Source organism: Jaculus jaculus, chromosome 13, assembly GCF_020740685.1.
Source record: "Jaculus jaculus isolate mJacJac1 chromosome 13, mJacJac1.mat.Y.cur, whole genome shotgun sequence".
In the NCBI taxonomy this organism is placed as follows: domain Eukaryota; kingdom Metazoa; phylum Chordata; class Mammalia; order Rodentia; family Dipodidae; genus Jaculus; species Jaculus jaculus.
Window position 1 is genome coordinate 20221293 of NC_059114.1, and position 72089 is coordinate 20293381.

Genomic DNA, 72089 nt, shown 5'->3' on the forward strand with positions numbered 1-72089 from the left:
TTTTACCCATTAAACACTAATTCCTCATTTACATCTCTCCATAGCTCCTGATCACTGCCATTTATGATGATTAGTGTCTGGTTGTCAACTTGATAGGATTTAGGATCACCATGGAAACAAATCTCTTGGCGTGTCTGTTAGAGAGTTTCTAGATTGATTAAGATAGGAAGCCCCATCCTAACTGTGAACAATGCCATTTCATAGTCTGCAGTCCTGCACTGTATAGAATGGAGAGAGCCAGCTGACAGCAGCCTTCATCACTCTGCTTCCTCACTCTGCCGAATGCGACCAGCTGCCTCCAGCTCCTGCCCCCGGGCCTCCTCCTCCATGGTGGATGGTGGCCTGGAACTGTAAACTGGAACACACCGGTCATCCTTTAACTTGATTATTTTATTTTATTTTTTATATGAGAGAGAGAAAAACAAAGAATGGGCATGCCAGGGCCTTTAGCCACCACAGACAAACTCTAGATGCATGCATCACCTTATGCATCTGGCTTTATGTGGGTGCTAGGGAATTGAACCTGAGTCCTTAGGCTTTGCAGTCAAGTGCCTTAACCGCTGAGCCACCTCTACAGGCCCTAAATTGATTTTTGTCTGGTATTTTATCCCAGCAACAAGTGGGTTAGTAATACTGCATTCCACTTTCTGTCTCTCTGGATTTAGGTGTCTCATGACAGTGGGCTTATACAGTGTTTGCCCTTTTGTGTCTCAATCTCTTTCTTTTTTTGTAAATTGTTTTTGTTTTTATTTAATTAATTATTTGAGAATGACAGACAGAGAGAGAACGAGACAGATAGATAGAGCAAGAATGGGCATGCCAGGGCCTCCAGCCACTGCAAACGAACTCCTGATGCATGCACCACCTTGTTCATCTGGCTTATGTGGGTCCTGGGGAATCGAGCCTCAAACCGGGGTCCTTAGGCCTCACAGGCAAGTGCTTAACCACTAAGCCATATCTCCAGCGCTCCTTTTTTTGAGTAGCTACCCTTTCTTTTTATTTTATTTATTTAAGAAAGAGAGAGAAAGAGGCAGATAGAGAGACTTGGCACACCAGGACCTCCAGCCACTGCAAGCGAACTCCAGATGCCTGCACCATCTTGTGAATCTGGTTTTACATGGGTCCTGGGGAATCAAACCTGGGTCCTTTGGCTTTTGCCAGCAAGCGCCTTAACTGCTGAGCCATCTCATCAGCCCCTCAGTTCCTTTCAAAGCCAAAGTAGATTCACTATGTAGAAGTGCCACATACCTTCTATCCACCTAGCCGTGTTATTTCCATCTTTGAGCTTTTGGGTGACACACCTGTCGTCAGCATTGATGCACGTTTGTCCCTGCTGTCCGTTCTTCCGCACGCATCCCTACACGGCTCACGGCTGGGTCCAACGATGATCCTGTGTCTAGGCAGAAACCTCCATCCAGGCCTCCTCAGCAGTGCACCATTTCACACCCCACCAGCAGGGCACAAGGGCACTCTCACTGTTGACCTCGTACTCCCTGAGTGGCCACGGAGGACAGGGGTTTATGTCCTGGCAAGGCCAACACCTCATCTTTGTCAGGACATACTTAAGGAGTGGAAGATGGACTGTGCGTCATCATTATCTCCATCCACAGAGCGAAGATAAGAGTTTCTCTCTGTTCTGCCAAGAAGACCCAGGCCTACACTGGACACCAATGCTAGTCCACCTCTTACTGAGACCTGTGCTTAGGGAAGGCCACACCCCCAAGGGACCTCTTAGCCAATGAATGCATGCTGGGGGCACAGGGGCGAGGCCAGCTCCTAGGAGATCTGGGGGTTCTAGGATGGCTGAGCTGGGTCCCAGGATGCTCTCCGCCACTGTTCTTGAGTCTTAAGCCCTCCGCCCCCTCTCCCTTTCACACTGGCTTTAATCATTCCTCCAGCCTCTTTAGACTCCTTCCAGTTTCCCTGCTAGGAAAATGCTGGGTGTTTATTCCTGTCTGGCTGTGCTTCTTGGACAGTTTGGACTAACAAGCAAGCCTTACGAAGATACAACAACCTCCTTAAAAAAAAAATGGAGACAGAGAAAGAATGGCATCTAGCCACCGCAAATGAGCCCCAAACGCATGCAGCCACCTTGTGCATCTGGCTTTACACGGGTACTGGGGAATCAAACCTGAGTCCTTAGGCTTCACAGGCAAGCACCTTAACCGCTAAGCCATCCCTCCAGCCCAACAGCCTCCTTTAACAGAGGTGGAAAAGGAGACCCAAGAACAGAAAACTTGCTCCTGGTCAGTGGGAAGCAGGGGCCAGGATAAAGCTTACCTGACTTTCTGGCCTTGGCCTTGGGGAGTTTTAGGACTGAGTGTTGACAGCAAGAATCCAGGGGGCACTAGCGAGACAGTCTGGGGTGATGTGTTCTGGACTGAGGGCAGGGTCAGCACGTCCCTGGGCAAATGTGATGGCTTCAGGAAGTAGGGTGAGTGTCCAGTGAGGTGAGGGAGATGGGGGGCTGGGAGGCCAGATATGGCAGCTGTGTGGGTAGGGCTGCTTCCACGGCGCGGCGGGGCATTTGCCTTTTGTCCTGAGTGGAATGGGCACCATCTGAAGTCCTTCGGTCAGGTGGCATCTCATCAGATGTCCTCTTGAATGTCACTCTGGCTGCCGTGGGAGACGGCACAGAGAGGATGTGGACCATCATAGGTCTGGTGCCCACTTCGTTTGTCATTTCTTTTTTCAAGGTAGGGTCTCGCTCTAGTCCAGGCTGACCTGGAATTCACTATGTAGTCTCAGGGTGGCCTCGAACTCACGGCGATCCTCCTACCTCTGCCTCCCGAGTGCTGGGATTAAAGGCGTGCGCCACCACGCCTGGCTGTGGTGCACATTTCTAAGGACTAGTTTAGAGTGAGAGGGGGTGATGTGGTCTGTAAGAGTGAAGGTGACTTAGGAAGAGCCCAGCACAATTGTCCGATTATCAGTCTCATGGGGGAGAGGGGAAGCAAACCAAAGATGGCCTGGGTTTCTTAGCCTTTCGTGTGTTCACCCAAGCAAGAGCTGTTAGACTTTGTGCTTCCAGGAACTCTGTGGGATGAGCTAGAAAGGGCCTTTCTGTACCGAAGCTGTGTTACTGGGCACCAAAACTAAGGGTCACAATTGGCTAAAGGTTCTAGCTGATGAGTTTTTCCAAAATGTTCCACTAAATTAGTGGTTTTTTTTAAGCTACATTTATGCTTGTGGTTCAAATACCTAAACTAAAGCCAGGAACTGTCCCAAACTTGCCACAGGACCTTAGACAAGTCACTGTGCCTCAGTATAATCATAGGTAATAACTCCTTCCCCTTGAAGGTTTTGTGATTAAAATCACACACACACAAAAAGGCATGGTGGCACACACCTTTAATCCCAGCACTCGGGAGGCAGAGGTGGGAGGATCACTGTGAGTTCGAGGCCACCCTGAGACTGCATAGTGAATTCCAGGTCAGCCTGAGCTAGAGTGAGACCCTACCTCAAAAAAACAAAACAAACAAACAACAACAACAAAAAAGATATCCGTCCCAGGATGAGTGTGTGAGGTGTGGCTCAGTGGTAGCATGATTTTTTAGTATGCACAAGGCCCTGGGTCCAATCCCCAGGAATGGGGGAAAAAAAAATTTACCCCAAGATAGGACACATATCCAAATGACGAAAGAAACCAAATGCATAGATCACATAATTTACATATGTATATGTTATATGTGATGTATCATATATTTACATACTTGTACATTATTTATAGTATGCAGTGTATTTTGGAAACAGTGTAAACACCCAAGCAGATGCTACTAGCCTAGGGACCACAGCATGAGAATTAAGAGATGTAAGGTATGAAAATTCCTGGAATTTTGCATGTGGCTAACAAGCAAGGGAAGAAAAGGCATAAAATTTTATGTGGGAGTTCTTTCTTTTCTTTTAAATATTTCATTTATTTATTTGTAAGCAGGAAGAGAGAGAGAGGGAGGGAGAGAGAGAGAATAACCTAGGTTGCAGGTGGGTGTTGTGAAAAAGAGAAGGTAGACCCGTGGCCAGACATAGCTTGGGAAGCTCCAGCAAATGTGTTCATCATTTCAGGGTGCAAGTGGGTGTTCCAGAAACACTGGTTGAGGGGTATCTTGGCCATTCCTCTGTCCCCAACGTCTCCCTCTCCCCTACCCTTCCTTCACAAGTTTATAAGCACCATCTTGCCCCACCAGAAATCTGGCCAGGACCCTGAAGGAGATTAAACGGAATGAATATTTCATGACCTTGACTGACAGTTGCCAAGGGCCTGCTGCGGGTCTGGCGCCCCTGCTAGTTAAGGAGGGGGCAGACTTGGACCCAGAGGAGAAGCTGTCCACCCAGCCATTGATCCGCTGGGTCCAATCTGTGCTGATGAAACGCTCTGCATCAGCTCACAGCCCACAGCAGGACGTAATGGGCTTTAAGAGGCGATAGGCCAGTGGCAGCCCAGTCACCCAGCCCCCCTGGGGCCCACAGAGGCACCACCATACCCCCAGAGACCCATTTCTCCGTCTCCAGCTGTGGTCCTCTTGCCCTTGTGCTGTTCTCGCAGGAGCTGAAAAGAGAACTTCCCACGCCCTTCCCACCCCTTTACCCCATTAAGGCTGGGCGCCAGGCTCCTTTTGTCAGGGGACCCAGATGATAAGGCGCCCAGAAGCCTGCGACTTCTGCTGAGGTCGGTGAAGACACACGGTGACCCCACGGAGGTGGTGCTGACTCCACCGAGTCCTGCCTTCCATCGGCCCCTTGGATGCTGGCTGGGGATGGAACGTCCTCGGGCAATGAGACGTTCTTGCCCTGTTTGTCCCATTGGTCCTCGCTCTTAGGTGACTGGACCCTCTTCTCAATGCAGTTAGCTAGTACTGAGAATGCCTTTCAGGGTCCCTCACTAGTAGGGACACACTCCTGCAATCCCAGCACTTGGGGGAGACGAGGTGCGGGGGAGGCAGTAGGATCTGGAGTTCATGCAACAAATTTGAGAAGTAAAAGGCCAGCCTAGGATATTTAACACACTGACTCAAAACAACAACAAAAAGAGGGAAGAAGGAAGGAAGGGAGGAAGAAAGGAAGGAAGGAGAGTTTGACATTCAAGGCTCAAAAATAACCTAGCAAACTGGTCTTATATAAAAAGTTTTTATTTTATTCATTTTATTTTATTTATCTGACTGAGAGAGAGAGAGAGAATGGGCACACCAGGGCATTCAGTGGTTGCAAACTCCAGATGCACGCACAACCTTGTGCATCTGGCTTATGTGGGTGCCAGGGAATTGAACCTGGGTCCTTTGGCTTCGCAGCCAAGCTCCTTAACCTCTAAGCCATCTCTCCAGCTCGCAAGAGGATTTTAAGTTGGAGGCCACGCTGGGCTATATGTAGAGACCCTGTCTCAAGAAACAAGAAGCAAAAACAAAAACAAGCAAATAAATACACAAACCCACAAAAAGAAGAAGGGGGAGAAGCAAAAGCAATGAGCAACTCTGCAAAGTGTTACGCCTAGGCGGTTGCAAGTGATGGTGTAGATCAGCTCTCACTGGTCATCCTACAGTTCTGGAAGCCAGATGTCCACTGTGGTCTCCCAGGGTAGGAATGAAGACACGTATGGGGCTGCATCCTTCTGGAAGCTCTCACAGGGATCCTTTCCTCATCTTCTCCAGCTTCTAGAGGCCCACATCTCTCTTGCCCTCTGGCAACATCCTAGCATCTGCCCAACTCCTTCTGTTTCCATCTACGCACACATCTCCTTCTTGGACCCTTTGATTTTTAATCTTTTAATTTTATTTTATTTATTTGAGAGAGAGATAGAAAGAGGGAGAGAATGGACACAGCAGGGCCTTCAGCCACTGTAAACGAACTCCAGACGCATGTTTCCCCTTTGTGCATCTGGCTTACTTGGTTCCTGGGGAATCAAACTCAGGTCTTTAGGCTTTATGGGCAAGCACCTTAATTGCTGAGCCATCTCTAGCCTGAGAATAGATTTTGGGTTCAACAGCAACAGGGGACAGGAGTTTCTTCCCTGTCCTGGAAGAGGGAAGGAATGACAAGATGAGTGTCACATTTCTGTCCCGTCCCCAGCTTAAGGAGCTTTGCAGGCCACCACCAAATTTTATTATGAGTCAGTGGCTGGCTGTCAGCACACAAAATCTTCTTTGAACTCCCCCTGCTGTGTGTCCTTGGGCAAGTGGCATGCCTCTCTGAGCCTGAGGGTCCCTGTTGGCAACTGGAAGTGAAGATTCCTTAGGCAAATGAATACAAAGTCTTAGCTCGGAGTCTGGTCCCCGTCCCATATGTTCAGTAACTGTAAGCAATTACTTTTGTTGTTAGTAGCCAACATTACCTCGACTGTTACAAGCCACGCAGCCCAGGGAACATGACAAATGAAAAAGACTAAATAGTGCTCAGTGCTAAAGAAGTACTCAGTTTTCTTCTCATTGATGCCTTGGCTGTAGAGCAAATCCAGCTTGCATCGTAAACTGCATAGAGACAACTTTCCATCTCTGCCCCTCCCAGGGTCTCCCAAACACTCCACTTGGAGACTTTCTTTGGAAAAAAAAAATTTGGCTGGAGAGATGGCTTAGCAGTTAAGGTGCTTGCCTGCAAAGCCAAAGGACTCAGGTTCAATTCCCCAGGACCCATGTAAGCCAGATGTGCAAGGTGGCATGTGCGCCTGGAATTTGTTTGCAGTGGCTGGAGGCCCTGGAATGCCTACTCTTTCTCTTTCTCTCTCAAATAAATAAATAAATAAAATAACATAATTATTTATTTGCAAACAGAGAGAGATGGAGGGAAGAGAGACAGACAGAGAGAATGGGCACACCAGGGCCTCCAGCCACTGCAAACAAATTCCAGGCGCACATGCCACCTTGCACATCTGGCTTTACCTGGGCACTAGGGAATGAAAGCGGGGTTGTTTCTTAAGGAGATCCAAGAGGAGAATGCAGGGCTGTGGCTGGGGCTCAGTGGTAGAGTGCTCATTCAGTTTGCACATGGTCCTTGGTTCCATCCCAGTACTGCAAAAAACATCCCCCCCCCCAAAGGATGAAAGGATGTAGGGTTCATCACAACTCTTGCCTTCCCGGATACCTGTTATCCATCTTGGGCTTTCCTTGTTCCTGATGGGAGCTAGAAATAGTCTGTGTGCCCTTGTCATCTGGCCCTAGGTGACTCCTGGACCTTAACAGGGATTCCAGGTGTTAAAAAATAATAATAAAGGCTGGGCATGGTGTCACATGCCTCCAATCCCAGCACTCAAGAGGCAGAGGTGGGAGGATCGTTGGAGGCCAACCTGAGACTACATAGTGAATTACAGGTCAGCCTGGGCTACAGCAAAACCCTACCTAGAAAAACAAATAAGAAGAAAGAAGAAGAAGGTGGAGGAGGAGGAAGAGGAGGGGGAGGAGGAGGAGAAGAGGAAGAAGAAGAAAGAGGAGGAAGGAAAAGAAGAGGAAAAAGAAGAAGGAAAGAAAGTGTAGGCTTGGAACAGTCTGCATGTCGTCAGATAACATCACCTCTTTAATGTCAATTAGTGTTTTTAACAACCAAATGCAGTGCCATTAACTTCCAAGAGCGATGTTGGGGGTGTGCCAATGCTCCCCAGCAGACTGGCTTGGGCAGCCGGTCGGTGCTGGGTGTGCAAAGTGGCTTCAGGTTGCAGACTGATGGCAAGCTGGCACTGTTTGAGCAGGATGCAGGCGGGGGGCAGGGGAGGGCACCCCAGGAGAGAGGTATTTCACTAAGTGGATATTTATAGAGGGACTCTCAGAATAAATGATCCACGGGAAGGGCGGGAGGGGTGAGGACGCTGGAGGTTGGCCAAACCTTGGGTGCAGGATCCTGCCAAGCTGAAATCTCAGTGGCTTGGTCTGTTCTGGGATCCTGGCCACCTTGTGGTAGGCAAGCTGGAGGTTGTTGCGGGAGGGGGTGGCGGGGGAGCCTGACGGGTTAGGAGCTGGAGTCAGTCTCTGCTTTTGCACTTCTAAATATGGATCTTAAATCAGTTCTTTCCTGTGGCCTTTGTTTCCTTGAATGTGAAACTGGCACAGTGGTCTGACTGATAACAAAAACGGGGGCCACAGCTTCTATGTCCGTGTATACATTGGTTAAGGAGGCCACCACCCTTTAATATGGGCTGCGATGAGCCCATTTTCTGGTATCCGTGGCCTCCGGTAGTCCTCTTCCCTGCAGGCTAGGACGATCTGGTCACTAAGAGGACGGGGTAGAGATGACATTGGTGTCATCATAAACAGGACTGTGGCTTCCACCTTATCCTCAGTCAGGTTCTTTGTGTGGAATCTGAGGCGGGCGGGGAGTGGGGTAGTAGTCAACCAGCCTATTGTGAGGGCGCTCAAGTGGCATTTGCAGAAGTCCAGTTATGAGAACCGAAGCCTCTGCCTGCCCATCGCGGCAGTGAGCTGCCTTGGAAGCCAGTCCTCCAGCCTCATTCAAAGCCTCTGGTGACTACCTACCTCCCGGATGACACTTTGACCGTCATCTTCTGAGAGAGACTGGGCTAGACTCACTCATGTCAGTCACCCCCGAGTTCCTGATGCGTGGAGGTTGCGTGAGACAATAAGTGACTATTGTTTTAACAAGAGCGGTCCCTCCAGCTCTGGGTGCCAAGGCTGAAATGGGGGTTGTTGTTGTTTGTGTGCTTGTTTCTGAGGCCCAATCTCACTCTAGCCCAGGCTGGCCTGCAGCTCACTCTGTAGGCCAGGCTGACCTCAAATTCATGATACTCCTCCTACATTAGCCTCCTAAGTGACGGGATTAAAGGCATGTGCCACAATGCCTGGCTTGAAATGAATTTTGACCTCAACATTCCTGTTGGAAGCAGAAGGGAACAGTTTATTTGGATAGGTGACAGGGTGCACATTGATAAAAGGTCTTAACACAATGTCTGGGTGCCTCTAACAACTGGAAGTCTCCGCGATTGTCTTGAGAAGGCCGTACCAGAAAGAAGCCTTGTGAGTGGACGTGTCCTCTAGAGAAATCTTCCAGTCAGTCAGCTGTGACAATATAGCTTGGTTCTGATCTGGTTCATTTTAAGATATTTATTTATTTATTTTGTTATTTTTCAAGATACGGTCTTGCAGCCCTAGAATTCACTATGTAGTCTCAGGCTGGCCTTGAACTCACAGTGATCCTCCTACCTCTGCCTCCCAAGTGCTGGGATTAAAGGTGTGTGCCACCACGTCTGACCTGTTTTACCTAAGACTTCTGCCCCCAAGAGAAAGCTGAGTGGAGAGTTTTCTCTTGCCTCTACTTCCCTACCTCCTTCTCCATACTAGCTGACCTAGCCAGCTGTATACATTTAACATGACCAAGTCAAGAGAAGTTTGATGGATGCTACTTGGGACTAGCCCCTGGGATTTTTGAGGTGTCTCCAGTACCTAGAAGTATGCTCTTGGGAAGGCAGCAGTTTCATGGGGGCAGATTGTCGGGTATCTTGCAAATGGTTTTTCTCACGCTACCTGGAAGTTGGGCGTCTTGGAAAACCTCCCCCAGAGAGAGGGTGTTGAACCTGAGACCTCCCCTGGCTCTGAAATTTAGAGGATGGTTTCTACTCCAAGGCAGCTTCTCAATAGGGACTTTAGGGTCCAGGAAAGAGAGAATGGTGGCAAAGACAGAAGTGCCTTGGATGAGGCATTGAGTTGCAGTATATCAAGGTCACAGTGTAAGCCGATGGATCAGAGTCTTGACTATTCCACATTGGTTTGGTTTCCCCGAAGGGGATTTATTGACACAAAAAAAAAGTGTCTAGAGATAGGGTGACCTCAGGAACCGTAGAGACCCTGTTGCAGTCAGGTTCGCATTGCTGGCAGAAATCATCTGACCAAGAGCAGATTTTGGGAAAAAGGGGTTTATTTTGCTTTACAGGCTTGAAGGGAAGGTCTATGATGGCAGGGGGAAATGATGGTATGAGCAGAGGGTGGACATCACCTCCTGGCCAACAGAAGGTAGACAACAGCAACAGGAGAGTGTGCCAAACACTGGCAAGGGGAAAGTGGCTATAAAACCTGGAAGCCTGCCCCCAACAATACACTGCTTCCAGGGGGCATTAGTTTCCAATTGCCATCAGCTGGAAACCTAGCATTCAGACTATCTAAGTTTATGGGGGACACCTTGATCAAACCACCACAGACTCTAAACATGAACTGGTTCCACTCCCCCCTGAGTGCATATCTCTTGTGTTCTCTAATCTGGGCATTCTCTCTCTCTCTCTCTCTCTCTCTCTCTCTCTCTCTCTCTCTCTCTCTCTCTCTCTCTTTCTCTCTCTCTCTCTCTCTCTCTCTCTCTCTCTCTCTCTCTCTCTCTCTGTGTGTGTGTGTGTGTGTGTGTGTCCCTGCATCTGAAAAAGCAGAATGACTGCAGTCATTCCCACACACGTGGCATGTAAAAATCCCAAGGGAGAATTCCAACTGTCCTGACTTGCGTCGTCCTCCAATCTTGAGCTACCAGTGGCAGAAGCCACTTCAGAACCCTTGGGAATGAGTGCAGAAGAGTTGCTCCCCCAAAGGGTTTATGTCTTACCTACAAGTGGGAACAGCGCTGCCCTGATGAAGCACCCGCCACCTGTCTACCCCAAACCATCAAGTTCAGTACAAGTGCAATATTCACTCTGATAACAACCCTTGGCCAAGGAATAGGGTGATGTTTGACCTAAGCGTGAGTTGGGATCTTTGGCTGGGTGGGCATGGCGCTGTGCTTGAGCTGTGTGTGTGTGTTCATTTTCTGCTGAATAAAGATACTCTTTGGAGAAAAATGATCTCTGAAAGCTAAGTGATGGCTTTGTGGGTGTAGCTTGGACACCATTCTGTTAAAAATACAGGTTCTGGGCTGGAGAGATGGCTTCATGGTTAAGCGCTTGCCTGTGAAGCCTAAGGACCCTGGTTCGAGGCTCAATTCCCCAGAACCCACGTAAGCCACATGTACAAGGTGGCACATGCATCTGGAGTTCTCTTGCACTGGCTGGAGGCCCTGGTGTACCTGCGCCCTTTCTCTCTCTCTGCGTCTTTCTCTCTGTCTGTCACTCTCAAATAAATAAGTAAATAAAATAACTAAAAAAAAAAAAATACAGATTCTGTTTTGGGTGCTGGGGAACAGTCCTGAACTCCTGCATTTCTAGCAAGTTCCCCCAGTGATATGAACACCACCCATTCGTGGACCACGCTTCGTGTCCCCCGAATTCTTAGGAATCCTCTTTCAGGCTGCATAGATAGAGATGGAGAGTAGAAAGAACACTGACTTGTTGCCATAGAATCGAGTCAAAATACAATCTCAGACGTGAAGAGCATAGAAGTCATTTGTCCCTTCAGAAGCCCCTGCCCAGTTTCGATGGCCAGGAGGACCCCCCCGCCGCCGCCCCCGCCCCCCCCACCCGTGTGGGTGCTTGCATTGCCTCTGCCAAGACCCCCTCTCTTCTTGGGGATACCTTGGAGAGCGAGTGGCACTGAAAAGCGACAATTGATGCACAAGCCTCCAGAAAGAGTTAAGCCTCTGGGATGCAGAGTCTGCCAGTCACAGGCAGATGTAGAAGGGGGGGGGTTGACCTGGTTCCAAGGGTTAATACTATTTTGTTTTGCAGGACTATTTGTTATATCAGGTTAGAGCAGGCAGGAGGTCATGGGGGGTCGGCGCCCCCCTCCCGTCAGCGCCCCCCTTCCCCGTTCTCTTCTCCATTTGCAGTCTCACTGCCTCCTTTAATCCGATGACCCCAGACACTAAGCTTTCCTTGGGGTTTTCTTGCCAGGACCCCGGACTCCTTGCAGCCGACGCCAGTCTCTCCCGGCTGGGCCCTCAGAGGCCGGCGGCGTGCGAGCTAAAAGGCACTTTGTGCGAGGAGAACCTTCCCTAGCAATTTGTGCTGCGGTTTCTTTGGCGAGGAGCAGATGGAGAAAAGGGTCCTTTGTCCCCCGCTTTTTTTTTTTTTCCTGTTTCTTCCTTTTATTTCTTATTGCATAACATTTATTTCTCTTCTTCTCCTCCTTCCGGTCCTGGCCTTTATTGGCTTTTCTTTTTTTTTTTTTCTGTGAGCAGAGACAGACACACATCCTCTCAAGTACTCTTTTTCCCCCTTACTATTAAAATTCCACCTCATGAAATAGCATGGGGATAAGGGCAGCTTGACCAAACTTCCAATCCAAGCTTTGCACCTGGACTTTAGGACAGATGGACAACAGGCTGAGATTCTATTTTTTTTTTTAATTTATTTGCAAGGGTGTGGGCAGGAATGGATGTACCAAGGCCTCTAGCAACTATAAACGAACTCCAGACACATGTGTCACCTTGTGCATCTGGCTTTACATGGGTACTGAGAAATCAGACCAGGGTCATTAAGCTCTGCAGACAAGTGCCTTAATCACTGAACCATCTCTCCAGTCCCAGGCTGAAATTCTTTAGCCCCACCTCTCCCCCACCAAGATTCAGTTTCCTTTGCAAAGAATCCAGCCTTATGGGTTCATTGTCAAAAGCTGGCCAAGCTCAAAATGTATGCCAAGTGTAACGCCTGGTGTGCAGTGAGGGACCAAGACATACTAGTTTTTCCATGCCCTAAGTATCTCTCCTCATTTCCTCGCCTAGGTGTCTCTTCTTGATTTACCCATGTCTCTTTATTTTTTGTTTGTTTTATTTTTATTTATTTATTTGAGAGTGACACAGAGAGAGAATGGGCACATCAGGGCCTCCAGCCACTGCAAATGAACTCCAGATGTGTGCGCCCCCTTGTGCATCTGACTAACATGTATCCTGGGGAATCAAGCTCCGAACCGGGGTCCTAGCTTCACAGGAGAGCGCTTAACCGCTAAGCCATCTCTCCAGCCCTACCCATGTTTCTTTTAATAGCTTTATTTCACTTTTCTGAAAGATTCGCCCCTTCTGAGAGCATGGTGGTCTTACAATATTGACCTGGTCTGCCACCTAGGAGCCAGCCATGGGGAGGTCCCCGAGACTCCTGAAGCCTGAGCCACCTCCCCTGCAGCACTGCTAGGGTCTTACAATATTGACCTGGTCTGCCACCTAGGAGCCAGCCATGGGGAGGTCCCCGAGACTCCTGAAGCCTGAGCCACCTCCCCTGCAGCACTGCTATGGTGTGTGAGGAGGAAGAGCAGGACACAGCCTAGTGACCATTGCTTCATGTCCCTGCTGTCTCTCACTCCCTCTCAGCCAGGCAGGTCTTATTTCCACTGCCACTAAAAGTGCTTGTGTGACAAGCTAGCCTGTTACTACAAACTTCTCTGCAGAGCCATTTATTTATCCATCTTCCATCCGTCCATCCATTGATCCACCCAGCATCATCTATCTATCATTTTCCTATCTCTTTCTCATCAGTTCATCTGGTATCTGTCTATACATCTATCCAGCATCTTCTGTCAGTTCATCTTTCCATGACCTATCTACCTACTCATCCATTCATCTACCCATCCATCCACCCATTGTCCATTCATCCAGCATCTCTCTCTCTCTCTACCTACCTATCATTTATTTTATTCAGACTGGCTGTATAATAAATGTGGCTGATCATGCCTTACAATAAAATCCTGTTTGATTATTCCAGAAACCTAAGAAAACCAATAAGACAGCAACATAATTCATCCTCCTTGTCCTGTTCAGCTCTCACACACAGTGAGGAGAACAGCTTTGGCCTTGGGGTCAGGACTAACATGGCTGGGTGGCTCAGTGATTCCTCCGGATCCAGAGATGCTGTGGTTGTCTCAAAGGGGATGAGGGGGCTGGAGAGATGGCTTAGCAGTTAAGCGCTTGCCTGTGAAGCCTAAGGACCCCGGTTCGAGGCTTGGTTCCCCAGGACCCACGTTAGCCAGATGCACAAGGGGGCGCACGCGTCTGGAGTTCGTTTGCAGAGGCTGGAAGCCCTGGCGCGCCCATTCTCTCCCTCTCCCTCTATCTGTCTTTCTCTCTGTGTCTGACGCTCTCAAATAAATAAATAAATAAATAATTTTTTAAAAAAAAGGGGGATGAGGGAGAGAGCCTCAAATAGAGCAGCTGGTCTCTTTAAAATTAGGCTTGGAGTGTTCATTTGCTAATGAATTTTATTTTGTTGGGCAAACAGCTCTATTTGAAAGATGAGGAAAGCCAGGTGCTTTGCCCCCACCACCATGGTGATATCAGCCTAAGACTCAATGCATCTGAGTTTCCTCGCCCAAGAGGTAGATGCCAAATGGCCAAGGAAGCTCAACTGACAATTTTTTAAAGTACTAGCTTAGCTATACATTTTAATTACTCATTTATTTGCACATAGGAAGAGACCAGAGAGAGAGAATGGGTGTACCAGGGTCTCTAGCCACTGCAAACAAACTACAGACGCATGCATCACTTTGTGCGTATGGATTTATGTGGGTACTGGGGGATCGAACCCAGTTTGTTACGCTTTGCAGGCAAGCACCTTTACCACTGAGCCATCTCTCCAGCACAGGTTACACATATTAAGTGCTAAAGAAAAGTACACAGGGAGATGTCTTCTCTTGCTAGCCATAGAATGAAGAGGTGATCTCTCACTTGTATTATTTTTTAACTTATTTGCAAGGAGAGAGAGAGAGAATATGAATGGGTGTACCAGGACCTCTAGCCATTGCAAACAAATTCCAGATGCATGAACCATTTTGTGTATCTGGCTTTTCATGGGTACTGGAGAATCTAACCCAGGTCATTAGGTACTGCAGGTATGCACCTTAGCCTCTGAGCCGTCTCTCAAGCCCTATCCCTTGTAACTGTATTCAGTTCTTTCCATAAACTAGGCGATGCAATAATAATTAAATGGATACTCCCTTTTAATCCAAGGACAACTCTATAGGGCCTGTGCTAGAGAGTAAAGAGAGCTGGGGCTACCAGACATGGATGCAATGCTGGGGTCTGCCTGCAGTGGAGGCTGCTCCTCTGGTAACTGATGGACAAAAGCACAGTGAAAAAGCAAGGCCAGCCGGGCTTGTGTTGTGTCTCCTCCAGGGCTGAGTCTTCACTTTCTGTTTTACGGTGAGCACCAGAGGAGAGCAAACGACTTTAACATCTAACCATTTTAACTTGTGAATCCTTTCTTTGTTGTTATTTGTTTTTCGAGGTAGGGTCTCACTCTAGCCCAGGCTGACCTGGAATTCACTATGTAGTCTCAGGGTGGCCTCGAACTCATGCTGATCCTCCTACCTCTGCCTCCCAAGTGCTGGGATAAAAGGCATGTGCCATCACACCTGGCAAGTTATAAATTCTTGGGTGGAAGTTGTACCATGATAAGTACTTTTCAAACTGGGTCCCCCAGAGCTCAAAATGTTCTGAAATTCTTCAGCTGTCCCCCTTATGACATAGCCAGAGGTCATCATTGCAATGTGATGTTAAGCAAATCTAACTTCATGTTCTAGGGTGACCCAGTCTAGTCATTATGTGACCTCATGGAAGTGACTTTCCTTCATGGACTCTCAGCTTTCTGGTCTGTAAAAGGAAAACAGAAATAAAAAGTTATAGCTACACATTAAATGGGAAAATGCATTGTCAATGTGAGTTAGAGTCCCTGGCATTTAGTGGTCTGTTAAAAATATTACTGTCATCACCATCACCACCATCCTCACCACCATCATCATCACCACTACCACCTTCATCATCACCATCATCACCACCACTATCATCACCACCATCTTCACCACCATCATCTTCATCACCATCATCATCATTACCATCATCACCATCACTATCACCATCACCACCATCATCATCATCACATAACCATCATCATCACCATCACCACCATCATCACCATCACCACCACCATCACCATCATTATCATCACCACCATCACCATCACCACCACCATCATCACCATCAGCACCACCACCATCATCATCATCATCATCATCATCATCATCACCATCACCATCATCATCACCATCACCATCATCATCACCATCACCATCATCATCACCGTCACCATCATCACCATCACCATCATCACCATCATCGTCACCGTCACCATCATCACCATCATCATCACCATCACCATCACCATCATCATCACCGTCACCATCATCACAATCACCATCATCACCATCACCATTGTCATCACCATCACCACCATCAGTGTTAACAGTGTCAAGGTGAGTGAAGCTCTTTTTAAAGTTCATTTCCCACCTCAAATTACACCACCCCTGCTAATGGCATGGCCTCTTCTGGTTATTGAGCAATGACCAGGGTAAGTTCTCTTTTTAAAAAATTATGTGTGTATATGTGATGTGCATGCATGTGCATATGTGTGTGGGTGCACGTGCGTGTGCAGATGCATGTATGCTTGTGCAAGAGGGCCAAAGGTTGATGTCAAGTGTCTTTCTCAATTACTCCCCACCCTGCTTTTTTGAGGAAGGGTCTTGCACTGAACCCAGAGCTCACCAATTTAGCTAGAAAGCTCCAGGGTTTCTCCTGTCTCAACCTTCCCAGGACTGGGATTATAGGAATGCCTCACCACAACACCCCTGGATTTTACATGGGGATCCAAACTCGGGTCCTCATGCTTCTGTGGCCAGCATGTTACCCACAGAACCATCCCTCCAGCTCCAGGCTGGGTTTTGATGTAAGACATGATGATGTCACTTCCATCCTCAGCACAAGGACGGTTTCATCTTCATTTTGCAGATGAGCAACTTGAGGCAGCCCACCTGACCATTGTTTGAGGAGCACCTACCATGTGCCATCTGCTGTGGCAAGCACTGTGGGTGCTGTGGCCACTGCCATCAGTGAGCAGCTGTGTTGTACTTGGTGGATGGGTGAATGCAGCTTGGTAACACACGAATGAGATGGTTACTGGCACTAGTTAGTGCTGAAGGATCGGCAGCAGAGGTTCATGAAGACAGAGCAGGATGGTGGAGGTGATGGAAAAGTCCTGTGGTGGACAGAGACTGGACAGAGGTGCCCCATAAGTTTCTCTCTGGCTTTCCCAAGCCCTCCTCCAATCCTTTTGTGACGGTGATAGTTAAACATGACCTTGGTGGGCATTCACAGTGAAGAATTGGTAGAGCTGTCACTTCCCAGGAAGCAAGTGCAACCTTGAGGCAGCTCATCTCCAAGGAGAGCTGCAAAAGCCTAGGGTGCCTATAGCTCTTGGTTAGCCATAGGGTAAAACTCTAAGAGACTCGTGGTCATGTCCGCCGTAATGCGAGTGGAAGTGGGTTGTCCCCATCTGAGGCAGCTGTGAAATGTCATGCTTGGCCTGAGAATTAGAAACATAAGCTGTCCATCTCCTGTACTGAGGGGAGCCCTGGAGTGCTATGAGCTGGAACGTCTGAGACTTCGGAGTGTACCAGAAGCTACTAGGGCTCATGTGACCGTGCAGACTCCCAGGAAGGTCTGAAGTAGGGTCTGTGATTCTACACTTCTCACAAGTTCCAGGTGAGCCGAGGGCACTGCTCCACAATGCATGCTTTGAGTATCAAGAACCAGAACCCACTTACAAATACCTGGTGTGGAGCATATTTACTTGTAATTCCAGTGCTGGGGAAGTAGAGACAGTTGGATCTCTAGGGCTGACTGGCCAGCCAGTCTAGCCTAATTAGTTCCAGGCCACCAATAAGAGACCCTGTCTCAAAAAATAAGGGACAGTGACCCTGAGGAATGTTATCTGAGATTGTCCTCTGGCATGCACACACACACACACACACACACACACACCGAATATTCCAGAATAAAGACATATTACGAAGCAGAATTATCTCTGTCTGCTTATGGAAAATTTTTCATCAGATACATTGTCCTTAAGGACCTATTATGGGTTAGACATTGTCCTTAATCTTGTTTTACAGCTGAGGGAACTGAGGCACCAAGAGGTCAAACGTTCTGTCCAACTTGAAGGTAAGCCCTGGCTGTCTGACTTCAGAGTGCACTGGGGCCCCCTCCCCGACCAGTCCCACCTGGAAGATGGGGTCTAGAAGCCTTTGGATGTCACTGTGGTATGAAGAGACTGGTGGCGGTCTCATTTTAAATAGGCACCACCCAGAAATCTTAGGCTCCCCTGCCGGGTGGCCATGATTGGAGGAGTTAGCCTGCAAGACTGAGGTTTCACCCCTCATAAGGAAGCATTCGTGGGCTGGGCCTGGTGGTGTGCCCAGCATTCTGGCAGGCTAAGGAAGGAAAATCATAAGTTCAAAGGCCAGTCTGGGCTGCAGAGGGAGTTCAAGGAGTTCCACTGCCCATGTCCTTTGCAAATTTTGACATGCTCTGTTCTCCCTGTTCTTCGAATACTTCAAACCCAGTGGTCTTGGATAAAAAGAAATATTCAGGGACCTCCAGGACCTCACGGGCCTAATGTTGGATCCCAGGGAACAGCCACGGCTCTGTGAACAGTGGTTCTCACCATACGGAAAAGAGGCTATTGAACAACACACGCCAGGCACCTGTCACCTAGGCCGGATTCGAGGTTATTCAGAATTTCACTGAAACGCAGTGTCCCCGGCACTCACAACCACAAAGTCACCTCTCCACTCCAATTTCATCAGCCACAGCTCCGTGCCCCATATACGTACCCAGCACACCCCGCACAGAAATCCTTCCACTCTCTTAATGCAGAAGTAATAAATAAGCTAGAATGATAAAATATCAATAGAGGTTACCCTCCCCGGCTCCCCACCAACAAACATGAGCTTCCAGAGGGCGAGGGAACTCAGAAGCACCAAGGATTCCCCCCCTCCTCCTCTCTTTATCCCAGAGACCCCTCAGCCTTCTTCCCCCCCCCCCCCCAGGAGACTGTAGGAACTTGGCAAGTCATCTGGACGCCAATCAATCTGTGGCATAACAATTAGCACTTAGGCACCACTCATGCTAAACACACGCTTAGAAAACACTTTAAAAAAAAAACACACAAAAGAGCTGGGGAAGAGGACTCATTGCACCCTGAGCCAGGCAGGCAGCGTGGGGTGGGTGGGGCGGGGTGCCAGGCGAGGAGCTGGTGCGGAGGGAGGAAACAGATCAATGCGGTGAGGAACTGAAACATCTAATACCCTATTATTGACGAGGCCAGAGCACTTTGAGGCGTGTGTTTTCCCCGTGAGCAATTAGTCTGCGAGACCACAGGAGTTAAGCTAACACGGGCAGCACCCCCAGCCCCCGCCCACACCCCCCACCTCCACTCGATGACACTCTCATCTGGTAGCGAGCCCCCCCCAGCAGTGGCGCCAGCCCTACAGCCATAATGGGGCCCATCCGCGGAAGACCGAAGGCTCCAGCCTCCCACAAGGCCCCCGCCCCTGGTACCCTACCCACCCCAGCCACCCCCCAGGCCCCCCCCCCCCCCACCTTCCCCCAAGGCCGGTAACAGAATCCAGTCGACACCGAGTCTGTCTGCGAAGCCTGCGAGCTGCCCAAATTGATTGTAATGGGTTCTCGGGTGCAGAGAGAGCTGCCTGTTTTCTCGCCTCTGCTGTCGCCTTTTGTAAGAAAAAACAAAAAAAAAAAGACCCAGCAGGAGGAAGTGGCTCCTCTTCGGAGAACTGGATGGGAAGACGAAAAAGCAAGCATTGTTGGTTGGTTATTTGACTGCCAAAGACAGCCTTTGTGGGGGAGCGGCTGCCGCTCTCCAGCCTTGGTGGAGGGGATCTGGCTCCTCTGGAGTCTCCTGGCTTAGGTGCAAGCAGGAGATAGCAGAGGGAACTGGTTCTGGAATCTTCTCTAGTGTGTGTATTCTGAGGAAGAAGCTACCAAGGAGGGGGAGGGGGGTGAAGGGCTAGGTGACAGTACTGATCAGGAGCCAGGAAAATGATGACGGCCAGCTAGCATCATGACCACGGGTGGAGTGCGCCACCAGAGCAGTGTTTAAACATAGTCACGAGGGCTTTGGGAGATAGCATTTTACAGCATGGGGAAACTGAGGTAGGGAGCAGCGATGAGGAAATGGTGGAGGCTGTGACTCCTGATTTCATTCATTCCGTACCTGCTCTTGTTTCGTCCTTAAGTTTGGTAGGATGAGAAAGACACAGGCTGCCGTCAGACCTCAAGTGTTACAGATCTCCCTTGTGCTGGGAAAATGGGCTTACAGGATTCTAGACAGAGATTCCTCCCCACAAATAAAACCAAGGGGGAGGGGGGTGTCTAGGGAGATGGCTCAGTGGTTAAGGCGCTTGCCTGCAAAGTTTAAAGACCTGGGTTCGATTCCCCAGTACCCACGGAAAGCCAAATGCACAAAGCGGCACATCTGTCTGGAGTTCCATTGCAGTGGCTGGAAGCCTGTGCTGTCCATTCTATCTGTCTTTCTTCTCTCTGCTTGCAAATAAATAAATAAAAATATGTTTTTCTTTTTAACTTGAACATCCTTTAATTGGTCTCATCTCCATGTTACATTGACGTTCACTCATCACAGCTTGGCTATCTCCAATGCCCACCGTGCCTGGCATAAGTAGGGCCTCAGTCCCTGTCAGTTGCATGGATGATGGCTGAGATGATGGACCACCCCCCCCCATTGTTTCTGCAAATAAAGTTTTATTGGCACACAGCTACACCTGTTTATATGGTGGCTGGCATGCTTAGTACATGGCTCAGACAAGCCTGTGCATCCTATAAGCTTACAAGTATACTCCAGAGAACCCTTAACTACATTAACTAAGTTTTCCATTTCTTGTTTTCTAAAAAAAAGCAAAAAACAAAAAACTATTTATTTGACACACACACATACAGAGAATGGGCATGCCAGGACCTCTAGGCACTGCAAACAAACTTCAGATAACATGAGCCACCATGTGCATCTGGCTTTATGTGGGTACTGGGGAATCGAACCTGGGCCATCAGGCTTTGTAAGCAAGTACCTTTAACCACTGAGCCATCTCTCCAGTCCCTCTTCTGCTTTTTGCATGCTGCAAGTCTATAAGTGCTGAGAAGCCTAGGAAGTTTCTACCATGTAGACGGGTGCTTGGATGAAATGACTGATATTCATCCTTCTCTGGGGGCAGAGCCTTTGGTAGAACCTCCCACACTGTTGTGGCTTGACCGTGTGACTTGTTGGGGGTAATGGGTAAGAAATTTAACGCAAATAGAGGTCTGCAAATGTGGTTATTGTGCAGCCAATGACAGCTGTGGCACCTCCTCCTTTTGGGAGGTGTGCAAGTAAACTCAGCAGTGGCCGCGTCAACCAGACAGCCCGCCACCCGGAGGGCTGACCACCATACTTGAGTGAGACAGCTATGCTTGAGGGGCAGCGCTAGCTACTGGCATCTCAAGATAATAGATGGTTGTTGTTTAAAGTCCTCATGTTTTGGGTTAGTTGTCACATGGCAGTAACTCTTGCATGCACGCCTAGCAGAGTGCAGAAAGTTCTTACCAGGTTCTGCATTCACCCACCTGTAGAAATAGCCAGGGGAAGCGTGTTGAGAGCAAGATTCTTCTATGTGGGGGTCAGGCAGGTTTTGTACATGTAACCGTTTGGGAGCTTTTCTTTATTTAGGGAAAGTAGACAGGGTCATGAACTGGAGGTGACATGCCAACCTGAAGGAATTTTCTTGCTAGACACAATCCCAAAGTGTTAGAAATAATCACACCGGAGCCGGACATGGTGTCTCACAACTGTAATCCCAGCACCCGGGAGGCAGAGGTAGGAGGATTTCCGTGAGTTCGAGGCTACCCTGAGAGTACATAGTGAATTCCAGGTCAGCTTGGGCTAGAGTGAGACCTTACCTCGAAAAATAAAAGAAGAGAGAGAGAAAGAAGAAAAGATAGAAAGAGGGAGAAAGAAAGAAAGAAAGAAAGAAAGAAAGAAAGAAAGAAAGAAAGAAAGAAAGAAAGAAAGAAAGGAAGGAAGAAAGAAAGAGGGAGAGGGAAAGAAAGTGTCACACTTTGGGAAGCTGGGCTGAACCCAGACAGTTTGGCCCATGACAAAAACAGTTGGTTGCATGTCACAGCCTATGATTCAGATAAATGGAAGTTCCTATATGTTCTTAAAGGTTTCTTCCCTCTCTTTTCCCCACTCTTCCCCATTCTCTCCATCCTTACCTCCTACTTCACGTTGTCAGGCTTCCCTTTATTACATTGAGTTTGGGGTATGGTGTCAAGTGGGTGGGTACATCCAGCACAGCAGGAGGAGGTGTGGAAAATGCAGTGTAAGTAGTCCCAGGGACGGTGGCCGACTTCAGTGTTCACAAGACACTATGACCCTTCTTGTCCCCCTGGCACTGGTGGGAATTTCTCCCTTCCGCTGGGGTGAAATCTTTAAAGTGAGGATCCAGGCAGAAACAGGGGATGGAGCCCTGAAGTCTCTAGGGGCCCAAGCACCAAAGGAAAGGAAATGGGAACAACATCAGAAAGAAAACTGGGGTTCCTCCTCCTCCACTCCCTGAGCAGGACCCAGGCTTCGGGGTGGCAGGGGATGACATGATAACTCTGTTTCTCCAAGACTAAGGCAAGGAAGGGTGGATCTGCCAACCCCCAAGGTCTGGGTGCTCTGGTTATAGCGTGGGAGGATGGACTCACGTGTAGGCCACCGTCAGGGTGACGTGAAGCTGAACAGCATGTGCGAATGCATATGATTGAAGGAAGTGGAGTGGAGGTGCTGGGGACACAACATCATCAGTGAAGGGACCAAAGTGACGCCATGACAGGCTCCAGCAAGGTGCCACCCTAACTAGGCCTAAGTTTCAGTTGCCCAGAGAGGTAGGCAAGACTTCTGGGAAAAAACCGCAGACAAAGGGTGGGCTGTTAATCAACAGTGACCCTGGCATGTGGCTGGAGAAGATGGCCGCCATTTTGCGCTCTGGGGGCTGAGTCAGCTCCTGGAGACCTGTCCGAACATGTCCCTCTCACGTGCTTTTGCCCCAACCAATCAGAGACGTACAACTGTAACCGCTGCCTGCCTAGCCAATCACAATCAGAAGATTACCTAACCCGCCTGGAATTCCCTTAGTGGTGCCCCTCTCGGTGGCCATTTTGTATGAATGGCTGACCCCTGCATGCTGGCTGATTCAGCAGAATAAATGCTCTTTGTTTTTACATACTATTTGAGTCTGGGGTCTTTCTTCAGCCATTCTTGGACCCTTACAATCAGTGTTTCGTAGGGTTGGGCCAAGACATCACTTTGAGGGCAGCTGGGGACACAACTCTCCTAGGAACAGGGCTCTGGTGGAGGAGGACTTCCCTAGAGTAGCTCGTGGGTACTGGTTATCTGTTTCCAACCTGGCTGTCCCCCATGGACGTTGGGATTCTCTGTGCACCAACAACGCAATGCACTTGTGAGCTCATTTCCTAGTAGCAAAACAAGGCAGCCTAGGTGACCTGAAATGACAGACATTTATTTTCTGATGGTTCTGGAAGTCAGAGATCTTAAATCAAGGTGTCAACAGCTCTTTCTGAAGGCTTGGGGGCTGAGGGAGAGTTTGTTTCACGTTGGTTATGGGTTAAATATGAAATGTCCCTTACTGGCTCATGGACAAGCTGGTGGCATTATTTTGGCAGACTGTGAAACCTTTCACTGAAGGTGGTAGGTCTGTAAGAGTGAGTCTTTGAGGACTCTGCCTGTCTCTGGCTCTTGTATTCCTGCTTTTTCTGGTCCACTGTGATATAAGCAGCCTTCCCGAAATGCTTCCACCATCATGAACTGAGAGCTGATTTGCTGTGCCTTCCTCGTACAGATGGACTGAAGCCACGAGCCAAAAATCAAGCTGTCCTGCCTCGAATTGTTTCTGTTGGGTGCTTTGTCCCAGCAACACAAAATGTGATGCAAATGCTGTCGTCTTTCTCTTAGCACATGTTGGTGTCAGGGGCCCTGGACATTCCTTGGCCTGTAGAAGTGTCACGCCATTCTCAGTTCCCATCACCACATCCACCTGTCCCCCATGTGTTCTCAAGGTCTGTTCCTGTACCTGTCGGCCTACCTTTGTCCTTGTCTTCTACAGGCATTTGTCATATTATGTTAGGCCCCATCCTGATGACCTCATCTAAACTTGAGGACACCTATGAAGATCCTGTTCCCAAATAAGGTCACATCTACGAGGACATGAGCTAGAACCTCTGTGTGTCTTTGGGGGTGGGGAGGGTGGAGGGAGTGGTGTCACAATTTGATCTAGAACTATGTAGAAGTAAGACCCCAGGACACAGCATGCATGGTCACAGGTTCAAAGCCAGCTTGGACTACAGAGTGAGTTTCAGGGACAGCCTCTATTGCAAAGGAAGACCCTGTGTGGTGGCTTGAATAGACAGCCCCCAAAATATTCTGTATTCTATTACTCTGTAGTTTGCATCTGCAGCCACGTGGCTGGAGGCGGCATCCCCTGGCAGATCTTAAGGTGTTGGTAGTGGGTTTGCGGTTTAAATCTAAAGATGTGCAAAGTGTGCCTAGCTGGAGTTCCTGAAGTGTGCTGGGCTATGTGGCTTTTGGCTTTTGGCTTGTGCTTCTCTCTCTCTCTGCTTGGACCTGTGAAGAGAGGCCAGCTTCCTCTGCCATTATGAAACTTCCCCTGGATCTGTAAGCTTCAATTAATATCCCTTCCTCCATAACTGTATCTGGTCTGGAAGTTCATCTCAAGAAACCTGAAGCTGTCTTCTGCACCCTGGCTTGAGAAAATAAAAGGGAAAGGAGAAGAGAAAGAGAAAGAAAGGCAGTGCGGTGTACCTCCATTGGGAAGATGTTCTCAACACATGGTATTTCAGAGCGAGAGCTCATGGGGGGGGAGGGGAGGAGTGGAAGGGATGGATCTTGAATAAGCTCACACAGGAAGGAAAGAGCCAGGTCCAGATTAGAAATTGGAAATAGAGTGTAGTGGGATTTCTCATAGCTAGTCATTTCACCCTGGAAAAGGAGGGAGTGTGCAGTCATGTGGCCTGAGGCAAGCCAGATGGACGAGTGGGGCATAGACCCCTGGCACCTGCCCCAGAGAAAGGGAACTCTGGTTAATGACTTCTAAGCAGAAAGGCAGTCACTTCTAAGTCCGAATTAGCAGCTTGAAAGTGTCAAAAACGAGCACCATGTGCCTGCTGTTAAAAGTCTTTGAAAAAATACCACACTTCAGAATGTATGCCTCATCTGATGGAGATCACAACTGTACATGTCTCCCTCATGAGAAAATGGCATGAACATGTTCTCCCTTCCAGGGAAGATGCTAGAAGGTGCCCATAGGGTGGACATGATGGTAGACTCATTTTAGCTTGTAAGAGATAGACTTGGCAGATGAAGCCTAGATACCACATATATACTACACATTATTCTCTCTCCTTCCATTGCCCATGACAGACATTACTAATAGATCGTGATGTTCTTATCTTCATACTCCTGTCACGACAGACATTACTAATCTACTGTGATGTTTGTTTCTTCACACTCCTGCCAAAGCCTCATGTGTGAAGATATTGGACTAGACTGATAATACCAGAAGTGAGGTCTCCTAACCCTTCCGACCTTGAGTGATGAAGGAAATCCAAGGACAACTGGGAATACAGGGAACAGGGCATCCATGAATGGATATTACTCAACTGTTGCTGTCGGCAGAATGGAAATAAACCATTGTTCAATTTTCTAGAAGGTTTACAGCAAAGATGCAAATTACTTACCAAGTGTCAGTATATGGGGGTCCATTCATTTCTATGGAATGCACCAAACAGGAAGCCATTTTAGACTTTGTGGGTTATGCACTTCTTGTCCCAAGTCCTCAATTCCATCATTGGAGTAAAAAAGCAACATAGACCACACACAAATTCACAATGCTGTGTTTTGATAAAACTTTATTTATAAGAGCAGGGACCAGTTTTCCAAAAGAAATGCTAGTCCTTTCTTTAATTGGCCCCACTGTAGCCCCGGCAGCAAATTCATAGAGCAGTAGGGTGACATCTTCATGCAGAAGGAACTGTTTGCTCTCAGAAGGAAACCACATGCCTGGTGTTGGGCAAATACTGAGTGTTTCACACTGTCTGGGACAGGGCTACAGCCAGTAGCTACACCTATGCTTCTCACGTTCAGGTTTTCTAAGATATGTAGTAGCATTTAGTGACTTTTTCTGTTGTTATCTTTCTCCTTTTTGCCATATCAATTTTGCATACAACAGAGATGGAAACCATGTGGCATGCCTGTGGAGGTTCCCCACGGCTGCACTCAGGGCAGACATCACTAATGGATCTCTCTCTCTGAGCTCAGATGTAATGGAGACTTGTTCCTAACACACAGCAGTCACAACCAATCCATCACAGACAACCCTCAAAATAAAATGAACTTGCTAGGAAAATAAGAGTAGAGACAGAGAAGTGACTGAGGTCTTAGTGTAGACAAATTCAAAAGGTGTCCCAATTACAATACCTAATCCGCTCACATTCTAGTCTCTAGTCTCTAGTCAGATTGGTTTTTTTTTTTTTTTTTTCTTTTTCTTCGAGGAAGGGTTTCACTCTAGCTCAGGCTGACCTGGAATTCACTATGTAGTCTCAGGGTGGCCTCAAACTCATGGTGATCCTAATACCTCTGCATACTGAGTGCTGGGATTAAAGGCGTGCGCCATCACACCTGGCTCCACACAGCTTTTATAGACTTACAGTGGGCCCACCCCAGGGTGTGTCCTTGATGAGTTGCCTACTTTCAGAGGTGGTCCCACATTTTCCATTTTGGGGGTCCCTAGAGCTACTTTGTGGCTGCTTCCTGGGGGATCTCTGTGGAGCTTCTCCAGCTAAGCTGGAAAGAATGTCATTCAGCATAGATAATCCTCATGATGCCCCAGAGTTTGAAGCCAGACTCACCAAAGCATCCAGTTTTCTGAGCATCAGGCCCAGGGCCCAAGTGGACATCTCTGTCCAGCTTTTGTCTGCTAGTGGAACGACTTGGGTCCATGTAGAAATGGAGCCTGCAAGAACGTTGCCTCTTGGGCTGGAGAGCTGGCTTAGCAGTTAAAGCACTTGCTTGCCTGTGAGGCCTAAGGACCCAGGTTCTATTCTGTAGGTACCTCGTTAGCCAGATGCACAAGGAGGCATATGTGTCTGGAGTTCATTTGCAGTGGTTGGGGATCCTGACACACCCATTCTCTCTCTCTGCCTCTCTGTCTTTCTCTTTCTCTCCAATAAATTAATAAAATAAAATAGTATATTATTTTAAAAAAAGAACGTTGCCTCATAATGGCTCTGGTCACCTTGCATTGCGGAGGAGAAATGGGCTTTTAATACCCTCCTGTGGCCCTTCTTAGCACCTCCCTCTGATTTGATCTAGCAAAGTGAAGAAAGGTCAGGTGTGGGGGGAGGTTCTCTGAGAGTGAGTGGCCTTGTCAACAGGCACTTTCAGCCTGTAACGAGAGGCAGGGTGGTTGGGCAGTCAGGAAGCTCACCTGGAAGAGATTTCAGGAGACACTTTCTGTGTTGACAGGTTGGGGAAGCCCACTGGGGGCTGTTATAAAGCAGTTATTTACTCCTGCACAATCTTGATGGCCTTCTTATTAGGGGCCATGGAGAGAATTTCTGGCATTGAAAAATTAGCAAAAAAAGAGGCAGGGTGAAGGGGGTTGCTGTGTGGTGGCACATGCTTTAATCCTAGCACTCTGGAGGCAGAGGAAGAAGGGTTGCTGCAAAGTCTCGAGGCTAGCCTGAGACTACACAGTAGTTCCAGGTCAGTCTGGGCTACAATTAGACCCTACATAAAAACAAACAAACAAAAAAGAATTAGCAAAAAGAATAGAGGGGTGGGAACTTTAGCATTTTGGGGGCTAGACTGGGTTTTCTCTGAAATCCTGTGTAACATGTTTTGATTCATTCTGCTTGGAGTGTCCATTGAGCCTGAAGTAACCCAGGGTGTCAGGAGGACCCTGGGGCCCAGGTGGATTCTGGCTTTCACTGCTTCCATTTCCCAGTTTCACCTTCAACTAGATTCCTTTCTGGGCTCCTCTGGGCTCTTGCAGACTCAAGCCTTTTTCATGGAGAAAAAAGGTTGTCAAGCTTCCAGGAAGGTCTATGTTTCCAAGCCCAAGTCCAACAGGTGTTAAACCCACTTCCCAGATTCCCAGCTAGGACTCTGGTGTGGCCCACTAGGCCATTTGGCCAGTCAAGAGCCCATCTCTGGGGTCAAGGACTGTGGTGCAGACCAACCCACAAAAACTGGGCTGTATTGTCTGTCCCTGCAGTTAGGGGTGGGAGCCCAAATTGGGCTATTGGCCTGAGGGTGGGGTACAACTGGGTGACATCTGGACTTCTTCCTTTACTCACTTTGGGTTGGGTCACGTTGTAGAGTCCATAGGACCAAAAGGAAGACTTTGCTCTGGGTACTAAGAACCTCCAAATCCCATGTGCTCCTGGTTCTGATTATCCCCGAGTGTGCATAGACCCTTCTCAATCCCAGGTCTCTCCCCTGGTCCTCCACCTCAAGGACGGTTATTAAGGTGGTGATGGGATAAACATAGAGTTTCATTGTGGAGAACAGGAGACCCACACGAGGGCACTTAAAGCCTTGGGCTACTGCAAAAAAAAAAAAAAAAAAAGACAAAACCAGGTGGAAAGAGAAGCCAAATGTGAAAGGGCATGTGCAGGCGTTTTATTAAGATAAACACTTCAGGAAGGATATAGGGAGGAGCCGGGCATGGCTGGGGGTGGAGCATCAGCCTGAGATATAAGTCCATCCTCGAGTGAAGGAGAGGAAGGTAGGTGTCCTAGACCACCACCCAGCCTCAGGGAATTCAGCAAGGCCATGGGGTTACAGTGGGGGAACCCGAGTCACTGTCGAGCACCCATGAATTCGCATGTGTCCTAGGACACATGCCTTAGTCTACCTGCCATTTTCTTTTTTCTTTTTTGTTTTTTTGAGGTAGGGTCTTACTCTGGCCCAGGCTGACCTGGGATTCACTATGTAGTCTCAGGGTGGCCTTGAACTCATGGCAATCCTCTGACCTCTACCTCCTGAGTGCTGGGACTAAAGGCGTGCGCCACAATGCTTGGCTGTTTTTTAAATTTTTGAGAGGGAGAGAGAGGGCCTTTTAGCTGCTATGAACAAACTCTAGATGCCTGTGCCCCATTGTGTGCATGTGTGACATGCTTGGGTCACTGCGTCTGGCTGTGTGGGACCTGGAGATTCCAACATGCATTCTTAGGCTTTGCAGGCAAGCACCTTAACCGCTAAGCCACCTCTCCAGCCCTATACTTGCCGTTTTCAGGTACTGGCTAAAGACAGCCTATGGGAACGTGGCCTTGCTCAAGCAAACACAGTGCAGCGCTGGAGTCCTTCCAGCAGTTAGAAGTCTGTAAGAAGGGTTCTCATAACTTCCCCACCCTGCCTCCCATCTGTTAGGGATGGACAGACAGACCTGGATTCAGTGACCTTTATCAGATCCAGGCACAGGGAAGATGGCCAGCAACCCAGGACACTGGCACTGAGTAGACCCAAGGAGCTCTTCGATTTAGTGATAGGAATCTGAAGTCCACGCAGCCAGGTAAATCAGAATATTCCATTGCTTGAAGCACTAAATCCAGGACAGGGGCTGTCAGTGTCTGGGGCCTTACTCCAGTAATGGTTCTAGACAGCTCTCACTCTTCTAAGCATGTGATTGCTCAGGCTCTGGCTAACCTGTGGTGTTCAGTGGGCAGCGCAGGAGCATGCCCACGGATAGAGACGCCTTGTCTCTCAGCCACTGCCGGTGGTGACATAAAGGACACCTTGAGCTGGGTGTACATGTGGAACTCATGCACGAAAATACAGAGAAACTACAGGGACTTATTTTTCCCCAGAAGAGGACTGTGTGGTGGCTCTTTTGCTGAGTCTCCCCCCACCCCACAACCCCCAAACAGTTTCAGATGGGGTCATTTCTGCACAGTCATCACCAAATGGGAAACAATGACACGAGATGGTGACAGGAATGGAGGCTGATGGCCAACATGGGCTTCCTTGGCAGGTGAGGGGAAAGCGGCACCAGCTGAACGGGAAGTGTCTAATTGGAGGGAAGTCACCCGGCTCAAACAGGATGCTGGCAGGATCCGAGGCTGGCCTCCACCGTGGCCTTGGGGCTACTTAAGAGGTGTGAAGGAAAATGGAGCCAGGAAGTAGTCAGAGCTTCCCTGGCTGTTGGACTTTCCATTACAGAAGGGACCACTCGATGCCAGAGACTCATGGGCACTGAACCCGCCCGCATCACACAGCACCCAGCATAGCCAAGGACGCATGTGGCTTCCATAGTGACTGTAACAAATGACCACCAACTTGGTGACTTAAGGCTTAGATTTAGCTGAGAGAGGAGGGGAAGGGTTGCATGTCTCTGATATCAGCTACTTGGGAGGCTGAGGCAGAGGGGTGACAAGTCTGGAGGCAGCCGGGGTTACATAGTCCAGGGCCAGCTGGGTAACCTTAATGAAACCCTATCTCAAGACTTAAAAATGCAATAAAATCATACATTGCCTCCATCCACTTGTGGAGGTGGGAAGGCTGACATCGATTATCTCTGGGTCCAGGAGAAAGGATTGAAGAGGACTTTCTCTCTCTGGGACTCTGCCTTGGCCAGCTCCTGAAGTCTTCTCAAGCTGCTTGACTCATGTCCACACCCTTTAGGCAGATATCTTAAGCCCCCTTTTTCTGATCTTTGTATTTCCTTTGCGCATATCAAGCCTCCTTCAACACAGCCCTTCATTCACAGGGTAGTAACCCCCTGTCATCCCAGATAATCTTCACATTTCAACACCCTTCTTCACATCTGATAAGACTTTTTTGTTTGTTTGTTTGTTTTATCGAGCTAGGGTCTTGCTGTCTTGCTCTAGCCCAGGCTGATCTGGAATTCACTATGTAGTCTAGAGTGGCCTTGAACTCAGGATGATCCTCCTACTTCTGCCTCCCGAGTGCTGGGATTAAAGGCGAGTGAGTGCCACCATGCCCAGCTTGATAAGACTTTTTTTTTTTTTTTTTTAAATTCTGAACCATATAAGAGACATTTACAAGTATAAGGTTGGAGCCATGTTTGGCTTTGGGGAATCAGGTCTCAACTGGCCACATTATCTGGCCCCTGCCTCTTTTAGACTCCAGGCTCCAGCAAGGAGGGGATTTGATCCATTGTGCCTTTGGGGTGGTTACTTCAGCTCTGTGCCTTGGATACTCAATAAATATTGCAGAATGAGGTCTGGAGTGGTGGCTTAGTCATTAAGGCGCTTACCTGCAAAGCCAAAGGACCTGCATTCAAGTCCCCAGGACCCACATAAGCCAGACACCCAAGGGGGATCACGCATCTGGAGTTTGTTTGCAGTGGCTGGAGGCCTTGGCGTGCCCGTTCTCTCTCTCTTTCCCTGCCTATTTCTCTCCCCCCTCTCAAATAAATAAATAAAAAAAAATATATTGCAGGCTGGAGAGATGGCTTAGCGGTTAAGCGCTTGCCTGTGAAGCCTAAGGACCCCGGTTCGAGGCTCAGTTCCCCAGGACCCACTTTAGCCAGATGCACAAGGGGGCACACGCGTCTGGAGTTCGTTTGCAGTGGCTGGAAGCCCTGGCGCGCCCATTCTCTCTCTCTCAGTCTCTCTCTCTACTTGCCTCTTTCTCTCTCTGTCACTCTCAAATAAATAAATAAAAATGAACAACAAAAAATAGATTGCCTAACAAGTGAATTCATGTGAATGAACGTATGCGGCAAGAGGAAAGGGGTTTGCTAGTTAAGGGATATCCCAGGATCTTTTGTGAAGGATGCTGGGTCATGGCCGTCAACTCACGCTCTGAAGGGTGAGTTTCCCAGCATCCCGGTTTCTTGGTTGCACCTACCTTCCTTGTGCAGCTAAAGAGTGGTTCTTTAAAGAGCAGCAGAGAGCTAGCCATAGACTCCCAAGGGCCCCACTACCTCACAGAGTGGTCATGGCGCCTTCATTCATAGCACAGTTTCTGTACTGTGTGTGTGTGCGCGCACGCACGTATGCATGTGCTCCCATGCACTGGGCGTGGCGTACACACATGTAGGTGCGGATGTGGTGGCCTATAAGCTCTCATATGGATGTCGGAGGAAAACATGCTGAGGGCTGTGTCACAGTCCATGGATTAACCCATGAAGGGGTTCAGTTTATGGCTTTATTGGGAGGTGGAACCTAGGAGGCGGGGTCTAGTTGGAGGAAGGAGGCTTTTGGGGGGGGTGTCCTGGGAAGATGTATCTCACCTCCTGTTCCTCCTTCTCTTTGCTCTCCAACCATTGTGAAGTGAGCAAACTTTACTCCCCCCCCCCACCTTCACCAAGATGTCCTGCCTCACGTGACCAAGAGAAGTGGAAGCGAACCATGAGCCCAAAGAAATTTCTCCTCCCTTACCTCTGCTCAGGTCTCTTCACAGCAGCGCAAGGCCTGATGAACAATCATGGACGACAGCCCGTGTTTTGTTCTCACCTAACAAGAATTTCAGAAGGTCGTGTTGAAATCAATTTGACCATTCCTCATACTCCTCTGTGGTGTTCTTGGCTTGGTTCATTTCACATTTAATACCGTCGAGTTACAACACGGCTGTTCTGCCTCTGGGCGGGACACCAAAGGATTTGAGCTGACCACATTCGTCTCCACTTTTATCAAGAAACAAAATGATTTTCTAGAACCTTCCACACAAGATGTCTATTTCTCTCTCATGTCCCAGATGCGCCACAAAGCTAACATAGCTGCAATGAAGGCTGGGGAACAAAAGTATTATTGTTTCAAAAGAAGTACAATTATACTAGTCCTGAAAGCCCATGGAGAGATTGAAGATACAGCTAAGCAGTTAAGGCGCTTGCCTGCAAAGCCTAAGGATCAGAGGTCAATTCCCCAATACCCACGTGAAGCCAGATGCACAAGGTAGTGCATGCATGTGGAGTTCATCTGCAGGGGCTAGAGGCCCTGGTGCACCCATTCTCTCACTCTACCTGCCTCTTTCTCATTCTCAAATGAATAAGTAATTTTTCTTTTTTAAAAAAGAAAGATGATGGTTGGGGATGGTCTTAAAAGTTAAAAAAAAAAAGGGTTGGGAGGCGGACCAGTCAAGGTATATGCCTATAACTAACCGTGGCATTCAGGAGGCTGAGGCAGGAGGATATTTAGGTACAGGTCAGCCTGGGAAACATTAGCAAAAGACAGACAGAGAGAGAGGCAAGAGAAAAGGAGAGGGAAGAAGGGAGAGAAAAGATAATGAAAAGAAGGAAAGAATTTGAAGTTGACTCTAGGACAAATGAGGAAGTCACTTGGTGACAGGATGAACCCAAAGTCCCTTTTCTCAGCTTAACCGTGCCACGATCATGTGTCTTTTACTCCCCGTCCCCCCATAACAAGAACCCTGGAGCAGGGGTGCAGTCCCCTAGGCACCACTAGCGGGGTGGGGTATTTGATTTTTCTGTGCGTCTTTGCTCAGTCACAGTTGGCGGCCGTTAGGGCGGGTCTGTCTTCACTGTGGCAAGTCTCACTGGGTGCATTCAGGTCCCTTGGAGAAGCCATAGGGGTGACTGCAGAGAGACAGGAAATGTAGGGCTCCTGGGTCTTGGAGGCACAGGGAGACAGTGCTTGGGGGGGGGGGGCTCATCTAGCTTTCAGTCTTAATTAGCTCTTTGTCCTTGTCCCCAGCTGCCCGAGTTGCCAGTGTTTTGCCCTTGAGCCCCAAGTCCTTGCAAAGAAGGAGGCAAGTTCAACTGGATTGAATTGGGACATCTCTGCCCACCAGCTCCAGCGTCAGGGCCCTTGAGGATGGATGCTTGGCCAAGACCTTGTCCCGCTGGGACATCTTCTTCCACCATCCTTTTCTCAGAAACCCTGGAGGAGAAGAGCCTGGCCACTTGTCTGGAACTGAAACAGGGAAGTGTGACCTTGGTCAAATTCGTGAACTTCTGGGAGCCTGGTTTTCTCCTCTGAAATTCAAATGAGATAAATGCATCTGAAGTATCTTCACAGGGGCCGACATAAATACTAATAAAAACAAGGCCCCCTCTCTCGTCACCCTCTCTCCCTCCTCCTCCTTCTCAATATTATGACCACGTTGAGGCTTTGAATACTCAGTCCCTCACCTACAGGTTTCCACTCTGTGAATGGGATGATAATAGACTTTCACCAGTGCCTCCTACCAACTAGGTGTCTTTGGGCACATGAGTTCCCCTCCCTGTGCCTTACCTTTCACATCTGAGAAATGGACAGGCTAATACAGCCCAACTTCCAGAGCCATGAGAAATAAATACCTTAAAAATATGCAAAGTTGGGCTGGAGAGATGGCTTAGTGGTTAAGCACTTGCCTGTGAAGCCTAAGGACCCCGGTTCGAGGCTCCATTCCCCAGGACCCACATTAGCCAGCTGCACAAGGGGGCACACGCGTCTGGAGTTCGTTTGCAGTGGCTGGAGGCCCTGGTGCGCTTATTCTCTCCCTCTTTCTCTGTCTATCTCTCTCAAATAAATAAATAAAAATAAACAAAAAAAAATCAAAAATATGCAAAGTTGAAGCCGAGCATGGTGGTGTACGCCTTTAATCCCAGCACTCGGGAGGCAGAGGTAGGAGGATCTCCATGACTTCGAGGCCACCCTGAGACTACATAGTGCATTCCAGATCAGCCTGGACCACAGAGAGACCCTACCTTGAAAAATGAAAAAAAAAAAAAATCAAAACAAACAAAGGCAAAGTTGGGCTGTAGAGATGGCTTAGCTCTCCACAGTGAGAACACAGGTGCATGTGCAGACCTACTAGGTGTGAGCCCTAGCAGTGAGAACACACACACTAGGTGTGGTCTGGGTCTAATGTCCTATAAAACCCTTTTGGCAGCAACAGTTGACTGCTATTTGATGGTCCTATTTGATCTGTAGCACCTTTTATGTAAATGCTAAACAGTAAACATTTTTAAAAATATTTTTATTTTTCTATTATTTGATAGAGAGAGAGAGAGGAAGATAGAGAATGAGCATGCCAGGGCCTCTAGCTACTGCAAACAAACTCCAGATGCATGTGCATCTGGCTTATGTGGGTCCTGGGGAATCAAACCTTGGCCCTTAGGCTTTACAGGGAAGCACCTATCTCCAGCCCAACAGTAAACATTCATTTTTATTATTTATTTGTTTATTTGAGAGCAACAGATAGAAAGAGAGAGAGAATGGGAGTGTCAGGGCCTCCAGCCACTGCAAAAGAACTCCAGACACATGTGCCTCCTTATGCATCTGGCTTACATGGGTCCTGGGGAATCGAGCCTTGGATCGGGGTCCTTAGGCTTCACAGGCAAGCGCTTAACTGCTAAGCCATCTCTCCAGCCCCAAGAGTAAACTTTTATTTTTTTTGTTTTTCGAGGTAGGGTCTCACTCCACCCCAGGCTGACCTGGAATTCACTATGGAGTCTCGGGTGGCCTCGATCTCACGGTGATCCTCCTACCTCTGCCTCCTGAGTGCTGGGATTAAAGGCATGCGCCACCATGCCCAGTTAACTTTTTTTTTTTTTTTTTTTTTTTTTGAGGTAGGGTCTCACTCTAGCTCAGGCTGACCTGGAATTCACTATGTAGTCACAAGGTGGCTTTGAACTCACAGCGATCCTCTACCTCTGCCTCCCAAGTGCTGGGATTAAAGGCATGTGCCACCACACCCAGGTAAGAGTAAACATTTTTAATTCGCATTTGTTGTAATAAACCATGGGCTTCACGATGCCATTTCATACATGCATATAATGTATTTTGACCATATTTACCTCCCATTACTCTCTCTCTCCCCCACCCTGATTCTTCCTCTTTCCCTAATAGTTCTCCTTTGAGTCTCAGAATCTTTTTATCCCTAAGTTCTACATGTGAGAGAAGCTATGTGATATTCATCTTCCTGAGTCTGCTTTATTTTTCTTAGCAAGGTGATCTGTTCCATTCATTTTCCTGCACATGTCACAATTTTCTTGCTCTTAACAGCCATACAATTTCCATTTTGTATATGTACCACAGTTTTCTTTATCCATTTGTCTGTTGATGGCTGGTTTTATATCTACATCTAATCTATATTTATATGTATATTTATACTTTGAGGTTATTGTGAATAGTGTTTTAACTTGGGTGCACAATTATCTCTGTGATATACCAACTTGAAGTCCTTTGGGTAAAAATCCAGGAGTGATATAGCTATAGTTTTATTTTTTAGTTTTTTTTTTTTTTGGTGGGGGGAACCTCCACACTGATTTCCAAGGTGGTCACATTAATTTGCATTCCCACCGGCAGTGTGTGATGGTTCCTCTTTCCCCACAGCCTCGCCGGTATTTCTTGTCATTTGTTCTCTTCATTACAGACATTAGAACTGGGGTAACATGGAATCTTAATGTCGTCTTCATTTGCATTTCACTGTTGGCCAGTGATGGTGGACATTTTTACATGTATTTCTGGTCCATTTGTACAGTAACCTTTGTGAAAAGCCAAGAGCCGCAGTCTCCGTACATCGTACCAGCTCTTGCTTCTCCCAGGGGAGGTGACAGGTAACCCTCAGGACAGCCCTTTGAGGCTGAGGCTGAGGCTGAGGCTGTGGGCTGCTCTCTGATCCGTGGTCCAAAGGGACCACAAGGCTTCACCGGGTTGCCTCCCGTGCTGGCATGGGGAAGTTTTCATGAATTAAGGTTAAGAATGTAGCTAGGCTGTCCAAGCAACACATTGTTTAACCTAAGTAGCAACAACAAGTGCAATAGTGGTACACAGCCATGGTGAGGAATCAATTGCTCTTGATTTGGCTAACTGATCCACTCAGTGGTAGTAGACCCTTAGCTGGAGCTGGGAAACAAGTCAGAACCATACCCAAACACAAGCCCACTCTACAATATCAAGCTACCATCAATCACGGGGTATAAGAGGGCCTACACCTATCAAACTGTCTATCAAAAAAGTAAGTGTTATCTCAATTTTCTGGGTGCTAACTCACTCTCCGTTGGAGAATCTGCTTCTCTTTTCCAGATAGATGCAGATCCTAAGAAGAGAGCTGCCCCAACATACCTCAGAAGGGGCCCAACTGAAACTAAGGACAACTGGCGAAATAAGCAAGGGTGATGTTTTCCTGTGAACTGGATACCAGCACAAAGGGGAAGGAGACCAATTCAGAGAAAAATCAACTCCTACCAAATCAGAGATCCAGAGCCTCAGAGGCCCCCAACACCTCAGCACTGAAGCAGACCAAAAATGAACCCAACATGGCTCAGGGAAATCTTGCGGAAGAGGGGGCGGAAAGAATGTCAGAGTTACATGTTGGGTCATGATTTTCAGAGACATTTATCATACTAATAACTGGGGGCTAACTCCACAATGCACGACCCATTTTCAATAATAAGGAGGGTCTAATGGGAGGGGGTAGATCACAGATGAGCCTAAATAATGGTACCAAACTGCCTGTATTTACTGAAAAGAAAACTAATAAATTAAATTTAAAAAAAAAAAAAAAAAAAAAGATTAACTGTAAATGGAATGAGGGAAAGTTATGGAATGATGGAAATATTCTTTTAAATTATAAAGACAGTTGCATAACACAATTTAATTAAACTATATTATACATAAAAAAAAAAAAAGAATGTAGCTAGGGGCTGGAGAGGTGGCTCAGTGGTTAAGGCGCTTGCCTGCAAAGCCTATTGACCTGGGTTCGATTCCCCAGTACCCACATAAGCACAAAGTGGCAAATGCGTTTGGAGTTCATTTGTAGTGACTGAAGGCCCTGGTGCACCCATTCTCTCTCCCCTTGCAAATAAACAAATATTGTTTTAGAAAGAACGTAGCCGGAAGAAAGTCAAATGATATCAACCAGGAATCGGTCAGAAGCGGACACAGCTGCCATCCCCGAATCAATCTCTTGTCACTGGTGGACGGCACGGTCGTGTCTCTGTCTCGAGACTCTTTCTCTCTGGTGCTCCATGGGTGCTCAAGCATGCCGGCTTCTGCGGGGGCTGCAGGTGCGGGAGCCGGAGCCATGTGCACCCCCAGGTCTCCCACCACAGCAGGCTGGGTTCTGGTGAGGAGGACTGTGGCTGTATCAATGTGCTGGGTGTGCTTCCCACTGCCGCTCCAAGCACACGGATGCTGGGGTCCTGGGACGCCCCGTCCTGGCTGGAGAGCTCCACAATAATGGAAGGAAGCTTCCTTGGGCTGCAAGCCAGTGGAGCATCTGCCTCTGCCTCGGCCTCCCCACTCCCTCCTCCATCCCAGGTCACACTTGTTGAGAGCCCAGCAGCTGGCTCCTCTTCCTGTGTCTTCAGGTCTTCTCACATGGATCTTTACTTCTTTCTTTCTTTCTTATTTTTTAAATAGTTTTTAGGATTTTTTTTTTGTTCATTATTTATTTATTTATTTGAGAACAACAGACACAGAGAGAAAGGAGAATGGGCCTGCCAGGGCCTCCGGCCACTGCAAATGAACTCCAGACGTGTGCGCCCCCTTGTGCATCTGGCTAACGTGGGACCTGGGGAACCGAGCCTCGAACCGGGGTCCTTAGGCTTCACAGGCAAGCGCTTAACCGCTAAGCCATCTCTCCAGCCCACTTTCTTTATCTTTTTTGAGACAGGGTCTTATGTCTACCAGGCTAGCCATGAACTCACCATGTACCTTAACTTCTGATTCTCCTGACTCTGCCTCTTGACTGTTGGGATTACAGTTTACTCAATGCTGATTATCCAACTCAGTGCTTGGTATGCGCTAGGCAAGCACTCCACAAACAGAGCCACTTTCCCAAGCCAGGTCTTTCCTTTTGAAAGCTCCTTGAACTTTTCATGTCCTTGTGGCCACTGGATCTTGGAGCTCTGCTGTGAACCCATCAGGGAGGATAAACAAAACGCCAGATGGAAGTGGTTCCTCTCTGTCTCTATTCCCTGAAAGCAAACAGAAGCCTGGAATGACCTTCTCCAAAGTCCACAGCTATACGTGCAGCAAAAGCAAACAATGGACGGTGACATTTGTCAGGACGAAGGCTGTGCACCTGATCATGAGCCCTGGATCCACAAGGACTTTGCAAACAGGCTTGGAATTTTTTGTAGGGTTTGTGCATTAGGCTCAGGTTTCTGTGCCCAGCCACAGCCCTAGCTAGATGAGCGAGAAACGTGGCAAGTGACTCAGTTTCTTCATCTATCAAACGAGGCAGTCGCTGAGGTGGCTGGGAGATGTCAGTAATATTACTCACTGTGGTAATGTTGCACTCTCATTGTTACCCTCACCAGAGGTGACAGCATGGAACAGGAACTGTGCTCAAAATGTTTACCATTTGCCCTTTCTGGAAGATGCTTCTAGCTTCATCTGTACACTCTTTATGGGCCTACTTGAGGTCATATCTCTTCTGTCCCTTTCTGCTTTCTGGGGTGTGTGTTTTTTATAATATTTTATTTATTTCTGAGGGGAGAGGGTGGGGGAGAGAGGATGGTCCCACCAGGGCCTCTAGCCACTGCAAATGGACTCCAGATGCATGTGCCACCATGTGTATCTGGCTTACATGGGTATGGGGGGAATTGAACCTGGGTCCTCAGGCTTCACAGGCAAGCTCCTTAACCATTAAGCCATCTCTCTAGCCCCTAGAGTGGTTTCATGATGTGTGTGTCTGTTTACTTCTCTGCTTGAGGCTGGCCAGTGTCTCTCTGGGTCAACAGCGGAAAACCCACCATCCTCACCCTCACTGAGGCTAACCAGGCCCCACACAATTGAGCACCAACTCTGTCTTCTAATTTCCATCTACTCAGGCCTTGGTCAGTCTTTGAACCTGGACCTGAGGCCTGCTCAGGCCTCAAGGGCTGTGTCCTGCATGTGTCCTCTGGATGGCTGTCTTCTCCTAGTGAAGCTGGGAAACTCCCTCATCTCCTTCAACTCCTCCTCACCATCTCAGTGAGACCTAGCCCAATGCCCCAGTTAATCCTGGACACCCCATCTCCCCCTCTCCCCCTGCATTCCCCTGGTAACTCTGTTCTAGTTGGCTTCTTTATTCCCTGGCACTCCACTAATGTTTGCTTAGCATTTTGGGGACTATCACTGGCATTAAAATGTAAAGTCCTTAGAGGCCAGCAGATCTGTCCTGGTTTCCTAATCCTTGTATCCCACAGCCCCCAGGGACATCCCACTCCTCACATTCCTAAGTATGGTGTCGGTCCCCTGATGAAAGGGAAAGGACCTGGCACCTGGCTGACTTTTCGGTTGACACCATGTTGAACTTAGTGCTTTTTTTTGGTGGGGGGGAGGGTTTCAAGCTAAGGTCTTGCTCTAGCCCAGGCTGACCTGGAATTCACTATGTAGTCTCAGGGTGGCCTTGAACTCACGGCGATCCTCCTACCCCTGCCTCCTGAGTGCTGGGATTAAAGGCGTGCACCACCTCGCCCGGCTGAATTTAGGGCTTTTAAACAGACTCCCGTTCCCAGTTCTCAGGGAACCTATGCTGACCACGGAAGCTCATGCAGAAGGGCCCAGAAGAGGCAGACTCTGAGTTTGTGATAACTATGGAGAGAATGAATGATGCCTGTCGGGATTTCGCTCCACGTCTTTCCCTGCATCTTGGGACACTGCAGCCGGCCTCCTGGTGGCTCCCCAACCCCCCCCCAACCCCAACCACCACCCTCCCTGTGGAAGGAGGATATATTGATGAGAGTGGACAAGGAGAGGAGTCAGTGTGGGTATCGAGAATGGCCTGCAGCCTAGAGAAGACACAACTGTCCACCGGGCCTCAGCTCGGAGCCTCCACTTAATGTAATTGAGTGTGAAGGCGGCTGGAGACACAGGCGCCCCGCCGCCCCCTCTCCATAATATAGACACTATTGGTTGCTAATTGGCGCCAGTGGGCTGCCGCTAATTGTCCTAATGCACTAGGCTTGATGGAGGACGAGGCTGCACGGCGTGGGGGTGGGGGCTCCTGGGGAGATGTTGGGGGGAGGTGGGCGCCCGGCACCAGCAGACGTTGCTCATAAAAGTTGGAGCTGGGCTTTGATTTTACATGAAATATTTAAGCAGCTTTGGGCTGGGCAATGGAGGGGGGAGGCAGGGGGTCCAGCTCTGCTTGCGGTAACCCACAAGGAGCCTGGGGATTAGGCACCCGCCCCTTGCAATCCTTATCAATGGGTTCTACAGACGGCTGGGTCCCCGCCATTGTCTAATTAATTGTGTGAATTTCTAATGAGACTTTCAGCTCCCCTCCGGGCTGCCCCCTCCCTCAGGATGCTCCACTTGTTTTAGCTGATTCCGGACACTGGGCGCTGTGCTCCAGTGACCGGGCCTGTCATGAAGCTCCGGGAGAGGCAGCCCTGAGCAGAGGGTGGGAGAAGAGCTGGGCGTGGCTTCAGTCGACTCAGAGACCTGCAGGCCTCAGTTTCCCTAGCAGTTGACTATTGCAGAGAGTGTTGAAGGATTGACTGCAAGCCCTGTGATCATTTTAGGAACAGTGTGTGTGTGTGTGTGTGTGTGTGTGTGTGTGTGTTTAAATTTGCAACCGGGTTTGTTTTCCTGTGTATTAGGGGAAATATATTGACCTTACACACTATCCTACACACATCATATATATTTAATAACGACACAAAGATGTGGTAGGCTAGTGGATGTTTAATAACTAGCTCTCCAGAGGGGAAAAGCCCTGATCTGTAGCTTTTGCCAGTCTCCATGATATAAATCATTGCTTTATGGTTGACATGGCCCAGGCGGAGCCGGGAGGGGCTGAGCTGTCCTGTGACATCAACTCACAGGGAGCAGAGGGCGAGAATAACCTCAGAAGGAATAACGGTAACAGGTAGCACAATCAGGAAGCAGGAAGTCTTGAGTAGGAATCACCATTTCTTCCTCTTCCCGCCCATCACTGCTTCCTTGTTGACTTTCTTATTCTATTCTATTCTATTTATTTATTTGAAAGAGAGGGAGAGAAAGGGGTGGGGGAGAGAATGGGCATGCCAGGGTCTCTAGCCACTGTAAAGGAACTCCAGACTCATGTGCCACCTTGTGCATCTGGCATTATGTGGGTCCTGGGGAATCAAACCTGAGCCTTAACCACTGAGCCATCCCTCTAGCCCTCTTTCTCACTTTATTTTTTTAAAATTTTTATTTAGTTATTTATTTATTTGAGAGCGACAGACACAGAGAGAAAGACAGATAGAGGGAGAGAAAGAGAATGGGCGCGCCAGGGCTTCCAGCCTCTGCAAACGAACTCCAGACGCGTGTGCCCCCTTGTGCATCTGGCTAACGTGGGACCTGGGGAACCGAGCCTCGAACCGGGGTCCTTAGGCTTCACAGGCAAGTGCTTAACCGCTAAGCCATCTCTCCAGCCCTCACTTTATTTTTAAACAGGGTCATATGTATGGAATTCACTGTGTTGCCCAAGGGTGACCTTGAATTTCTGACCCTCTTATCTCAACCTCCAGAGTGCTGGGGTTAGAGGCATGGACATAGGGAAGCACTCTTTCAACTGAGCTATATCCCGAACCTTTTCTTTAAATTAATTGCAAGTTTATATAATAATAAAGTTTTGAAACAGGATCCTGCTATGCAGCCCAGTCTGGCCTTGAACTCAAGATCCTGTTTTTACCCTCTTGAGTGATGGCATCATAGGTATGCACAACCATTCCTGGCTCTATAATTTAATTTGGGGGTAGTGATTTTTTTTTTTTTTTTTTTTTGAGGCAGGGTTTCACACTAGCCCAGGCTGACCTGAAACTCATTCTACAGACCAGGTTGGTCTCAAACTCATGGTGATCCTCTTACCTCAGCCTCATGAGTGCTGGGATTAAAAGTAGGAGCCACCATACCTGGCTTATAAGTTAATTGTCTTAACAAGGGTTGGCTCAATGTTCAGCTAGTTATGTTTCTTTAACTTGAACAATAGCTCTTATATGAATGAGTTCATGTGTGTATATGTGTGTATGTGTGCATGTTCATACATATTACACATAAACTTCAGGAAGTCTCAGAGCCGGGGTGCATAGAACAAAATCGGGTTTAAAAGAATATTCAACCCCCTTAAATTTAAAGAAAATTAGTACATAAATAACAAGGCCACTGGTGCAGAGTAATGCCCAGTGAGGGTCCCACGGAGGTCGAGCATCCCTTACCCACCATGTTTGGGACCAGAAGTGCTTTGGGTTTGACTCTGGAGGATCTCCACAGGCGTCCAGTAATGCACAGTGATGGTACCAGTGGGGAGGCTGAGCATCCATTATCCGAAATGCTTCTAAGTTCTATTCTGGAGTATTTCCATATGCATTAAGAATGAGACCTAGATCTCAGCCCCAAACTCATTCATGTTTCATACACACCTTCTACACCAGCCTGAAGGTCGCGTCATATAATATTTTTGGTGCCCTTGCAATTAACAAAATATTTTATTTATTTTCAAGGAGGGAGGGGTGGAGAGAGAGAGAGAAAGGATGACGTGTCAGGGCCTCCAGCCATTGCAAATGAACTCCACACACGTGCTTCACTGTATGTATCTGGTTTTATGTGGGAACCGGGGAATTGAACCTGGGTCGTTAAGCTCCTCGGGCAAGTGCTTTAACCGCTGAACCACTTCTCCAGCCCTGCCCTTGTATTTTGACTGGGACAGGGCACATGAGCTCAGAGTGGAATTTTCCATCCGCATCATGCTGGTGCGCCCTTTCGAACCTGAGGCTTTCAGAGCAGAGATGCCTGACCTTTCATGGACTAGACAATTTGCTCACATAGCCTACCTAGATCACAAAGCTGCTTTCCAAGTGGCCGTGGTCTGTGGGGTCTTTGCCATATCTTTGACAGTGACCCAGGAGCTCTGGTGGGAGGAATCAGGGAGGCCAGGGTTTCTGCCCTCCATCTTGTCTGCAAGAAGGCATGAAAAGGCTATTTCACCTGCTTTCCTTTTACTGATGGCTGTTTTCTTTGCTTTTTTAAATTACTTTTTTAAAAATTTTATTTTATTTATTTGAGAGAGAGAGAGAGAAGCAGACAGCGAGGGGGAGAATGGGTGCACCAGGACATTCAGCTGCTGCAAACGAACTGGCTTACATGGGTTCTGGGGAATTGAACCTGGGGTCCTTTTTGGCTTTGCAGGCAAGCACCTTATCCGCTAAGCCATTCCTCTAGCCTGATGGCTGTCTTCTTGTTCTTCCTCTTCCCAAACCCAAGGCACCCATGTGGATGCTAGCATTTCTACCTCTTCCATTCCTATCTCTAGCTAGTCCTGGTATCGTTCATCCTCTACTAACCTTTTCCTTGGGCTTGTCTACATGGCTGATGACATTTGGTGGTCTGTAGTCCTACCCATGTGGTACCTTGGGAGTAAAGTTCGAGATGGGAAAGTAATCAAGGGTATTGTGTATCCAAGACGCCACTGGACGAGTCAGCCCACTGAGCTTTGCCATAGATCTGTCTTAATGAGGAGGACGGTGAACTCAAACGTCCACAGGAGACAGACAGGGAGCATACATGTAGAAACAGGCCAGCCGAGGTCCAGCGCCCAGGTCTTGAATGGTCTCCAGCCAAACGGTACTGTGGGTACCCAGAATTCTTCAGGGGAACTTCCATCATCTTAAAAATCACTGGGAGCTAAGCATGGCATAGCTTTGGGCTCGGCATGACCTGTGGAAATCTTAGAAAACACAGAAAATACACAAAAGAAAATATGCCATCTTCCTAGACACCAGTCCTCGGTGCTTTGGTGCATTAAGGTAAGTGTTGCGGTCAGGTTCGCATTGCTGGCAGAAATCACCCGACCAAGAGCAGCTTGTGGGGAAAAAGGTTTATTTTGCTCTACAGACTGGAGGGGAAGCTCCACGATGGCAGGGGAAAATGATGGCATGAGCAGAAAGTGGACAACACCTCCTGGCCAACATAAGATAGAAAACAGGAAGAGGAGAGTGTGTCACACACTGGCAAGGGGACACTGGCTATAAACCCATAAGCACGCCCCCAACAATACACTGCCTCCAGGAGGCATTCATGTCCACAGCTCCGTCAGCTGTGGACATGGCATTCAGAACACCTAGGGGACACCTGAATCAAACCTCTATAGTAAGGCCGAGTCAAAACATTTTTGTTGGGCTGGAGAGATGGCTTAGATGTTAAGCGCTTGCCTGTGAAGCCTAAGGACCCCGGTTCGAGGCTCAGTTCCCCAGGTCTCACGTTAGCCAGATGCACAAGGGGGCGCACGCGTCTGGAGTTCGTTTGCAGAGGCTGGAAGTCCTGGCACGCCCATTCTCTCTCTCTCCCTCTATCTGTCTTTCTTTCTGTGTCTGTCTCTCTCAAATAAATAAATAAAAATTTTAAAAAAACTAAAACATTTTTGTTCCATTTTTTTTTACTAAGATTTATTTTTATTTATTTATTTATTTATTAGAGACCGGGGGGGGGGGTGAGGAAGAGAATGGGCACAGCAGGGCCTCCAGACTCTGCAAATGAACTCCAGGCACATGTACCACCATGTGCATCTGGCTTACATGGGACCTGGAGAATCGAACCTGGGTCCTTGGGCTTCACAGGCATGCACCTTAACCACTAAGCCATCTCTCTAGTCATTGGACCACATTTTTTTTTTTTTTGGTAACTTCCGTCTAGCATGAACATTCCACCATGTGTATAAAAATCTCTCAGTGACATTATTATTATTACTATTACTACTATTATTATTATTAATTATTTTGGTTTTACGAGGTAGGGTTTCACTCTAGCCCAGGCTAACCTGGAATTCACTTTGTAGTCTCAAAGTGGCCTCAAACTCATGGTGATCCTCCTACCTCTGCCTCCAAAGTGCTGGGATTAAAGGCATGTACCACCATGCCCAGCTCTCAGTGGCATTATTAATGGCATTGTAACCTGGCACCACATGGTGACGACAAAACCAACTGCAGGTGACTGCAAGTTGTAAGGTGTACCTCCCATCAAAATGTGGGATCGATTGCCCCATGCCTTAAATCAACACATATTGATCTGTGCTTTTGATGGATCAAGAAGGTCAGAAGTGATGCTGTGTCTATTTCCTGGAACAAACTTTACGCAACTAGCAGGTCATCCTCCTTCTCCCCTCAAGGACTAAGTCGGCTGAGTCTTGGCCATCTGATGACTAAGCCAGATGCCCTGAAGTAGTCACGAGGAATTCCACGCCAAGAGCTCACATCTCCTGGTGGACGGACCCAGCCCTGGACTTTGCCAGTCCACCCATGTGAAGCCCGTCTCACTGTGAGCCAAGCCGAGTGCCACCATGATGGTCCCACACATCAGTGTACAGCTGTGATTGTTTGAGGCCACTGGGCATGAAGTTGCTTCTTATATAGAAAGCAAAAACCAGAATGGTGATTTAGCAAATTCCTGATGTGAGAAATTAATGTAGTATTATTTTTTTCCTCTGCTATTTTTTTTCAATTTTATTTTTATTTTTTTTCTTTTCACAATTTTTATTAACATTTTCCATGATTATAAAAAATATCCCATGGTAATACCCTCCAACCCCCCCTACTTTCCCCTTTGAAATTCCATTCTCCATCATATTACCTCCCCATCTCAATCATTGTACTTACATATATACAATACCAACCTATTAAGTACCATACTCCCTTCCTTTCTCTTCCCTTTATATCTCCTTTTTAACTTACTGGCCTCTGCTAATAAGTATTTTCCTTCTCACACAGAGGCCCAATCATCTGTAGCTAGGATCCACATCTGAGGGAGAACATGTGGCACTTGGCTTTCTGGGCCTGGGTTACCTCACTTAGTACAGTCCTTTCCAGATCCATCCATTTTTCTGTAAATTTCATGACTTCATTTTTCTTTATTGCTGAGTAGAATTCCATTGTATAGATGTGCCACATCTTGATTTTCCACTCATCAGTTGAAGGACATCTAGGCTGGTGCCATTTCCCAGCTATTATAAATTGAGCAGCAATAAACATGGTTGAGCATGTACTTCTAAGGAAATGAGATGAGTCCTTAGGATATATGCCTAGGAGTGCTATAGCTGGGTCATATGGTAGATCAATCTTTAGCTGTTTTAGGAACCTCCACATTGATTTCCACAATGGCTGTACCAGATTGCATTCCCACCAACAGTGTAGAAGGGTTCCTATTTTTCTACATCCCCGCCAACATTTATGATCATTTGTTTTCATGATGGTGGCCAATCTGACAGGAGTGAGATGGAATCTCAATGTAGATTTAATCTGCATTTCCCTGATGACTAGTGACGTAGAACATTTTTTTAGATGCTTATATGCCATTTGTATTTTTCCTTTGAGAATGCTCTGTTTAGCTCCTTAGCCCATTTTTTGATTGGCTTGTTTGATTCCTTATTATTTAACTTTTTGAGTTCTTTGTATATTCTAGATATTAATCCTCTATCAGATATATAGCTGGCGAAGATTTTTTCCCATTCTGTAGGTTGCCTCTTTGCTTTTTTCACTGTGTCCTTTGCGGTGCAAAATCTTTGTAATTTCATGAGGTCCCAGTGATTAATCTGTAGTTTTATTGCCTGAGCAATTGGGGTTGTATTCAGAAAGTCTTTTTCAAGACCAATATGTTGAAGGGTTTCCCCTACTTTTTCCTCTAGCAGTTTCAGAGTTTCAGGTCTGATGTTAAGGTCCTTAATCCATTTGGACTTAATTCTTGTGCATGGTGAGAGAGAAGAATCTATTTTCATCTTTCTGCAGATATATATCCAGTTTTCAAAACACCATTTCCTGAAGAGGCTGTCTCTTCTCCAATGAGTCTTTTTGGCATTTTTATCGAATATCAGGTGGCTATAGCTACTTGGGCTTACATCTGGGTCCTCTATTCTGTTCCACTGATCTACATGTCTGTTTTTGTGCCAGTACCATGCTGTTTTTGTTACTATGGCTCTGTAGTATAGGTTAAAATCAGGTATGGTGATACTACCAGCCTTATTTTTGTTGCTTAGTATTATTTTAGATATTCGAGTTTTTTTGTGATTCCAAATGAATTTTTGGATTTTTTTTTTCTATTTCCATGAAGAATGCTTTTGGAATTTTGATAGGGATTGCATTAAATGTGTAGATTGCTTTTGGTAAGATTGCCAATTTCACAATATTGATTCTTCCAATCCAGGAACAGGGAAGTTTCTCCACTTTCTATCGTCTTTTGCAATTTCTCGCTGGAGTGTTTTAAAGTTCTTATTGTAGAGATTCTTTACTTCCTTGGTTAGATTTATTCCAAGGTACTTTATTTTTTTTTTTATGCAATTGTGAATGGGAGTGATTATCTGATTTCATCCTCTGTGTGTTTGTTGTTAGCATATATGAAGGCTACTTATTTCTGTGTATTTATTTTGTATCCTGCTACATGGCTGTAGGTTTGGATCAGTTCTAACAGTTTGCTAGTAGAGTTTTTAGGGTCCTTTATGTATATAATCATGTCATCTGCAAATAATGATAACTTGATCTCTTCCTTTCCCATTTGTATCCCTTTTATGTGTGTCTCTTGCCTTATTGCTATGGCTAAGACTTCCAGAACTATATTAAATAAAAGTGGGGACAGTGGACACCCTTGTCTTGTTCCTGATTTTAGTGGAAAAGCTTCCAGTTTTTCCCCATTTAGTAATATGTTGGCTATAGGCTTATCATAAATAGCTTTTATTATATTGAGATATGTTCCTTCTATTCCCAGTCTCTGTACGACTTTTATCAATAAGGGATGTTGGATTTTGTCAAACGCTTTCTCTGCGTCTAATGAGATGATCATGTGATTTTTGTCCTTCAACCCATTTATGTAATGTATTACATTTATAGATTTGCGTATGTTGAGCCATCCCTGCATCTCTGGGATAAAGCCTACTTGGTCAGGGTGAATGATCTTTCTGATATATTCTTGTATTCTGTTTGCCACAATTTTGTTGAGAATTTTTGCATCTATATTCATGAGGGAGATTGGTCTGTAATTTTCTTTTTTTGTTCTATCTTTGCCTGGTTTTGGTATCAGGGTGATGCTAGCTTCATAGAAGGAGTTTGGTAGAATTCCTTCTTTTTCTATTTCCTGGAAAAGCTTAAAAAGCAATGGTGTTAGCTCTTCCTTGAAGGTCTGGTAAAATTCAGCAGTGAATCCATCTGGACCTGGGCTTTTTTTTAGTTGGGAGATTATTGATAACTGTTCAGATTTCCATGCTTGTTATAGGTCTATTTAAGTGATTAACCTCATCTTGATTTAATTTAGGTAGGTCATATAAATCAAGGAACTCATCCATTTCTTTCAGATTTTCATACTTTGTGGAGCATATGCTTTTATAATATGTCCCTATGATTTTTTGAATTTCTCTGGAATGTGTTGTGATGTTACCTTTTTCATCTCTGATTTTATTAATTTGTGTCTCTTCTCTCTTTCTTTTGGTCAGATTTGCTAAGGGGTTATTAATCTTGTTTATCCTTTCAAAGAACCAACTTTTTGTTTCATTAATTCTTTGGATTGTTGTTTTTTTTTTTGTTTCTGTTTCATTAATTTCTGCCCTAATCTTTATTATTTCTTCCCATCTATTGATTTTTGGTTTGCCTTGTTCTTCTTTTCCAAGGCTTTAAGGTGAAGCATTAGGTCGTTTAATTGCGACCTTTCTAATTTCTTAATATAGGCACTTAAGGCTATAAGTTTACCTCTTAGGACTGCCTTCATTGTGTCCCAGAGATTTTGTTATGTTGTGTTCTCATTATCGTTTGACTCTATACATTTTTTTAAAAAATTTTTTATTTATTTATTTGAGAGCGACAGACACAGAGAGAAAGACAGATAGAGGGAGAGAGAGAGAATGGGAGCGCCAGGGCTTCCAGCCTCTGCAAACGAACTCCAGACGCGTGCGCCCCCTTGTGCATCTGGCTAATGTGGGACCTGGGGAACTGAGCCTCGAACCAGGGTCCTTAGGCTTCACAGGCAAGCGCTTAACCGCTAAGCCATCTCTCCAGCCCATCAAATGATTTTTTTAAATGTGATAAAAAAAAATTTTTAAGGAAAAGAATTAGAAATGAGTCAGAGACTGGAAAGATGGCTCACCAATTCAGGAGCTTGCCTATGATGCCTAAGGACCCAGGTTTGATTCCGCAGGTCCCACGTAAGCCAGAGACACAAGGTCATACATGAGTCTGGAGTTCATTTGCAGTGGGTGGAGGCCCTGGAGTGCCCGTTCTCTCTCTCTCTCTCCGTCCCTCTCTCTCTCAAATAAATAAAGAAAATATTTTTACTGCATACAATGGTACATGCCTGTCATCCCAGAGGTAGAGGTACAACGATCAGCAGTTCAAGGTCATGTTTGGTTGCATAGCAAGTTTAAGGATAACCAGGGCTGCATGAGACCCTGTCTCAAAATAATAATGATGAGATAATAATAACCCAACAGTAACAAATAAAGAATACGTGAAATCACTTCCAGTTAAGATGGCAGCGTAGGCACCACACCAAAGCAGCCCGGGGGGGTGGGTGGGTGGGGAAAGACCAAAAAAACTCAGCAAAATACACACTTTTACTAAAAAGTGAGGTGTATAGGAAATTGAAATGGCAGCGGAGAAGTAGAAGAGATCCAGAGCATCCAGAGCCCACATAGGCCGGCAAAGGCATCCCCGGCAGGTCCGCCAACCATGGTGGCAGCGCACCAGAAAGCCTCCAGGTTCGACTCGATCTGCAGGAAAATCCAGGTGTGGGGAGCTTCCACTCACGCCAGAGCTCTCGGCAGTTCATGAAACATGAAGGGAGAGCGGCAGTGAACAATGGAGGAGCAGATCACGAGGTAGAAGCACATGAGGAACAGCGAGAGAACCAGAGAGAGAGGGACGGAGAGAGAGAGAGAGAGAGAGAGAACGGGCACTCCAGGGCCTCCACCCACTGCAAATGAACTCCAGACTCATGTATGACCTTGTGTCTCTGGCTTACGTGGGACCTGCGGAATCAAACCTGGGTCCTTAGGCATCATAGGCAAGCTCCTGAATTGGTGAGCCATCTTTCCAGTCTCTGACTCATTTCTAATTCTTTTCCTTAAAAATTTTTTTTATCACATTTAAAAAAATCATTTGATGGGCTGGAGAGATGGCTTAGCGGTTAAGCGCTTGCCTGTGAAGCCTAAGGACCCTGGTTTGAGGCTCGGTTCCCCAGGTTCCACGTTAGCCAGATGCACAAGGGGGCGCAGGCGTCTGGAGTTCGTTTGCAGTGGCGGGAAGCCCTGGCGCGCCCATTCTCTCTCTCCCTCTATCTGTCTTTCTCTCTGTGTCTGTCGCTCTCAAATAAATAAATAAAAATTAAAAAAAAATCATTTGAGAGAGACAGACAGGAAGAATGGGCATGCCAGGGCCTCCAGCCACTGAAAACAAACTCCAGACACGTGTGTCACCTTGTGCCTCTCTGGCTTACATGGGACCTAGGGAATCAAAGCTGGGTCCTTTGGATTTGCAGGCAAGCGCCTTAACTGCTAAGCCATCTCTCCAGCCCTTCCTTCTAATTCTTCACTCTTGGGCTTAATGCTGCAATGAATGCCTGAGTGCTCATCTTTGCTTCCCTTTCATGTTATCTGTCTAGGGGAGATGCTTTAGTAGCCTGGCGACATCACATCTAGGAGACTGGACATTGTTGAGATACATGTTGACCACTCTTTCAGACAGTCCCTGGCAATCTAATCCAATCTATTTGTGATTATTCCAGACATTCATGGTCTCTCTCTCTTTCCCTCTCTCTCTCTCTCTTTTGAGGCAAGCCCAACAGACTGGACTTTTTGTTTTTTTATGCAAGACAGTGAGAGTAAGAGAGAATGAGAGAGAAAGAGAAATGGTGCTCCAGGACCTTCAGCCACTGTAATCAAACTCCAGATGCGTGTGCAACCTAGTGCACATGTGACTTACACGTTTGTGTCACCTTGTATCTGGCTTACGTGGGACCTGGAGATTTGAACGTTGCTCCTTAGGCTTCACAGCAAGCGCCTTAATTGCTAAGCCATCTCTGCAGCCTTTCTCTCTTTCCTTTTTAAATTTGTGTTAGCAATTTTCCGTTTGTATTTGTTTGTTTTAAAATAGTTTATTTATTTTAGAGAGAGAGGCAAGGAGAGCAAGTGAGAGAGAGAAAGAAAACAAGAAAACATGGGCCTGCCATGGCCTCGAGCTATTGCAAATGAACTCCAGACACATGTACCACCTTGTGCCTCTGGCTTGTATGGGTTCTGGGGAATCAAGCCTGGGTCCTTAGGCTTCACAAACAAATGCCTTAAGTGCTAAGCCATCTCCCCAACCCTCTCTCTTTTTTTCTCTTTTTGTTTTCTCTCTGTCTCTCACCCTCTCTCTTACTTTCTGTTACCATAGTGGACCACAAGATCCAAACCTGTGAGTGAAACAAATCCTTTCTCCTGAAGCTGTTCCTAAGTGAAAAAAAACATAACCCCTGGCTTGTTCTACACCATGGAGAAAAGCATCAAAGGCGAGACTCATGTCCTCTGGCCCTCTGACTAGACACTGACCATGAAAATCCAATCCTGGATTTCTGTCACTGAAACTGAGTGGCTGTTTTCCTCTTTCCTGGGCTGGAGAGAGAGAAAGAGACAGAGAGAGAGGAGAATTTACTGAGTTCATTTCTTAAGTAAACAGAAGCCCAACACCTGACCCAAGGTGAGTATCTTCTGCATTAATGCTCAAGGTCAGGTATATTTCCATGAAGGTTTCATTGTGCAATAAAGCAAACATTACATAGTACATGGCCAATAACAACTCCAGGACCCTTGGTGCCAATGTGGCTTAGAGAATTGTCACTGTGGTGATGAGCCCGGATTTGACTGGGGCAGCCTGGGAGAGAAGTGCCCAGACTAGCTGGGGCCAGGAAGCTTTGAGGCAACAAATGCCTCCCACCCGGACAGGAAGTGACTAGAGAATAACGCGGGTAATAAAAAGGTATGAAAGGAAAACAAAGATGGCTTGTCATCCTTCGCTAGCTGCAGAGCTCATTTCCAAGTTGATCCTAGAGAGAAAACAGCTTTATCTGCTCTTAGGAAGTCTTTGTTCTTGGGACCATATGTTCCTCTTTCTCCTGTCCTCTCGCCTCCTCCTCCTTCTCCTCCACTTGCCTTCAATCCTAATGCTATCAAGGCTCGGAAATGGACCGTCACGCCCCAGTAGGCCATCTCACTCCTTAGCGGCCCAGTTTAAAGTGGATACTGGGACACAGCTCTGTTCACTCTGCAAAGGATGAAGTAAGGTACCACTGCAGATACAGATGGTGTGAGGAACTCGCTGTGTGAGATTTCCCCATCCTCACGGTGCCAAAATGTTAGAATGAGGATGAGGAGGAGACCGAATGGGGGGTGGGCATGCAAAGGAAAAGGAGAAGGGAAGGAGGAGGAGAGGGAGAGAAGAAAGAAGAGAGAGGAAGAGGAGACGCAGAATTGAGTGGCATGATGTGACCTCCTTCCTTCCTCATTACTTGCCTTTCTTTCTCTTTCCTTGATCTTGTTCCCACATGGACAGACTTATCCATCAGCAAGGAGGACAGAGATTTTGTTGGCAGAGACTCACCGCCAGGCTTCTAAGTGCAAGCTGGTCAGGGGCAGGAACAGCTCTCATTGGTGGGGCTCAGGGCAAAGCAAATGCAGACCCCTGTTCAGAAGGTGAGGGGTGAGGAGCCGTTCCAGGTTCCAAAGGCAGAGCTGCCCCCCTCCCATGGCCCCACGGTGAGCTTGCCCCAGTGTTCTGAGGGAAAGAAACCAAGGTCTGCCGGGCGTGGTGGCGCACGCCTTTGATCCCAGCGCTCGGGAGGCAGAGGTGGGAGGATCGCCTTGAGTTCGAGGCCACCCTGAGACTACAGAGTGAATTCCAGGTCACGTGCAACCCTTCTCAAGTTGTGCACATGTGGGTATCGTTGTGGAGCCTGTGCAAACACATTGCTCCCCAAAGCAGAATCTTCATGATTCTGCCTTGTGGCTTCTCACTGGAGGATGCTCGAAGATGCTCAGCCAGACAAACAGACAAATGAACCAAGTTGGAAGGAGAAAGAGAGGGGCCCTGAGGCACAGGGCAGCCACAGTTTGCTACTCTGGCCCATGCGTCCATGTAGGGTACACACATATCCACTCAGCCCACTTGTGGGGGGCAAGCTCGGTTGAGCCTGCGCCTTCATGTTTCCCCCTCCTGCCATCGGCCTTCCTATGGGCCCGTGGTAAACAGTGACCCCCAGGCATACTGCAGTTTCTGGGCCAGAGGGTGCTGGGCACTCGGTCAGCTGCCGTGAGATCAAGTTTGGCTCCTGTGAGTTGTGATTTCCACCCAGAGGCTCAGCCCAGTCCCATCTCTCTGGGTTCAGCCAAACTGTGCATGAAAGCCAGCCATGCTTGTGGAGAGAAGAGTGTGAGAGCAAAAGCCGGGAAAGAAGATGGTCCAGGATCCACCCTAACAAAGGAGGAGGTGATGGGCCACTGGGTGCTACATGACCCAGGGATCCTGTGCATCTCCCTGCTCCCCATAGACTGCACTTAGCACAAAGCACTTAATTCATGATGCGTCGTAGGATGGGAACCGCAAGCAGGAGGTCCCAGTGCAGAGTGCTGCGTGGCCAGAGCTAGCCCAGTGGGACGTGGACGCTGTTATCAATAGCAAGAGAAAGCCATGTGTGAAGAACGCCTTTCTGTGGGCAGGCAGATGTGTTCCTTCTTGGGATTGATTTGAAACACTGTATACAAGTGAAGAGGGTGGAGGTATTGGAGCTATGGTCCTCTCCCTTAAGCGTTAATCCATCAAAGCCTCGGCATGGTGGCACACGCATTTAATCTCAGCACTCGGGAGGCAAAGGTAGGAGGATCACAGTGAGTTCGAGGCCACCCTGAGACTACGTAGTGAGTTCCAGGTTAGCCTGGGCTAGAGTGAGACCCCACCTCGAAAAACCAAAAAAAGAGTTAATCCATCAGTTTTACAGAAGGCAGTGAAAACTGAGGACAACCAAAATCTACCAATAAGACAAGAAAAGATAGCTGACCCCTGTCATAAGAGCGCCACCCCTTGCACACCAGCCAGAGCCCACGTCAAACCACAGCGAGCCTGAAGACGCATGTAGACATGGAGGAGACGCAGAATGCATCAAAGCAGAAATCCACAGGTCACTGAGGGCTCAACACTAAACTCAATTTAAAACACACCCACCGAGGCTCAGAATGTGAGGGTCGCAGGCTGGGAGGGAATACCCAGAGGCATTGCTCCCCCCACCCCAAAAGACAATGGCTGGCTGCTGCTCCCGCAACTCAGAGCTCTCAATCCCACGGTGAATACCAGCATCCCATGAAGGAGGGCCCTGAATGGAATAGGGATAGGCAAGAGGGAAATAATACCAATATATGATATATCCCCACAAAGTTTCTACTTAATAAAAAGAAGAAGCAGAAAAGGTTCATCCAAGCTCACCAGGTCAAGAGACTACCCTCACCTACAGGCATGCTAAGGAGGAGTGCCCCCCTCAAGGAGATGGTGTTCTGTAGCCCCCGAAGCCTGCTCCCCGGGGCACTTGCTCACAGGTTCTCAAGGCTGGGCCTGCGTGCTTCTCTGAGTTAACTCAGCAAGTGCAACTCTTCCTTTTCTCCTTTCCTCCCTTTTTTAGGTGCTAGCTGAAATCCTAAACATGTTCGCCATGGCACCCTGGGGCTTTTTAATCTTTTATTTTAAAAAATTATTTTACTTATTTGAGAGATAAAGAGAGAGAGGGAGAGAGAGAGAGAGAGAGGGAGGGAATGGGTGTGCCAGGGCCTTCAGCCTCTTCAAATGAACTACAGATACATAGGCTACCATGTGCGTCTGGCTCAAGTGGGTAATGGGGAATCAGACCTGGGTCCTTTGGCTTTACAGGCAAGTGCCTTAACTGTTCAGCCATCCCTCCAGCACCCCTTTTTTTCTCTTCTTTTATCTTTTTCTCATAAATCTCCTTTGCTTTACTCACTAAGGTTTTGTGGTTATGAGACAAAGGACTTAACAGTAAGAAAATCTGCAATACTCTGGAATTTCTATTTAATTTAATTAATTAATTAATTAATTAATTTGCAAGAAGAGAGAGATAGAAGAAAGAGAGAGAGAGAGAGAGTGGGAGGGAGAGGGAATGAGAGAGAGGCAATGGTTGGGCCAGAACATCTAGCAACTCCAAACGACTTCCTGAATTATGTTCCACCTTGCATCAGGATTTATGTGGGTACTGGGGAATCAAACCCAGGTCTTTAGGCTTTGCAGGCAAATGTCTTAACCACTAAATGATCTCTCCAACCCTGGAATCTCCATTTTAATCCGTAGGCACTTGTGAGATCATCTCTGAAAGTGGCCATCATTTTTATGCTGGCTTGAGGGTTCTAGTACAATGGATTTACATATGCACGGCATAAGCTGTTACTAGCAATATTTAGTCTCTATATCATGATGACGGAGTCTTACAATTTGCCAGCTGTTGTGCCGTAGGTTTCACTCATGGTGTGGACTATTGTAAGGCCACTTTCAGATGTGGACACTGAGGTACAGAGAGACCAAAGAACTTCACACCCAGGACAGGCAACTGGTGTGATAACCTTGAGCAATCTGGCTCCTCCCTGTGTGTTTGCTGGGTGGCTGCATGGTGATCTTCATGGGGACTGGCTCTGAAGTGGCATGGGAGGCAGAGAAAGGCCAGGTGTCATTAGCTGTCCACGGAAGGTGGAGGCCAGCTAGAGTGTGTCCTGGGATTCTAGGAGAGAGTGAGTCAGTCCTGACTCCCATTGTTTGAGAAGCCAGTGACGAAGGAAAAGCGCAGCCTGGCCTCCCAGCCCCGCAATGGCACAGGAACAGTAGGAAGAGGAGGTACTCTGGAGGTTAGCCCCCAAACCAATGTGTCAGCGTCAGGGCTGAGCTCAGTGTCATAGCTACGTGATTCCCCTGAGATAGTTCAGCCCCTGGGCAGGAGATGTGATACCTGGTAGACTTGGGCTCCCCTTGTCCCAGCCGAGGCAGATGCTCAGGCGAACTCTTCCTGCCTCTCTGCAACTAATGAGCATCACCATTCAGTAACGACTGGCTCACCATTGCCAGCCAGTCATGGCTGTGACCTGCCCTGGGGTTGACTGGGCATCTTTGAAATAACAAGACGAAGTTGGCCTTACTACTGTCACACACACACACGATTGACTAAGCTCTAAGGTCCTGGGGCCCATCCAAAGGAAAGATCAGGACTCACACTCGGGTCCTGGCCCTGACAGTGACATCATCCAGGGGCAGGGGCGGGTTGAAAGGGCACCAGGCTTTGGGACTGGCGAAGGCGGCTCTCCCTGCCCTGGCTCCCCTACAAGGGAGGGGCTTCAAAACTGAAACTGAGACAGTCCTAAGCTGGTCACCTAGCTCCTGGCCGTGAGCTGATCAGCCTCTGTGTCCTCATCTGTACAATGGGGACTTCAGTGTGGGTCCAGCATTTCAGAACAAGGCCTCCGTACACAAGCCCACAGCTCCGCTGCAGTGCACCGAGGCCATGTGAAGCTGGCCTTAGGAGCCCCGCCTCTGAGGACAGCAACCCCGTGTACAGTCTACTCCTTTCAATTGGCTTGTATGGCCATGAGCTTTGGTCTAACAGTTTGGCTCTGAAACCAAATAGGCTGATGGTCCTGGTGATATGGCTCTGGTGGGGAGCTGGGGGCGCAGGGCCTGGCATGAGAGAGTCCCGGTCAGCAGTGCTGGCTTGGATGGTTGCCAGCTGCCTTCCCCAGGAAGATTGGCTGTGTCCGCTCTCCCCACGTGCAAAGTTTTGTCAAGGGCACTGGAAAGACCCCCCACCCTAGGAGAAAGGATTGAAGGGTCCGTACTCTACCTGCCTCCTGGCCTTGCACACATGCCCAACCCCATGATCCTGGGCTAAGACGGGGCTGGGTCTGGCTGGGTTTGCCCAGCTCTGTAGGAGCCGAGCTCCACGTGCTGAGTGGCTGGGGGCCTCCTGGCTCCCTCCTGCTATTTACGAAAAGGATTACGGTTCTAAATTCTGGGAATGGCAAGACCTGCAGGCAGAGATTAAGTGGATCCTCATTTCTGGCCAAATGGAAGTGTATCTCCGGTAAGGCCAGAGTTTGAGTGTCTTGGGGGGGATTTTGTCATTTAGGGAGTGGTCAGCTCTCTTAGTCATCCCCCGAGGATCTGCCCAGGAGAGGTCGCCTGGGGAGCTTTGAAACTCTGAGCATCTTTGCCTCCATTTCCACCTGATCGTTTTTCTTTATTTCTCAGTTGTCCAGCACAGACCTGGATGTTCCAAAGGGAAGGGGGTCTGGGGACTTATTCCAAGATCAGCCAATCCAGAGGACTTCACCACTATGGCAGAGCAGGCTCTGGGCTGGGTCCATCAGGCGGGAAACTTCACTTCGTGCTTCCAGGGCAGGTAACTTGACCTTGTTGAAATTATAGAGAACTGGGTCTACAGGCCTGTAAATTCTACCTACTCAGGAAGCTCCCGAAGAAAAGCTCAGGTTCAAGGCCAGCCTGGGCAACTTAGTGAGGCCTCATCTCAAAAATGAAAAGTAAGGGCTGGAGAGATGGCTTAGCAGTTAAGGCACTTGCCTACAAAGCCTAAAGACCTAGGTTCAATTCTCCAGGTCCCACATAAGCCAGATGTACAAGGTGGCACATGTGTCTGGAGTTCGTTGGCAATGGCTACAGGCCCTGGCGTGCCTGTTCTCCCCCCCATTATCTGTCTCTAATAAGTAAAATAAAAATAAAATCTTCAAAAAGGGCTGGAGAGATGGCTTAGTGGTTAAGCGCTTGCCTGTGAAGCCTAAGGACCCCGGTTCGAGGCTCAGTTCCCCAGGTCCCACGTTAGCCAGATGCACAAGGGGGCGCTCGCGTCTGGAGTTCGTTTGCAGAGGCTGGAAGCCCTGGCGCGCCCATTCTCTCTCTCTCCCTCTATCTGTCTTTCTCTCTGTGTCTGTCGCTCTCAAATAAATAAATAAAAATTTAAAAAAAAATTGATGTCATTTAAAATCTTCAAAAAAATGACAAGTCAAAATAGTGCTGGAGATAGAGCTCAGTGATAGAGCACTCGTGTGGCATGCATGAGACCCTGGGTTCAATTATCAGTACTGCCGAATAGATAAGTAAACAAAAAAATTAGAAAATGAAGTACAGGAACTAAGCTCAGATAATAATAATAATAATAATGATGATAATGATATAATGGAAACAATATCCCAGCTCTTAAAGATAAAACCTTATGCCCCCTTATCTCCCACCACCACAATGCAAAACTGGACAAATATCTCTTGGTCCTTTATTCGCTGTGAGCTGACCTCCTCAGATGTTGGATCTTTTCCCTGGAATGGTAGAGCCCAAGCCTTGTGTTTCTCCTCTCATGTTCTTCCTCATGCCTTTTTTTCCCCTCAATATTTTATTCATTCACTTGCAAGCAGAGAGGGAGTGAGGGAAAGAGACAGAGAAGGAGTGAACGATCAAATCAGGGCTTCCTGCCACTACAGATGAACTCCAGACGCGTGCACCACCTTGTGCATCTGGTTTTATGTGGGTCCTGGGGAATCAAACCTAGGCCGTCAGCTTTGCAAACAAGCACCTTTAACCACGGAGCCATCTCTCCAGCTCATTCTAACCTTTTTGGAAGGGGCAGAGAGGCCTGGAGGTAGGACGGTATCGTTCTTAAGTAATAAAGAGACCAGAGATCAGATAGAACCTTGGTGCTGGGCTCTGCATTCTGGCTGTTCAATGCATTACTCTTCCGGTTTGCTTTTTTGACCTTATTTTTATGTAGAAGGAAATAAAAGCTCTGAGATGTTATGTGGCTCACTCTAGGGTTGCACAGTACAAGAGAGGAACACTAAGGATTTGAACTCACCATTTCCACTGCAGCCTATCCTGTATTGGGAACATGAACTCCACCAGAGCCAGGTCTACAGTGTCAGGGACAGAGGCGGGAAAGGTGGCATTGATCTGGTGTGGGTTGAGATAGGGCGATTGACAAAGCTGACAGGACCAGTGTTAACCCACAAAACCTTGGAATTAAATAGTAAAGACCCCTTAACCTGACGATTCCACCATGAGGAGTTTATCTGAGGCAATGTTCCCTCATGAGGGTCTCACAGGTATGGGTCATGAAATGTTATATCTCAGAGCCACAAACCAATTGACAAGCAAGAAGGAAAGAATGTAACTCAACATGGTAAACAATGGCACAAAAACACAGTTTTGACATCCACAGGGGAGGCAGGAGGGGACCCAGGGGACAAGGGGGCAGTGTGGTGACCCTCAGTGATGCTCTACCTCCCAACCACAAGCCCTTTCCCTAATCTCAGTGACATGCTTTTCTTATCAAGAATGTCACCAAGGGTTGCTGGTCAGTGTACTTTGTGACAGTAAAACATTCAAAGAAAAAAACTTAAGGAATCTTCCTAGTCGCCCCATTTTTCAGAAAAAACACTAGACACGTTGCATTGGAAATTACTCCCTGTTTTCCTTAACTTTCACCTGTAAACCTGAGTGTGTCCAGCCACCTGTATTTCTTTTTTCTTTTTAATATTTTATTTATTTCAAAGAGAGAGGGAGAGAGAGAGGCAGAGAGAAGGAGAGAAAGAGGCAGAGAGAGAGAGAGAATTGGGTGCACCAAGGCCTCTAGCCACCGTGAATGAATGCCACATGCATGTGCCACCTTGTGCATCTGGCTTTACATGGGTACTGGGGACTTGAACCTGGGTCCTTTGGTTTTTCAGGCTTTTGCCACTGAGCAATCTCTCCAGTCCCATGTATTTCTTTTTCTATACCTGACCCAACGAAGTCTACACTCACTTCTGCAAAGGCACTAGTAGCTTTGTTTGATTCTGGAATGGTCCATCTCAGACCGTGGCTGTTGAGGACTGTAGGCCCCTCAGCCCTTCTTTCTGATGGATAGCATGCTTGCCCTGGCCTTCTAGCTCCTCCTGTTCCCAGTGGCCCCAGTGATCTGTTCTCAAATGCTTCTGTTTGTTTGTCCTTGGAGAACATCACTCTATGTGAATCACTCAGTACATCCCAAGCTCTAATTAGGGGCTAGGAATAAACCAAAGTCAAGGTCGTAGTGATGGTTTGAAGATGAACTGCCCTTCCCCCAGTCTTTGTCCCCAGCTAGCGTCACTGTTTTGGGGAGGTTCTGAAGTCCTGACAAGGTGGCTTCTAGCTGAAGGAAGTTAGCCTTGTTCCAATTCTAGCCCAGACACTTTCTGCTTTCGGTTTTTTGAGGTAAGGTCTCACTCTAGCCCAGGCTTACCTGGAATTCACTAAGCAATCTCAGGGTGGCCCCGAACTCATAGCGATCCTCCTTCCTCTACCTCCCGAGTGCTGGGATTAAAGGCATGCGCCACCACGCCCTGCTGCTTTCTGACTGCCGACATGATATACTCAGCAGCCTCATTCCCTCTCCACTGTGCCTTCCCTGATAGACAGGCTGCACCCTTTCAAACCAAGGGTCAAAAATAAACCCTCCCTTCAGTTGTTTTCATCAGGTACTTATTTTTTTGACAGCAACAATAAAAGTAACTACCATAATCACAACCATCCTATTAAGTAGTTGTCGTTGCTGGTGTCCACTCTGACATGAGGTTCGGAGAGGTTAAGTCACTTAACAAAGACACACTGCTCGGAAGCGGAAATACTTAGGTGAAGCCCAGCACAGATGCTGAGCGGCTCCAACTTATTTTCTCTCCCATATGGTGACCTGCTCTGGGCTATTAACACCTTATATTCTGTATAGGAGAGCAGTGTGTGGGTGCATGTGTGCATGGGTATGTGTGTGCAGGTATTTATGTGTGCATGCATGTAGAAGCCAGAGGACAACCTCAGAAGTTGTTCTTTTGGATGCTATCCTCAACATTTTCTTTTGGGGTGGGGGGGTGGATAAGGTCTTTTGTTGGCCGGGAGCTTGTTAAGTAGGCTACATGAGCCCCAGGAACCTTCCTGTCTCTGTCTCCCCAGTGCTGGGATTAAAGGCACGTGCCATCAAACCCAGCTACTTATTTTTTACATTTTATTTACTTGCAAGGAGGGAAGGAGAGAGAGAGAGATTGAGAGTGGGTGTGCCAGGGTCTGTAGCCACTGCCAACGAACTTCAGATGCATGTGCCACTTTGTGCATCTGGCTTTATGTGGGTGCTGGGGAATCGAACCTGGGTCATTAGGCTGTGCAGGCAAATGTCTTAACCACTGGGCCATCTCTCCAGTCAATCCCTGCTTCTTATGTGGCTCCTGGAGATTGAACTCGGGTCCTTGGGCTTGCAAGGACGTTACTGACTGAACCACCTGCCCAGGCTTGACAAGGCTACATAGCCCAGTCGCAGGCAAGCTTAGGCACCAGGCCAGATCCCTCTGCCTAGCATGTCCTGAGGTTCTCCTTGTCTCTGCTGGATGGAATTGAGCCTGGGAAACTCGCTCTGCTCTTGGCCATCCCAGAGATGCAAGGAACCAGAGAAAAAAAGAGAATCTTTGTTCCATCTTGAAGGAAAATAACATGAAGTTCCCAAATTCGGGCCAATAAGGGCCAATTTGTTATGGCCACTTCAGAGGAGATGGGGAGGTCTGTCTGGTGTGTGTGGGGGGGGTACATCAGCATGACACCCCCTGAGAGACTAAAAGGCAGAACGATTATAGTTCTTCAGTGGCCTCACACTGCTTTGAAAGGCCAGCCGGCCAGAGCGGAAGGCAGCATCCCGGCATTGCGAATTCATTACAGAAGCTAACTGCTTCCATCCGTGCCTGTGGCCGAGGGCATGGTGGCCGGGTGCGGCGCCTAATTCCTCTGTACATAGCTCTGCCCTCTGGCAGCCAGGTCCTGGTCAGGGCCACACCTCATGGGAGAAGGCAGGCAAATTGTTTAAGACTAAGAACCTTGTTTGGGGAAGTGATGGCTGTTTCCTGCTCAGATGGGGCGTATGTCGTGGGGGTGGGTTGTGGTTTGTCTGCTCTTGAAGAAAGCGTGTGTCTAGAATCTTCGGTGCCCTGGGCAGACGTATTTTGTGCCATATAATCCTGTCACCCTCCCTTGCTACCAGATGCAGGGCCTCTGTCATGTTTCGCCTCCTCCCTTGCCGGCCTCGCTTAAATAGATGGGAACACTGATCCATGCTCTGCTTGGGCAAATTGGATTTAGGAAATTGAGACACTGGGCTAGGGAAGCTGTGAGGGCCGAAATGAAAGACCAAGGAGATGGATACCAGATCAAAGTGGTCATTTTAGGCCACTTAGAGCTGATGTGATGAAGAAATTGACCTCGTAAGAGAAGATTCAGTGGGGACAGACAGAGACACCGTAGTGGAGAGGTGGAGGAGAAGGAGGAGAGAAAGGGCAGATGAGGATCATGGTACCACTTTGAATCTCTTCCCAAGCAGTAGACTGCTAAGAAAATAGCGGGCATAGTAATTTCCCACCCTGCGTCCATGGGCCCAGAAATGCCCTCTGCAGGGTGGGCACAGAAGAAGCAAGGAAGGCCAAGGAAATAGAGAACAAATGCCCGGTAGAAAGAGGGAAGTTCTTGCTGAATTTTGGTTTGCCCTCTGAGAAGATACATACAACAAAGCTAGCAGTTCAGATTTTATGTGACCTGTCCCCCTAATGTTTAAATATCAATACCTAGGGCTGGAGAGGATGGCTCGGGGGTGGGGGTAAGGCATTTGCCTGCAAAGCCTAACAATCTGAGTTTGATTCCCCGGTACCCAGGTAAAGCCAGATGCACAGTGATGCATGCATACATCTGGAGTTTGTTTGCAGTGGCTGGAGGCCCTAGAGTGCCCATTCTCTGTGTGTGTCCTTGCAAATAAATAAATAAATGTCATAACTGATTTCAGAGTAGGGCAAAGACCGAGCAAGTAGAATCACACAGTTGCTGCACTCCTCCGTGGCTTACTTAGTGATCTTTTGGGATAGATCCCAGAATCTTCTTACCACTAAATATAAAGCTTACTAGGATTCTTAAGAGTTCAAGTAAAACTGAATGAACTAAGTGTCTTGGACTGCAAGAAACATAACTACTTTTTTTTTTGGTGGTGGTGGTGGTGGGGAGAATAGTGGATTTCAGAGCTTTTTGGTAATGATCTTGGAAACTACACTCAAATCTTTTGCCATGTGGCTGTGCTTCAACTCACACGTTCAAATAGTCTGGTGTGTGATCCAGCCTGCAGTGAGGTGGCCCTTTAAAAAAATTAACCAATGCTGCTTATTTCAACTGTTGTTTTTTTCTTTTCTCCTAACAACATACCAGTTCGCAGTGAGTGGCTGAGAGCATCCACACTCATTTCTTCCCAAATGCCTTAATTTTTACTGATTTTAAAAAATAATTTCCTCCCCCTCTCCACACATACCAGATCTGATTTAATTAGGTTTTTCTTTGTTTCTGTGATTCTATTCTTTACCTCTTAGAGCCGGAAAAATTTCATATTGTAGTTTATTGGCTTAGCAGCCTGCCTGGGTGGTGACACGTGGCCATCCATCATGGATACTGAGGCAATCTGCATTATTTTTAGAAAAATTATGTAGTAATTAGAGTGTCCATTCACCCAGTGTCCTCCTGAGAGCAGATCTGGCCTGAGCTGGAAACAAATCCCGAGAACTGAGTATTGCACTGGATCGTCATGAAACATGCTCAAGTCCCTGGTATTTCTTCCTTATGTATAAAAGGAGAATAATCAACTGCCCAGTTACCGTGAGAGTGAAAACAGGACGAATGAGAAGGGATATTTCAGATCACAGTGGAAACATCATCCTTGCCTTCCGTATAGCGCCCGTGGATGTTAAACACTTACTGCTAGGAAGCCAGGTTCTATACGGAAGGAGGAGCTCAGTGGGAAGACAGGGAGCCGTGTGCAGGACTCTAACATATTCAGGGAGTATTTAGAACCTGTCCGTGCCCGGTGCATTTGTGGGAGCTGGGATCTGAGGGGAGTCATGGCGCCATGGTCTCTGCCTTCATGAAGCTTATAGCCTGATGATCAGTCTTTGATGAGGGAAGGTAGGGATGCCTCCTGGAGGAGGTTTCATCTCCCTGGAGGGCAGGGAATGAAGTGGAGTTAGGGGACATGGGTTGGCATTAGGAGGAAGACATATTCAAAAGGGAGGAAGGCCAGCAGCAGCTGGAGACAAGAGAGGTGGTGGTTAATTACATAACAAATGATCACCCACTACTGGAGTGGCTCGAAACAGACATTTGTTATGTCTATATCTACGTGCTAGCCATCTCCATCTGAGGTCATCACGCCACGGCTTCTGAGAGGGGGGGGCAGTAAAAAATTCAGAAGGGGCAAGAGAGAAGGAAAGGAAGAAGGGAAGAGGAAGAAGAGGAGGAAAGAGGAAGAGGAGGAGAAAGAGAGGAAGAGGGAGTGAGAGGTTATCACAGACTCTAGTCTTTTGGTGACATAGTCTAGGCAGTGACATCCAATCTCTCTTGCTGTATCTTGTTAGTTGTCAGCAATTGACTGGGTCCAGCCCACACCAGAGGAAGAGGTCAACACCCATACGTGAGTATTGGAGGTGGGATCATGGGGGTGCTTTAGAGACTGCCTCCCAGAGGCATGCACAAAGACTGAGGGGACGGATGACAGGAAGCCACGTTGTGGAGGAAATGCAGAAGGAGGCGAGTGTAATGAACTGAATGGACACCAGTTTGTACTGACTCATTGGCCTTTTACAGGATGTAGGATTTGATAAAAGTAATGGGGAAATTGAAGGATTTAAGGAAGGCCCAAATACACCCAGACATGCTCTCTAGAACAATTTCTGTGATAGCAGCATGGGAGAGAGACTGAAGGAAGACAGTGGCTGCTCCTTGAATACTAATTTTTTTTAATTAATTTTATTTATGAGAGAGAGACCGAGAGAGAGAGAGAGAGCATGGGCACACCAGGGCCTCCTCCAGCCGCTGCAAATGAACTCCATATTAATGCATCACCTTGTGCATCTGGCTTATGTGGGTCCTGGAGAATTGAACTTGGGTCCTTAGGCTTTGCAGGCAAATGCCTTAACTGCTGAGTCATCTCTCCAGCCCTGAAAACTATTTTTTTTTTAATTCAAGCAAGAAAGATGGCTACAGGAAGTGGTGAGGAGGATGAAGAGAACCCAAGGGTGTTCAGGGTGCTTGAACAGCAGGACATAATGAATGGATGGAGAAAGGAGAGGGGAGAAGGTCGGTCCAAGGCAAGTCCTGTGATCCTGAATCGCTTGGGTGGGTATGTGGTAGAACTATTCCTTGAGGTGGGCTTCAGTGGGAAGTATGGGTGAGGAGATAATGGTGGGGTTGATGGTGGACATGAAGCCTGGGACACCTAAGATGACCTGTCCTCCAGGCAGCCGGCTCCTTGGTCTTGAGAGCAGGAGAGACATCTGGCTGGCTTGCAGATTTGAGAGTCGCTCACATCTAGTCACGAGTTGAAGTTGTGGGACTGCATGAGGTCTCCCAAGGAGAAAGCTAGTTTGCCTTAGAGAGGAGCCGAAAGTAGACTCAGCTCCTAAAACAGGACACAAGGGACATGGTGCCAAGGTGCTCTGTAGAATGGTTTCATGTCCCCCATGGAAGACAATTCCTAAATGCCATGACTCCTGGGCATTTTCTTGCCTTTGTATTTTCCAGTGCTGTTTTGTTTTCTGAATGAGACCGTTACCGATTACTTGCAGATGGTGAGCAGAGCAAGTTCTAGTTTTCTCAGTTAACTTGTCTCTGTCTTCTCTAAGACTGTGGCTAGCCGGCAGAGAACTTTGGGAAATGGTCGGGTGGATCAAGAGGCCCAGTTCCTTTACCATTACAGACATGTAGTCTACTCTAGATTTTCAGGGTAGCTAAAGGCTCCTTTGCCATGGATCTTGAAAGGATTTGATGAGCTCATGGCTAATTGGCATTGTTGTCCTCTGAAGTTTGATAGATATACACCACAGTGGTTAAAAGCATGAATCTTGAAGTCTTACTGTATGGCCACTGACCCCCAGTGTGGTCATTTCTCAGATGGAAAGTTATTGAATGTTTCCTCATCCAGGAAAAGTCACATAAGACTTTTAGAAGAAACGACTCAGAGACTGGAGAGATGGCTTAGCAGTTAAGGTATTTACCTGCAAAACCTAGGGACCTAGGTTTAATTCCCCAGGACCCTGGTAAGCCAGATGCCCAAGGTGGCACATACATCTGGAACTCATTTGCAGCAGCTGGAGGCCCTAGTGCACCCATTTTCTCTCTCTCTCTCTTTCTCTGTCTCTCTCTCCCTCTCAAATAAATAAATAAATAAATAAATATATATATATATATATATATATATATATATATATTTTAATTTTAAAGAAAGAAATGACTTAGAATAATGCTTAGCATATTAAAAATACAGTATAAGAATGTTGTTTTAAATTTATTTATTTATTCATTTGAGAGACAGAAAATGGACATACCAGTGCCTCCAGCCACTGCACATGAACTCCAGACATATGTGCTACTTTGTGCATCTGGCTTTATGTGGGTCCTGGGGAATCGAACCCAGGTGGTTAGGCTTTGTTGGCAAAAACCTTAACCACTGAGCAATCTCTCCAGCCCCAGAATTTTTTTTTTTCATTTATTTATTTGAGAGCGAGAGAGACAGAGAGAAAGACAGATAGAGGGAGAGAGAGAGAATGGGCGCGCCAGGGCTTCCAGCCTCTGCAAACGAACTCCAGATGCGTGCGCCCCCTTGTGCATCTGGCTAACATGGGACCTGGGGAACCGAGCCTCGAACCGGGGTCCTTAGGCTTCACAGGCAAGCGCTTAACCGCTAAGCCATCTCTCCAGCCCAAGCCCCAGAATTTTTTTAAAAAATATTTTGTTTATTTATTTATTTGAGGCAGGCAGGGAGAGAGAGAGAGAGAGAAAGCGAGAGAATGGGTGTGCCACTGCCTCCAGCCACTACTAATGAACTCCAGATATGTGCCCCCCCCTTGTGCATCTGGCTTACATGGGTACTGGGGAGTTGAACCTGGGTCCTTTGGCTTTGCAGGCAAACACCTTAACCACTAAGCCATCTCTTCAGCCACCCTGGAATGTTTATTAATAAAGAAACTGATCATCTGTAAAAATGGAAAGCCTTTGAAGTGACTGCCCAGCAGAAAACCTCTGTTCTTGAAAGGTCTGTCACCATCCCTGATGGTCTTAAGCAGCCACGTCATGTGAGTCTTGCTGGATGTGTGTGAATGGATCAGGCATAAGGCCTGGAACAAGAGGCACTGACTGGTCAGGTTCTGTCTCACAGGACAAAGTGGCATTAGGAAGTCTAGGTTGGTGGGATTGTAGCCTCAGAATTGAGAAGAAGAAGGAGAAGGAGGGAGAGGAAGAACAGGGGAAGGAGGAGGACAGAGAGGAGGAGGAAGAGGAGAAACAAAGCAAGCTGAGCCCTCACAGCCACAGGGCGAAGGCAGAGGGAAGGTGGTCTGGGATCTCCTCAGAGCCAGTCTGTGATTCTTGCCACTGGCTCCTGCCAGACCTCTGTGTCTCCTGCTGAAATCCCTTCACAGTTTATACTAGTTTGAGAGATTTGAGCTATCGGTTATGGAATAATACTTGTTTCTGAGTCATTTAAAACCATCAGTTCTCAAACAAGGTGGAGGATTACACCTATGATTCTCAAGAAGTGGAGGTAACAGGAGGATCATGAATTCAAGGATAGCTTGAGCTACATTCACCTGTCCTTCCCTAAAGGAAGGGTCTCTCAGGCCAGTCACCCTCCTGCCGCAGGCTCGCTGCTCTGATGCCTCTCTTTACTCTGGGCTTCCAGAAAGTCTTCCTTTCCTTCTTCCTTAGACCCAGGTTGGTAACAGCCATTGGCCCTCGGTTTCTGTGTGATGATACTGGCATCTCTCACACTCCTAACTTTGTGCTTCCTGGTGCATTGTGGTTGAACTTGGTATTTTGTGGTCCTGAATCAGCAAAAATCAACCAATGGTAGATGGAAAATAACCAGAAAAAAATCTTTTATTTATTTATTGTTTGGTCAGGGCTGGAGAAATGACTCAGCAGTTAAAGGTGCTTGCCTGCAAAGCCTGGTGGCCCAGGTTCAATTCTCCAGCACCCATGTAAAGCCAGATGTACAAAGTGGAGCACACATCTGGAGTTCATTTGCAGTGTGGCAGAAGGTCCTGGAGTACCCATTCTCTCTCTCTTTCTCTCTGCTTCTGTCTTTCTGTCTCAAATCAGCCAGGCATGGTGGCGCATGCCTTTAATCCCAGCACTCAAGAGGCAGAGGTAGGAGATTTGCTGTGCGCTCGAGGCCACCCTGAGACTACATAGCAAATTCCAGGTCAGTCTGGATTAGAGTGAAACCCTACCTCCAAAAACCAAAAAAAAAAAAAAAAAAGACTCAAGTCATAGTAGTCTATAAACTTTTAAAATTATTTCTAAGAACATAAATTTTTTTTTTGTAATTGGATATAATACGTAGGGAAGCATAAAAACCCAAACAAGCCAGTTGTGCTGTTATTTGGAACTCTGTACCTTAAAAGCAGTAGAAATAGGGAGAATTGTGTTTTATTTCTGCTTTTCAGTTGGTTCGGAGAGGTTTGAACTGTGTTTGCCTTCATCTCACCTTTATGATCTCCTTAGGGCCCCCGGGAAGCCTCTCTCCCCGGTCCGCTCCCAAGAGTCCATTATTTGCAGGTTCTGTTGGTGGGAAGTGGTTTTTCCGGCTTTGTTGGGCAGCTCCATCCTCCCGATCATTTCATCATTTGCCAACTCCAAGTTCCTCTTGTCTAGCTTCCCACATGGGTATGCCACGCGTGTACAGACACCCATTTCTCCTACTTTATCCCGTTGATGTTTGGTGCAAATGTCACTACTAATATTATAGACTTTAAATTATTTATTTATTTGAGAGAGACAGAGAGAGAGAGTATGGATGGGCACACCAGAGCCTCCTACGACACTGCAAATGAACTCTGGATGCACGGGCCACTCTGCATCTAGCCTTACGTAGGTACTGGAGAATCAAACCCAGGCCTCCATGCTCCGTAAGCAAGCACCTTTAACGGCTGAGCCATCACTCCAGGCCCCTAGACTTAAAACTTTTGCTTTTGTGGGTCCATTAGCTCCTTATGACGGTCCGGTTGTATTCCATGTTACACAGGCTTGTCCCAGAGGAAGCAGACAGACACACAGCCACCCACTTTGCAGACGCGTGAACTGCAGCATGGATCCACGGTGGCCGGCCACCTTCAGACCTTGAAAAGGAGTGGCGAGATTGGTCACAGCTCATGAGTCACGAGGCTTGTTCCCACAGCGACTGAAGAAAGCAACGAGGTTGTACTTTACACAATTACATGCAATTAATAAGCTGTGGTCACTGAAACCTGAACCATGTCATTGGGGACTGATGTTATTCCAACAGCCCAGTGAGCGTAGCCGCTGCTCTTCGGGAGTCTACATATGGAAGTGCGCAGGCTGGAACTAACCAGCCACTTCCTGTACCCTAATTGAGGCTTGTTTGGTTCCAGTAAATTATCATCTCCTTGAAGGCAGAGACATGCCTTGCATGCGTTTTATGTTTCCAGCATTGAGCCCAGAAGGTAACGCAGAGCTGGCACCTAAAAATGTTTGCTGAGTGAACAACTAGGGTACTCTTGCCATTCTCAGAGGACAGGAAAGAAAGGTGGAGAGAGAGGCCAGCAGGGACCATCTCTTTGCCCTTAGGCTTCATTTCCAGCAGCACCCCCCTACCCACTGGGGAGCTAGGGAGATGGCTCAATGGGTAAAGCGCCTGTTTTGAAAGCATGAGGACCAGAGTTTGACCCTCAGAACCATGTAGAGTGGGTTTGCGTCCTCTTGGAAAACAGTATTGTGCTGCCTCTGGCTCCCTTCGAAAATTCACAATTTTAGGCTCCGTAAGCTCTGAGAACGGGAAACACACTCCACGTGCTTTGAGGCCAACTTCCCATCTTCCTGCTTCCCAGTTTTTAAGTTCACTTTATTTTTTTTTTCTCTCCAGTTTTTAATTTTATCTTTTGGGTTTTTGAGGTAGGGTCTTGCTCTAGCCCAGACTGACCTGGAATTAGCTATGGAGTCTCAGGGTGGCCTCGAACTCACGTTGATCCACCTGCCTCTGCCTCTGCCTCCCGAGTGCTGGGATTAAAGGTGTGTGCCACCACGCCCGGCTTCTCCCCAGGTTTTTTCTTATGCCATTTGAATGCAGTCCAGCCAGTGTCCCCTGGAACACATCTGGGTGGGTGGGGGGGCATGCTCATGTTTTTCCAGTTTAGCATTTCATAAGTTTGGGAACGGAAGAAGATGTGACCACAGCTATACTTTGTTCTGGCCTAGGCCAGGGCCAAGGCTCATCTTGGTGCAGGTTGGCCTGAAGAGCTTCTTCGTGCCCCTTTAAGGGTCCTGAAGCCCTCCATGCCCGGCTGAAGCTCGGTCACCACACTGGGGCTGGCACATATGTCCTGCACATGTGGGCTCTGTTTGCTCCTTCCTGCCACAGAGAACTCTTTCCAATTTAAACCATACACACATGGGTGCTTCCCTCATGAGCTGCAAGCATGGTACCTGATCCATCTCACACGGCCGAATGTGTTGTAGGAAGATGTTAAGAAGCCGGACGTGTTGACACATGCCTTTAATCTCAGCACTCAGGAGGCAGAGGTAGGAGGATTACCATGAGTTCAAGACCACCTTGAGACTACATAGTGAATTCCAGGTCAGCCTGGGCTAGAGTGAGACCCTACATAGCAACCCCTTTCCCAATTTATTTTTATTTATCTATTTTTTATTTAGAGTGCTTTTCTCTGATGCTGTTTGCTGAGCCAGTTGAGAATTTGTGATGTGATGTGTGTGTGTGTGTGTGTGTGTGTGTGTGTTTGTGTGTGTTCTGTAAATGATCTTGAGAAATCTTTCCCTCCATATACTTAACTTTCAAAGTCATCTCTTTTGTATTTTGTTTGTTTGTTTGTTTTCAAGGCAGGGTCTTGCTCTAGCCTAGGCTGACCTGGAATTTACTATATAGTCTCAGAGTGGCCTTGAACTCACGGCGATCTTCCTACCTCAGCCTCCTGGTGCTGAGATTAAAGGTGTGTGCCACCATACCTGGCTCCAAATCATTTTGAACCCATTACTTGAAGTATATGTACGCATATCACCTTATCCCTTCCCCTAACTTCACTTGCTCGTCACTCTCCCATCCTGGAGGGCTAAGGCGGCTGGGACACGAGGTATGCTGTGGGCAGGAAGTCAGAGATAGGAGGACTTTGGGTAAAATTTATAGAAGAGGGTCACAGATGAGCTGAGGGATGAAGCTAGGGTGTGAGGAGCCAGGTAGCACCCTCAGGAGACGGCCAGCCTAAGCCATCTAGGGAGGCTCGGTCTCAACAACAGCAAAACAGGGAAAGAAGGAGAAAGAGAGAGGAGGAGGGAGAAAGAACAGGAGGAAGAGAGGAGAGGAGAGGAGGA